Source organism: Alexandromys fortis, unplaced genomic scaffold (assembly GCF_014885135.2).
Source record: "Alexandromys fortis isolate MF-2015 unplaced genomic scaffold, M_Fortis_MF-2015_v1.1 scaffold_27, whole genome shotgun sequence".
NCBI classification, from domain to species: Eukaryota; Metazoa; Chordata; class Mammalia; order Rodentia; family Cricetidae; genus Alexandromys; species Alexandromys fortis.
This window is the reverse complement of record NW_026067952.1, coordinates 11,037,377-11,107,928: the sequence shown is the minus strand read 5'-3', so window position 1 is coordinate 11,107,928 and position 70,552 is coordinate 11,037,377. Positions and strand designations below refer to the sequence as shown.

At 45.0% G+C, this 70,552-nt stretch overlaps 3 protein-coding genes across 17 annotated transcripts in view; 1 reads left to right on the top strand and 2 right to left on the bottom strand.

Annotated features, from left to right (window-relative positions):
- LOC126506969 (fer-1-like protein 4) overlaps window positions 1–10,056 on the bottom strand; it is a 35,299-nt gene extending 25,243 nt beyond the window's left edge. The window contains 14 exon segments of the mRNA XM_050151003.1: window positions 213–393; window positions 1,666–1,849; window positions 1,965–2,076; window positions 2,079–2,123; window positions 2,400–2,484; window positions 2,667–2,729; window positions 2,979–3,110; window positions 3,214–3,274; window positions 3,725–3,889; window positions 4,312–4,353; window positions 4,491–4,582; window positions 7,275–7,374; window positions 7,455–7,543; window positions 9,928–10,056. Coding sequence (XP_050006960.1) covers window positions 213–393; window positions 1,666–1,849; window positions 1,965–2,076; window positions 2,079–2,123; window positions 2,400–2,484; window positions 2,667–2,729; window positions 2,979–3,110; window positions 3,214–3,274; window positions 3,725–3,889; window positions 4,312–4,353; window positions 4,491–4,582; window positions 7,275–7,374; window positions 7,455–7,543; window positions 9,928–10,056 — 1,480 coding nt within the window.
- Window positions 10,057–15,593: 5,537 nt separating this feature from the next.
- Spag4 (sperm associated antigen 4) lies at window positions 15,594–19,882 on the top strand. 4 transcript variants are annotated; one of them, XM_050150671.1, is made up of 12 exons: window positions 15,594–15,907; window positions 16,384–16,488; window positions 16,779–16,845; window positions 16,971–17,032; window positions 17,238–17,305; window positions 17,503–17,528; window positions 17,655–17,763; window positions 17,957–18,032; window positions 18,136–18,251; window positions 18,611–18,778; window positions 19,510–19,599; window positions 19,704–19,882. In XM_050150671.1, the coding sequence occupies exons 1-12, from the start codon at window positions 15,730–15,732 to the stop codon at window positions 19,857–19,859; spliced, it is 1,221 nt and encodes a 406-aa protein (XP_050006628.1). In that variant the 5' UTR covers window positions 15,594–15,729; the 3' UTR covers window positions 19,860–19,882. The 4 variants fall into 4 exon arrangements, with proteins under 4 accessions (XP_050006628.1, XP_050006627.1, XP_050006626.1 ...); XM_050150670.1 differs by having other exon boundaries at window positions 15,594–16,039; window positions 17,238–17,281; XM_050150669.1 differs by having other exon boundaries at window positions 15,594–16,039.
- Window positions 19,883–20,545: 663 nt separating this feature from the next.
- Cpne1 (copine 1) lies at window positions 20,546–62,456 on the bottom strand. Of its 12 annotated transcripts, XM_050150658.1 has the most exons (18): window positions 62,295–62,456; window positions 54,858–54,939; window positions 44,916–47,919; window positions 27,937–28,065; window positions 27,661–27,840; window positions 27,467–27,541; window positions 27,319–27,390; window positions 27,134–27,214; window positions 26,891–26,980; window positions 26,695–26,781; window positions 26,506–26,592; window positions 26,344–26,403; window positions 26,127–26,260; window positions 25,976–26,030; window positions 24,811–24,862; window positions 23,088–23,221; window positions 22,719–22,955; window positions 20,546–22,569 (listed from the first exon to the last, which is right to left on the bottom strand). In XM_050150658.1, exons 3-18 carry the CDS (start codon window positions 47,895–47,897, stop codon window positions 22,429–22,431), a joined length of 4,596 nt encoding a protein of 1,531 aa, XP_050006615.1. In that variant the 5' UTR covers window positions 47,898–47,919; window positions 54,858–54,939; window positions 62,295–62,456; the 3' UTR covers window positions 20,546–22,428. The 12 variants fall into 12 exon arrangements, 11 of the variants coding, with proteins under 11 accessions (XP_050006615.1, XP_050006610.1, XP_050006609.1 ...); XM_050150653.1 differs by lacking the exon at window positions 44,916–47,919 and having other exon boundaries at window positions 54,858–54,907; XM_050150652.1 differs by lacking the exon at window positions 44,916–47,919 and having other exon boundaries at window positions 62,295–62,453.
- Between the last annotated feature and the right edge of the window lie 8,096 nt (window positions 62,457–70,552).

Genomic DNA, 70,552 nt, shown 5'->3' with positions numbered 1-70,552 from the left:
CACAGCAAGGCTTGCCTGGAGCAGCCACTGTGTTTAAGCTTGTAAAACCAGGGGCGGGGTCGTGGTCGGAAGGAGGAGCCTGGCTTAGAACAGTTCCTTCTGGGGAGTGGATGGTTCTGCCTAGGGCGCCCGTGTTTTAAGGATGGTCTTTGTTCTGAGGGGCTGATGTGAGCTAGGGCAGATGGTGCCCCACACAGGCCAGTCATGCTCACCCGCGCGGCCAGAGTTCGAGATCTGCCTCAGGTCCAGCACGTGCGTGGCGAGGGCCACATCCACGAGCGGCGCGTCGTCACGCAGCCGAAGGCCGCGCGTTAGTGGCGGGAAGAGTTCCATAAAGCTCAACTGCTCGTTCCACTTGGGCGCCGCCTCTTCTCCACGCACCGAAGTCTCACCCTGAAGGAAAGTCGGGTGGAAGGGGTCAGTGAGAGTCCCAGAAGATGGTTTTGTAATGACCTGAGTTTGGTCCCCAGGTCCTGTATGGTTGTCCCTGCAGGTTGTCCTCTGATCTCCATACGTGTGCATGGCACTCAGCGCACCCATACACATACACAGAACAAATTATAAAGGCTGGAGAGATGGCTCGGTGGTTAGTTAAGAGCAACTGCTTTTCCAGGGAGCGGTTTTTTGTTTGTTTGTTTTTTGGTTCCTAGTCCGCACACAACCATCTGTGACTCCAGCTGCAGGGGTCTGACACCCTCTTCAGGTCTTCGTGGGCACCTGTACTCAAGTGCACAGAACACCACACAGATAGTTCTGCATGCACATAACTAAGAATAAAAATAGCCAGGCGCGGGGCTGGAGAGATGGCTCAGTGGTTAAGAGCACTGCCTGCTCTTCCAAAGGTCCTGAGTTCAATTCCCGGCAACCACATGGTGGCTCACAACCATCTGTAATGAGGCCTGGTGCCCCCTTCTGGCCTACAGGGATACACACAAATAGAATATTGTATAAATAATAAATAAATAAATATTTAAAAAAAATAGCCAGGTGCTGTAGCGCAAGCCTGTAATCCTACCAAGTAGATCTCTGAATTCCAGGCCAGGTAGGGCTACATAGCAACCATGTCTCAAAATGAGTAAATAAAGATATCTTTTCGTCTTTCTTTCTTTCCTTCTTTGTTTCTTTCTTTCTTTCTTTTTCTCTTTCTTATTCTTTCAAAACAGGGTTTCTCTGTAGCNGGCTCACAACCATCTGTAATGAGGCCTGGTGCCCCCTTCTGGCCTACAGGGATACACACAAATAGAATATTGTATAAATAATAAATAAATATTTTAAAAAAAAATAGCCAGGCGCTGTAGCGCAAGCCTGTAATCCTACCAAGTAGATCTCTGAATTCCAGGCCAGGTAGGGCTACATAGCAACCGTGTCTCAAAATGAGTAAATAAAGATATCTTTTCGTCTTTCTTTCTTTCCTTCTTTGTTTCTTTCTTTCTTTTTCTCTTTCTTATTCTTTCAAAACAGGGTTTCTCTTTAGCTTTGGTGCCTATCCTGAAACTAGCCTTTAGACCAGGCTGGCCTCGAATCCACAGAGATTGGCTCGTCTCTGCCTCCCAAGTGCTGGGATTAAAGGCGTGCGCCACCGCCGCCCAGCAAATGAAGATATCTTGAACAAATAATTTTTTTAAAAAACTTGAGGTGTGGCATAGAGGGACCGGAGTCACTTACCTGCTGTCCCAGGAAGCTCACCCGCACATAGGGGTCCAGGAGGACGTGCTGGTCATGCAGGGCACGGGCCAGACTGCCTAGCAGCCCCGTGCGCACTGTGGGAAGACCCTCTGCACGGTACACGCGTACCCGCAGGCGAGCCCATGGCCTCTCAGCCTGCACTCTACGGGGCAGGTGTAGATTCCTAGGAAGAGCCCACGCTGAGGAGTAAAGCTGAAGCCTGAGCCCCTTTGATCCTCTGAACCCACCCCCAGGCCAGGCCTCGTCCAGTTCTCCATTCCCACCGCACCCCAGCTCACTTCTCAATATCTGAACTGGTCCCCGGGCATGGGGGTGGCAGTGGGAGGGGAGGGTCCCCACGTGCCCTCACAGACAAGGTGATCTTGACGAAGCCCTTGGTCCCCGAGCGGTGTCACGGGGATCATGCAGAGGAGCCCACTTTTGATGGAAGTGCCCATCTAAGGACAGAGGGATAGAACGAGGAGTGAGTCCTTTCAGGACAATGGACAATGGCTGGGGTTTGGGCCGAAGCCGCCTGTCCCCATAGAAAGAATAGCCCGAGTATAATAGCTTGTGAGAGAGAAAGAATAGCTTGTGAAGGCCAGCCTTCACAAGAGGTGCACTAGCGACAGCACGGGTGAGTGACCGGAGTTCAGTTTCTGGAGTCTTCGTGCGTGCGTGCGTGCGTGAGTGCGTGTGTGTGACTGAGTTTGAGTGAAAGGAGGGTTCAGTACCTGGCTGGTCCAAGGCCACGCCCAGATCCATCCTGAAGGTGCCTATCCTGGTGGCCATAAACGGGAGAGTCTGCGAGTGGAAAGCCTGGGGAGAGACGAGTTAGTCCTGGTGCTTTGTTAGTCCTTACTGCCTGCCCCTTCCTTGAGTCCCACTCTATAGCCCAGGCAGAGCCTTGAACTCCTGGGGCTCTTTCTGCCTCAGCCACCTACATTTCTGCCTCAGCTGGGCATTGTCCCTTTCTTGACAAAGTCCTCTTCCCCACTCACAGTGATCTCCAGCAGCAAGTCTTGTAGGTGTAGCCGAGTCTTGTGAAATTCGAACAAGAAGTACTGGGATGAGTGAGAAAAGAGAAGGGAAGCAAGGTTAGGTGGAGGGGCTCATTCAGCTGGCCCCGAAATCGTGCAAAGAAATGCGGGTCCTTTTCCTAAAAGGTGCCTGCACACTCTTCAGTCACCGAACCGGGCGTCTTTGCACCCAGGCCCCGCCCTCTCCAGGGACGAGGTCTGTCTGGATCACCCCCCCCCCACACACACACACACCATTATCTCAGGCTCGCCCTCTTCCTTGATCGTGCTCACCTCGTTGTAGAAGGGGCAATTGGTTCCACGCTGTGTTATGGTCACGCGGCGCTGATCCCCCACGCGCACAGCCACGTAGGGGTTAATATTGACTCCCACCAGTTTCTGGGCCTCAAGTACAGTGACCCCGACCTAGGTAAGGAATGCAAAAGAGGGAGGAGAGTGAGACCTGCCTGGATAAGGGGAGAACCCTGGGAGGTTCCACGAGGCTTAGAATATGGCACAAGAGCCATACCTGGAAGTCCTGGGCTCTGCACACCTGGAAGGGATCCCCACGGGGCAGGCCCGGGGTGCGGCTGTAGAGAAGCGTAGGGTCACCGTTACTTCCCCTTCCTCACCAGCCCACCACACACGCAGTTGCCTGCTGTTGGCATGCGGTCTGCATCATGAGCTTTTGGAGTCTCAGTCCTCTCAGATTACTCTGCTCTATCTTCCTACATCCAGAGTTTGACTCAGTCTTGGAGCTCTGAACCCGTTTGCTTGCTCAGACAAAGTCGGTTGAGATCTGCTGGGTGCCAGCACTGTTCTAAGAGCTCTCACACTGACCAAACCTATCCTAATCAAATTTCTTTACAAACTGGTGGGAGCCACTATAACTGACTTTGACTATGACCATGTCTGGGCCTATAAGAGAATGACCCTTGATGCCAGAGTATCCACCTTTCCCCCATTCCCCGGTGTGGATGGGCGTGGCTTTACATGTGTGAGGGACACTGACTCACTGACAGGGCGTGAGAACACTTTACCTTTTGAGGGGGCTGAACACCACTCCAGAAATCTCCACGTCAGGCTCGTCCTCCCCCTCCAGCTCCAGCTCCAGCTCATTCTCTCCGTCATCCTGTGTTCCTAGGCTTTGAGCTAGCTTCCGGGCCAGAGCCACTGCCTGACGCTCCAGCCAGGCCTCCCCGGGCCTGATGGGAAAAGCCCTCAAAGGTCATGCCTAGCCTGTCACCTGTTGCTGGGCATCCCTTGTTTCTGCTTATTTTAGGATTGACCTTTGACCTCCAGACTGACCACCCACACACACTTATTCTGGGACTAATTCTTTTCTTTTCTTTCCTTTTCTTTGCTTTGAGACAGGATTTCTTTGTGTAACAGCCCTGGCAGTTTTGGGACTCCCTTTGTAGACCAGGCTGGCCTTGAACTCACAGAGATCCACCTGTGATTAAAGGTACATACTATCACATCATTCTAATTTCAGAACCTAAACCTACTGCAAGGATTGACCTCTGACCTTATAATTAAATCTCAGACCCTGGAACTGACTCCATGACACTGGTTCTCAACCCCTGGACTGACCCCTGTGGCTCACAGTCAGCTCCCACATACTTACTCCAACTCCTGGAAGCCCACATTGGGGATGATCAGTTCTGAGCTGGGAGGGGAAACAGAGAGGGTGAGACCTGACTGTGAGAACCCGCTCAGGGTCACAGTGCCCAGCAGACCCAGAGAGGAGGAGAATGCTCCTTTTTTTCTCTTCAGGGCCAGTTGCTTAAGTTTCTAGGAGATTACCTGTCTCGAATGGGTGTCCCAAAGTCCTCCTCTGCCCAGGTTCCAGCAGCTCCCTCAGGGGGCTGATACTTTAAGTCAAGCTCCACCTGGATCTGAAAGAGATAGGGTGTCCATGGGTCCCCTCAAACTGACATGGGGTTAAGAGAGTACCAGGACAATGCCTTACACGCCCTCTGCAAACAGAGACCCTTTGGGCAATGTCTGTAGTAATGAGTTCCTCTCTGACTACCGATAATGTCAGCATTCCCCATCTTCTGCATTTGGTAGCTGCTAGAAGAGGTTGACATGACATGACCCCTGGTAGGTCAGCTACACGCCAAGGCAGGCCCCGCTCCTAAGAGTAGTTGGGCAACGCAAACTGAACTATTGTCAGGGGATGAAAAAAAGAAAAAGAAAACTCACAGTGGGATGGGAAAGGGGGTGAGGGTGGACAGGAGAAGAGCTGGGAATGAATATGATCAAAATACAATGTATTAAGTTCTCATAGAATTAATAAAAAATATTATTTTTAAAGTATCCACAACCTTCTTGAGAACTAAGGGCAACGGTCCGGGGAGATGGCTTAGTAGTTCAAGGATGCTTGCTGGCAACCTGAGTTTGATGACCAGCACCTACACGGGGAGGAGGAGAACAGACTCCTAGAAGGTGTCTTTTAACTTCTACACATACGCTCACTCACACGTAAAAAAATAATGTTTGATTGGGTGGTGGTGGCACACACCTTTAATCCCAGCACTCAAGAAGCAGAGGCAGTTGGATCTCTGGGGTCAGAGGCCAGCCTAGTCTACAAAGTGAGTTCCAGGACAACCAGGCTACACAGAGAAACCCTGTCTCAGAAAACCAAAATAACTAACTAAATAATTTTTTTAATTTTTTATTTTTTTAAAAATAAATGTTTAAGGGACTAGAGAGATGGTTCATCTGTTAAAAGCACTGGTCTAGATTCAATTCCCAGGACAAACATGGTGACTCACAAGCCTCTATAATGGGATCTGATTTTCTCTTCTGGCATGCAGATATACATGTAGACAGGGCACTCATATACATAAAGTACATGAATAAATTAATCTTAAAAATAATGCTTAAAATAATTTTTTGAGACAACGTTTTAGTGTGGTCTGGAAGTCACTATGTAAACCAAGCTGGCCTGGAGCTCAGAGAGACCCACCTGCCTCTGCCTCTGCCTCTGCCTCTGCTAAGATTAGGGGTGTGCACTACCTCGCTCAGTTATTAATAAAAAAGGAAATAAGTGAAAGGGACTGAAGGCTGAGGATCCAGCTCAGTTGGCAGAGAACTTGCCTAGCATTCAGAAAGGCTTGGGTATTGGACTCAGCAGCACTAAAAACAAACAAATCTAAGCCTGGAAACTGTAAAACAAACACTTAATAAACAACAACAAAATCAATTTCAATGTGCAAGTTACCTCTTGAGCCTATTCTTTCTCTGTTCTTGGCCTTCACAGCTCTGCATGGCTGGTCCCTGACAACTCTTGCAGCTCCATCTCATTCTAGGTTTCTGTCCTGCTCAGCACCCCAACTAAGCCCCCCAACAGCACACAGGGATTTTACATAATCAGGCTTCTCTGTCTGAACTTTCTCTTTACTACCTAGTTAGCACCTATAACCTTCAGTTCTGAACTCAAGCATTGTTCCCCCAGAGAAACTCTTCCGACCTCCCCATCTAGGTCACAAACTGGTTATACTCTCATAGACTCTTTTTTTTTTTTTTTTTTGGATTTTCAAGACAGGGTTTCTCCGTAGGTTTTTGGTTCCTGTCCTGGAACTAGCTCTTGTAGACCAGGCTGGCCTCGAACTCTGAGATCCTCCTGCCTCTGCCTCCCGAGTGCTGGGATTAAAGGCATGGCCGGCTCTCATGGACTCTTATCTGTAGCGATATTTCTTTTGTAATCTAATAAATAAAGCTTGCCTGAAGATCAGAGTGCAGAGCTAAGCCACTAGAGACCAGGCAGTGGTGGCGCACGCCTTTAATCCCAGCACTCGAGAGACAGAGTCAGGGATCTCTGTGAGTTCAAAGAGCTACTACAAGAGCTAGTTCCAGGACAGGCTCCAAAGCTACAGAGAAACCCGGTTTCAAAAAAAAAAAAAACAAAAAACAAAACCAAAAACAAAAAAAAAAACAAAAAAAAAACTTAGAATCGGTGGTACACTTACCAGCCCTCCTGTAACACCCACCAGCCGCAAATTCACTTCTGCCTACATGGATGCTTGCTCAGTGTTGGACCCCCTGGGTTCCCCTACTGAGCTTCACAAAAGCAAATCTCTGTTTGGTTTTGCTTGCCGTTGAATCCCTATTGCTCAACATCATCCTTGAACTTAACCAATGATTGAATTTAAAAATATAAAAATAAAAACATAAGCCTGGCTCTCCATTACGTAAATGAGGAAACAGCTTAGAGGTGCTGGACTCTTCTAGGCTCTCCAGTGGGAAGTAGCAGGTCTGAGATTCAAAGCCAAGTCTACCTCTTCTAAGGAGGGGCAACCTTCCATGAAATACCAGGAAAATCCTACTGGGTACATCATTGTCCATAAGAAAAAAAAAAAGTGGGTCTACCCCAAATCCAAGGAGCAACAGTACACACCCTCTGGGACTCAGAAATAGCCTGCTGTCTGGCCCGTGTAGGATTTGGGCAGGGGCTACCGGAAGGGAGCCTAAGCTGGGGTGCTTGTTGCCCCTGCTGTCTGGCTCAAATTTTCCCCTCAGTTAAATCGAACCCTCTGTCTGGAAAAGTCCCAGGCTTGCTGATGGTGGGCTGGTGGCACTTACTGGGGACACCCGGAGTTTCTCGTCCACTAGGGCTTCCCTCAGCACCAAGTGCCCAGCACTCTGCAACTGCTGCAGGGAGATCACCAGGGTCCCAAGGGGCCTAGAAGAAAGGCATAGAGCTGAAGAGCTAACCAGGTGTTGACACCAAGCCACTCCCTGGCTTCCTCCAGCTCTGCTTACCTGGGGCTGAACACACGGCTGCAGTTGACCACCTGTACAGACAGACTCTCCCCAGCCAGTGGAGATCCATAGTGGGGCCAATGAAACAGCTGGAGACAGAGAGACACTCATAACTGAATGCTGGGCTGACCCTCGCAGAGTCTACTCCCAACAGTCCAAACATGAGGCTACCTCTAGAACTGATCTCCCAAGCCTGGAACAACCCCCACCCAACATGGAGTTGACTTCAGTCTAGGGCTGATTTGGGACTCACTGCCAATCAAGAATTAATCCCGCCAGTGTTGAGACTGACGTCTCAAACCAGGGCAGATCTTTCAAGTCTGAGATTCACACCATTTCTGGAGACCACACCTTCCAAGCCTAGGAATGACCCCTTGTGCCCCAGTATGGAGCCTCCCCCTCCCCAAAAAATGTACTGTCTTCTTTCCAGCTGGCTATACAGACCTCACCAACATCTGCTTCTCGGCCACAGTGAATTTTCCTTGTTTTCTGGGTAAAGCCTGCTCAAAAATGAAACTAGTTATTTATCAGACCCTCCATAGACACAGATCATTTACCTCATCCACCATGGGCCAGTGTCTAGTTCCCCAGCCAGCTTAAAGAAAAGTAGAAAACAGGGAAAGAAGTCGAAGCCGGGAAGGAGGGAGACAGGTTATAGGGATAGCAAGGATTTAAATTGGAGTCTAGGGAATGAAAATGCAAGGCTCCCAATTCTAAAAACCCTCAGACCATCCATGCAAGTCTCACCCCGAAAGCAGAGCTTCACTTGTCTGTCATGGATGCCGGGCAGCCCTGCTATGTGCCTCACACACACGGTCAGAGCCATGGCTGCTGAGCCTCTGGCTCTCGGTCTGCCTGCTTGCCCTTCAGCCCACCTGTGACTCACTGGGCTCACTCAGCAGGTTCAGCAATCCCTTCCCTTTAGTCAAACACACAGGGGGCAGGCCTGGAGGTCACGGGTGGGGAAGCACCGAGACCTGAGAGGTAGGGAAGGAGGTCATGGGTGGGAAGGATTGAGGGGTGGGATAAGGTCCCTGTTGTCAGCACAGAACTCTGCCTGTACCATCTGCAGGGATGGCAAGGAGCTTCAGCCTGTATCTCATTCTTTATGGGGTGGGACCTGGGACAGGGTGCGAATGAAGAAAATGAGAATCTTAGGGTGGTCCCTGCTAGCCTATGAAGCTTCAAGGACATTGCCTTGGCTTCTGTCTATGGCTGTGATAAAATGCCGCGACCATAAGTAACTGAGGGCGATGTGTTAGGGTTATCATTGCTGTGATGAAACACCATGACCAAAAGCAGTTTGGGGAGTAATTAAGAAAATTCCCAACAGGTTTGCCTAAACCCAATCTTACAGAGGCTTCCTACTCTCATATGACTTTAGCTTTTGTCAGGTTGACATAAAACTAGTCAGAACGATTGACCCTTGTCAACTTGACACACTATTGCAACAATATTTAATAATAATCTTTGTTCATCCCCAAGATCTCATATTAATAAGTAACACAATATAAAATATATTGGAAATTTAAGTCTCATGGGTTTTTGTTTGCTTGTTTTGGGGGGATTTTTTGAGACGGGGTTTCTCTGTGTAGCTCTCACTGTCCTGGAACTCACTCTGTAGACCAGGCTGGCCTTGAACTCACAGAGATCTGCCTGCCTCTGCCTCCCGAGTGCTGGGATTAGCTACCACTGCCTGGCTAAAAGTCCCACAGCTCACAGTCGCTATAAATTCAAACACTTAAAATTCAGGCATTGTAGGGGGAGACTGCTTGTTCATTCCCAACCACCCAGACCATGAAATAATCACACCGAAACTATGTTAACTGCAGTACTGTTTGGCCAATAGCTTAAGCATATTTCTAGCTAGCTCTAACATCTTAAATTAACCTATAACTATTAATCTGTGTATCTCCACATGGCTCTGGTTTACCTGCAAGGCTTGGGCATGTCCATCTTCAGTGGCTATGTGGCTCTGCCTACTCTCTCTATCTCTTTCAGCCTGGCTTTACTCTGATAAACCATTGGCCGAAAGCAGCTTCTTTATTAACCAATGGCAATAAAACATATTCACAGCATACATCATCTCCTACACCAAGGCCTTTTTAAAATATCAGTTTCTAAAAATCAAGTCTCTATAAAACTCAAAACCCTCTTTAAAAATTCAAAGTCCCTCAACTGTGGGCTACTGTAAAATAAAAAATTAATTACACTTCCTCACTTCAAGAAGGAGAAACCAGGGTACAGTCACAGTCTGAAAAAGCAAAATCAGACTTCTGGGACTCACAATCTTTTGGGTTCCTCCTAAGAGCTTGCCACAGCACAAGTAGTTTGTCTTGTAGGCTCAGGCAGGCTCCACTCCGTAACTGCTGCTGTCCTTGGTGGTCGTCCCATGGTACTGGCATTGCCAATACCATATTGTTGGGGTCTCTTGCTGCAACTGGACTGCACTTTCAGCAATAGCCTCTCTTACGCTCTCTTCATGGTACCAAGCTTCAATTCCTCTCTTTGACCCCTCCAACCCTGGGTCTGTTGCTGGGTCTGCTACTGCGGCTGTACCTTCACCAGCGAGCGTTCCTGGCCTCTCACAGCTGCTCTCCATGACCCCCTCGAGCCTTCAAAATCACTACCACCTGAGAGACTCTTACAAATAACCAAGTTCAGCTGCCAGCATGAGGTATAACCTAGGCTCCTCCTAGAACACTTCTAGTGTATTGACCCTGCAGAAATAATTCCCAGAAGATTTCAGCTCAGTAATTCTGGGCTCTTCTAATTTCTCAGTTCCAACTGACCAGTGTCAATTGTCACAGGAAAGCAATATTTTCCTATTAGAGGTTTTGGAATCTTTTTGTTAATCATAGTCAATTCTTTATCCCTAGCTTACCAGACACCACAGAGTCTTAATTCAAAATATGCAATGGCCCCAATAGAATCTTTAAGTGACTCCCAAACTTCCCTCTGGAACTTCATAAGCCAGGACTCCATTATCTATATTTCTCTCAAATTCCTATCTTCCAAGTTCCTATAGAACTATTCATCCCGTTCTGAACACCCAATGGCTGTTTTAGAACAGTGTTCCAAAGTTATTCCACAGTCCTCCGAAAAACACATGGTCAGGATTGTCAAAGCAATACCCCCGTCCACAGTACCAGTTTCTGTCTTTGTTAGGGTTAACTGCTGTTATGAACCACCTTGACACAAGGCAACTTGGGGAGGGAAGGGTTTATTTGACTTTCATATCCTAAGTCACCACTCCATAACTGTTGCTGTCCTTGATGGTCATCCCATGGTATTGGCATCCCCAAAATGTTGGGGTCTCTTGAGGGAAACCAAGGCAGGAACTCAAACTGTGTAGGAACCTGAGGCTGGAGCTTCATGCAGAGGCCATGGAAGCTCCAGTTAAGCCTGCTTTTTTTTTTTTTAATAGGACCTAGGACCACTAGTCCAGGGTTGTCCTTGCCCACAATAGACTGGCCTCCCCTCTATCAGTCACTAATTAAGGCACCCTACAGGTGTAGGCACACCTGTACACCTGCCTATACCCATATCTTATGTGGGATTTTCTCAGCTGATGAACCTTCTTCTCATATGACCCTTCTAAACCAATCTTTTCTTTTTTTGTTTTGTTTTGTTTTGTTTTTCAAGACAGGGTTTCTCTGTGGTTTTGGAGCCTGTCCTGGAACTAGCTCTTGTAGACCAGGCTGGTCTCGAACTCACAGAGATCCGCCTGCCTCTGCCTCCCAAGTGCTGGGATTAAAGGCGTGCTTTAAATCAAGAAAATGCCCTACAGGCTTGCTTACAGGCCAGTGTGACTGGGACATTTTCTCAATTGCAGTTCCTTCTTCTAAGATGACCCTAGTTTGGGTCAGGTTGACATACATAAATAAAAAAAAAATTTTTTTTTGTTGGGTTTGGGTTTTTTTGGGGGGGGGGAGTTGAGACATAGTTTCTCTGTATAGCCCTGACTGTCCTGGAACTCACTATATAATCAGACTAGCCTTTAATTAAGATATCCACCTGTGCCAGGCGGTAGTGGCGCATGCCTTTAATCCCAGCACACTTGAAAGGTAGAGGCAGATGGATCTCTGTGAGTTTGAGGCCAACCTGATCTACAGAGTGAGTTCTAGGACATGATCCAAAACTACAAGAAAACCTGTCTTGAAAAACAAGATATAAAAAATAAAAACAAAAAAGCAAAAACAAACAAACAAAAATATCCACCTGCTCCTGCCTCCCTCATGCTAGTATTAAAGGTGTGTGCCACCACACCTGGCTCAACCCTTTCTTCTGTCCTGGGGCTAAGCATGGAGCACCCAGTTGTAATTCCAATAGTTGGGAGACTGAAGCAGGAGAATTTCTCATTCAAGGTCAACTTGAGCTGCACAGTGAGACCTAGTTTCACAAAGAACAAAGATACACTGTCTGGATGAACCCCTTGTCCCCAGTATTACATTTGTCGAATTAATGAGAGTTTGAATGCATCCCTAGCCTACATATAGCAGTTGTATTTTGTACGTCTTAACCAGAAGGCATGCATGTGTAGGTCAGAAGACAGCCTGCAGAAGTGACGGTTCTTCTTCCACCACGTGGGGCCTGGCAAGCAAACGCAGGTCGTCAGTCAGGCTTGGCAAGAAGTTTTTCCTCACTGGTCCATCTCCCTGGTCCAGTTATTCCCTTCCTTTTTTTGTTTGTTTGTTTGATTTTTCAAGACAGAGTTTCTCTGTGGCGTTGGAACCTGTCCTGGAACTTGCTCTGTAGACCAAGCTCGCTGTTTTGTTTCTTGAGACAGGGTTTCTCTGTGTAGCTCTGGCTGTCCTTGAACTCACTTGTAGACCAGGCTGGCCTTGAACTCAGAGATCTACCAGCCTCTGCCTCCCAAGTGCTGAGATTAAAGATGTGCACCACCACCATCCAGACTCCCAATTATTCCTTTTAATTACTTCCTATATGCAGAACTTTTGTTGAGTTCTTACACATGGAGAGATGCAGACAAGGAAAGGTGAAATAGATGTGCTCCTAAGCCTGAAAAGAACATACCACAGTTACTTTCACAGTAGGAAAGAGTTGGGACTGGGGAATCTCTCAGGAGGGAGGACAGAAGCCCTTTGCTGAAGAGGGAGTCTTTAAAACAGGATCTAAGACAGAAACTGGGACCCATGGTCAGCATTTAGGGAGTGGGAAGGATTGGTGTGCCCTAGGACTTGTAATTTGGTCAGCTTGACTGAAATGCAAGGAATATACAGGGCAGCAATGATAGATAAGATTGGATCATCCGAAGAACTGGGTCTTGTTATACACCTCAAGCTCTATAACATGGCTCCTCCTTGAGTAAGCTTTTATGTCCCACTAATGGCATTAGGAAGAATTGGGGATGTAGCTCAGGTAGTAGAATACTTGCCTAGCATGCAGGAGGCTATAGGTTTAATCCCAAATTACTCTAACCTCAGGATTTAGGAGATGGAGGCAGAAGGATGGAAGGTTCAAGGTCATCATGACATAGTGAGTTTGAGTCAAACCTGGGCTACAGGAGATCCTGTCCCTAAAACCTAAAAACCACTCAAAACAAACAAAAAAGCTAAACAACCATCATGGAACTCCATACCTGGCAAGAAAGGTTGCTTTTTAACTTAATCTTTTTGAGAATTTCATACATGGTATTTATATCATTTCCAAAAACCCTTCCCTCTCCGACTCCTCCTGTGCCCCATCATTCCCTCTCAAAGTCATGCCCTCTTCTATACTAATTATTGCATGTGCACACACACACTACCGAGGCCATTTAGTGTAGCTCTGTGCACACGCGCTTAGGACTGACCTCTTGGGATAGCCTATCAGTATGTTTGCCTCTGGAAAACTGATTCTCCTTCTCTCAGCAGCCACTGTTTGCCTGCAGTGCTTCACCTAGAGGTGGAGCCTTAAGAAATTCCCCTAACCAGGTTGGCATGTCTGGTGATTATGTGGGCTTTGTTGAGGTGACCCTATTGTTGGGATTTCATGGGCGAAGCATCTCTGGCTCTTACAATCCTCCTGATCCTTCTTCCCATGTTTCCTAAGCCTTGGGTGTTAGGGGTCGCATTGTAGATGTGTGGGGGTCTCTGTGACCCCCAGGGCCAGCAGAGGGTCACTCAAGTGAGGCAAGAGGGATTCAACACGACTCAGTAGTTAGTTCAAACTTCTAGAGTCTCACCTGGCAAATTTCAGCAGAGCACAATTTTGAAAAAGGATTTCCTCATGGTAATTATTTCATCCCATGCATACAATAAATCTTAAGGCTTGACTCCATCAACACTCTTTGTAAAGTCCATGTGGCCTCTTCTGTATAGATGAGTTCTAGTGACTGAGAAACAATGCTCAAGAGAAGGGAAGATGACTGAGACAAACACAAGAGTCTGGAGGAGTCAGGAGTGACCTGGCCATACAGAGACCACAAAAGTCACCAGGCTATACAGCACATCCAGTCCCAGTCTTCTGGGTAGGAAGCAGGTTATACATCTCTTCCTTTGAGAGACAACACCATCGTTTAACATTCCTGGTTCCCTTATTGCTTACCTGTGAGCACAAGGACCTCTGTGTCCCCTACACACACAGGTATAATAACCTCTGGGCCGACAATACATTGTCACCCATTCTCTGGATTTTGACCAGTTGTGGATCTCTACCATAGCCTCTGTGTGCTGCAAAAAGAGCTGCTTTGGTGATGAGTGAGAGCTGCACTTCCCTGCGGGTATCAGTGCTTAGAATACAATTAGAAACTTGATTGACTGTGGAAAATGGTAACAGTAGATTCCCCTCTAGGGTCTATAATCCCTTCAGCCACGTAGAGTTGACCACGGTTACACCCAGCACGAATTCCCTCCTACTGAGCGGGTCTTCAGTCCAATTGAATAGCTATTGGTGACCCTTGAGCTAATACTGCCGCTACTGTACTACTGGGGACATTTCACCAGCTGGTCATTGTTCGGGTTCATTGGCTTTACAGTGGATAGACTGTGAAAGTAGATAGATTGATTGTTACATCATATCTCCCCATATAATAGCTGTGATACTATGAGAGCTAGGCCTTAAGGAGGGGCCTTCTGGAAAAGTTACAGCTCGATTCTTCCAAGTTCTGCATCCTAAGCATATGGTGTTTGCAGCAATAAATTCTTACCTTCAAGTTCTGGGAGGCAACCAAGGGTCACTGTTGCAGGGATGAGAGAGCTGCTTGTTGGTCCCGGCTGCCCGGCTAACTTACTCCCGAAATCATCACACAGAAATTGTATTCATTAAATCACTGCTTGGCCCATTAGCTCTAACTTCTTATTGGCTAACTCTTACATATTAATTTAACCCATTTATATTCATCTGTGTATCACCATGTGGCAGTGGCTTAGCAGCAAGGTTCATAGCGTCCTATCTCTGGCAGCTCCATGGCGCCTCTCTGACTCTGCCTCCCTATTCTCCCAGCATTCAGTTCCCTCTTCCCTGCCTACCTAAGTTCTTCCCTATCAACAGGCCAAGGCAGTTTCTTTATTCATTAATGAAAGCAACACATAGACAGAAGTACCTCCTACACCAGGCCACAGCAATAGCTTATTGTTGCTCAAATGAGAAATACTCCCCATTCCTCAGCTTACACACTGGGTACAGAGCTGATGGCACTGTCTGGGGAGGCTTAGGAGGTGTGGTCTGTCACTTGAAGTCAAGTTTTGGGAATTTAGAGACTTGCACCATTTCCACTTTGTTCTCTACTTTGTGTTCGCAGTTCAAGCTAAGAGCTTTCAGCCCAGCTGGTTGGTGATGGTGCACACCTTTAATCCCAGTACTCAGGAGGTAGAAGACGGTGGGATCTCTGTGAGTTTGCGGACATCCTGGTATATGTAACAGGTTCCAGGCCAGCCAGAGCTACAGAGACCCTGTCCCAAAAATAAAGTGTACAGCCGGGTGGTAGTGGCGCACGTCTTTAATTTCAGCACTAAGGAGGCAGAGGCAGAGAAGCAGAGAGGCAGAGAGGCAGAGAGGCAGAGGCAGAGGCAGAAGGATCTCTGTAAGATAGCAGACATCAACCTCCGGTCCCACACACGAAGCCATAAAAAAAAGCGGGCGTCCACTTGGCTGCCAGTGACGTCACGCGGCTCTGTGACGTGGCTCCTCTGTGACGGCAGCAGTGGGCAGAGTCGGCCTCGAGGCTCGGGGCTCAGGCAGGATCTGACCCACGTGGCGCGCGGCAGCGGAGGGAGGGCCGAGGGCTTTGGCTGCGGCCACTTCGTCTTCCCCTGGGAAGCCCCAGGGCAGGATGCGGCGGAGCCCCCGCTCAGGCTCGGCCGCATCCTCTCCCAATCCCGCACCCGACTTCTTCAGCGAGAACAGCAATAGTTCCCACAGCGTGACTTCGGGGGACAGCAATGGACGCCGGTCCGCTGGGCCGGAGCTCGAGCAGCCCGAGGGCAGAAGGGCCCGGGGCTCGAGCTGTGGTGAGCCCGCCATAAGCCCAGGAGTGCCCGGAGGAGACACCTGGGCAGGAAGCTCTCGGCCGAAGCCTGCGCCTCGGAGCCACAATGGCCAGACCGCCTGTGGCGCGGCAACCGTGAGGGGCGGGGCCTCGGGTGCGGGCGGGGTCGAGCCCTGGGGCGAGAGGGCGGGACGGGCTCGCGGGGCGGGGCCCCGGCGCGGACTAGGGTGCAGTTCCCAACTCGCCCCTGAAGGGGGCGCGCTCCATGCGAGTCCCTGAGGGGCGGGGCACGGTGCCTTGGCCGGTCCCGGGAGGGGGCGGAAGCGATCCTGTGTTTGGGCCTGGCTGAGGAGGCGCCGCAGCGCCGGCGCGGGAGCGAGGCCTGTTAGAGAGGCTGTCCAGCTGTTTAGCACTAGGTTCAGGAGCCTGCGCCCGGGCCCCGGGGGAAGTGCGGGACTGCGGTGCCCAAGACCTCAATGGAGCCCTGGGCTCCCGCAGAACCGGGTGAATCTCCTGTAGTCTTGGACGAGCAGCTCAACCTTCTCCCGGCCCTGGATCTGAGGCAGGAGATGCCTCCCACGCGGATGTCCAAGAGCTTCCTGAGTACGAGCCAGGACAGCCCCATTCTCTCGAACCTGGCACTCGGAACCCCAGTTCTCCTCCCGAGCCCGGGTCCGAGAATCCAGCCCTATCCCCTCTGACCTGGCACTCGGAACCCCAGTTCTGCCCAAGCCTGAGCCCAAGAGTCCAGCCTCGGCTCGTTTTCCCAGCCCACCCTCACCTCCTGAGTCCCAGGACCTTGCCCCTGGCCCTTCCCGAGCCTTTCTGAACCTGCACCAACTCACCCACATGGCTTGCCCTCTCTGAGAGGTTTCTCCTGTCCCCGTCCCCAGGCCTCCTCTTTCAGGTGCTGAGCGTATTGTTATCAGTGGCAGGAGACGCGCTGGTCAGTGTGTACAGGTCAGAGGAAGAATGGGCAGGGATGGCTCAGGGAAGGGCAGCAGGGCTGGGTCCCACCAAGGCTAGAACCCCGGGGTCGAGGCTAGGGTGGGTTAGGGCCTCAGGCTCCCATCCTGGTTCTTCAGGGAAGTCTGCTCCATCCGCTTCCTGTTCAGTTCTTTGTCGCTCCTGAGCATCTTTCTGGCAGGTGAGGAGCTTCGACTCCCTGGGGCCCCAGCTCTGCAGGTTTGCAGCTAAATTCAGCTCACATGTCCCTGTGCCCCTCGGCCCACTCTAGTGACCCCGCTTGGTCTCGTCTCTCACTGTCAGTCCTTCTGCAGCCCCAGCCCCAAACTCCCTTGCTTTCCTCCCGGTTCCCTTAGATCAGCGGATGCCCCGTTCTCTTTTTCTAGTATTCTGGTGGGGTCTCCTGTACCTGGTCCCCACTTTGGAGAATGTGAGTTGGAGAGATTGTCTCCAGGTGGGGTGGAAGTTGAGGGGAGGGCATGACTGGGTTGCTGGGAGGGGCAGTATAGGAAGCACTGAGTGCAATCCCCAGAGGCCAACCCAGAATGGGAGGGAAAGGGTAGTAATTCTCAAAAAGGGAGGTTCTGGGAGTCTAGCCACACCTTGCTGACTTGGGAGAAGAAGGTTGCTTATTCGTCCCTCCCTCAACAGGAGCCTCAGGAGATGCTGACTCTAAGGTGAAAGAGGGCAGATGGGGTGGGAGCTGGACAGCTCTGTAAATCTCTCTTTGGGGGCCTTCAGAAAGGCGTGCACAGTGCACAGGGATGGGTAGCTAACCCATGGCACCTGCCTCCCCAATCCAGCCAATACCACCAGCGTGTGCACTCCCAGAGCCAGCAGCTGCAGCAATTGCAGAAGGAGCTGAATAATCTTCACAAGGAGGTGTCCAGCGTGCGCGCAGCCCACAGTGAGGTGAGTCCCCTCCACAGGTACTCGGGGACAGGGCTGCGCTTTGAAACTGGCACATCCTGGGTCCTGAGATGAATCTTCACCCCCGATACCCATTGTGGGGACTCTTTCCCAAGGCCCTTAAGGTCCTATCTGAATATTGGGTTACCGAGAAGCAGGGCCACTGCAACGCTCCTGTTCCACCCTCTGCCTTTAGAGAGTGGCCAAGCTTGTGTTCCAGAGGCTGAATGAGGACTTCGTGCGGAAACCCGACTATGCACTGAGCTCTGTGGGTAAGACGTAGTAGACACGTGGAAAGAAGCAGACTCTGGAACCTAGATAACGGCACTGACGAGAAAGCCTGGGAGTCCCTAAAAGTGACTTCTGCCCACCCAGGAGCCTCTATCGACCTGGAGAAGACGTCCAGTGACTATGAAGACGCCAACACTGCCTACTTCTGGAATCGCTTGAGCTTCTGGAACTATGCTCGCCCACCCTCCGTCATACTGGAGGTGGGCCTGGAACCAGGGAGCTGGGGATGGTGCCAATGGGCAAGAGCCGGGAGAGAGGACTGGAACTGAGGTCAGTTTGGCTTCAGAAGGTGCCCCACTGGAGGCAGGGGCTGGCATGGTGTGGGAAGGTTCCTGCCAAGCCAAGGATGCCGTTAAACTGAAGAGAACTCTAAGTGCTGGGGACTCAGCATTGCCTCACGTGGATAGGCAAGAACCAGGGCAGAAGAAGGCAGAGCTCTGGGCTGAGCAGCAGCCCTAGGACAGGGTCTTGCTCAGCAGCTCAGGCTGCCCTCCAGTTCTCAGTACTGTCTGGTCTTGGATTTGTCATGTGTTCTGATAGTCTGTCTAAACCCCTGCAGCCAGATGTGTTCCCTGGAAACTGCTGGGCCTTTGAAGGTGACCAAGGTCAGGTGGTGATCCGACTACCGGGTCATGTGCAGCTAAGCGACGTCACCCTCCAGCATCCTCCACCCACCGTGGCACACACTGGAGGAGCCAGCAGTGCACCCCGGGACTTTGCAGTCTTTGTGAGTGGGGCGGGGACCAGGTGGAGCGTCTGCTTAGGAAACCCTAGATAGTGGTGAGAACTATTGCCAGTACGTGTCATTGTTTGCTCATCTGTAAACTGGACATACGCATGCGGGCCGCTACAGGCTGTAATGAGCATCACCATATCCAGAGAGTAAGTAGGCTTGGCTTTCTAAGCTCTCTATGTATTCTATGTATTATTTCATTGCTTCTGCAAAACCAATGAAGTACTGTTGTTTCCTCCCATCTGAAGGGGAATGATCGTGCTCTAAAAGGAGCGATTACAAGCTCAGTCACATTACTTTTTACAAAAGACTTAAGTATGAGTGGTTTTGCCTGTATGTAAGTAGTGCATCACATGCATGCCTAGTGCCCCAGAAAGTCAGAAGATACTGGTAGGTTCTCTGAACTGGAGTTAAGAACTGTGAGCTGCCATGTGGGTCCTTGGCAAGAGGACCCACATCTTTCTTGCCCTGCTAACAACTTTCTAGTAGCCTGGTTGGTTTGCTTAAGACAGGGCCTTCTGTGCAGCCCAGGCTGACCTTAAACTCACTCCTGCCTGAGCATCCCTGGTGCTAGGCTATCCTGGCTGTTAAATTCCATACTACACATGCTATGTTAGAGCATGAACCAGAGCACAGGTAGCTGTGGATGTGTAGACGGCCCTGAACAAAGCTGTCCCCTGCTTCCTCTGTACCTCACTGTTCCCCCATACACTCTTCCCCTCCAGGGGCTCCAAGCTGATGATGAGACAGAAGTGTTTTTGGGAAAATTCACCTTTGATGTGCAGAAATCGGAAATTCAAACTTTCCACCTACAGGTGTGTTTTTCTCTGGGGGTGAGAGCGCTAAGGTGGGGCAATGGACATTGGTGGGAAGGACAGTCTTGAGAGCAGTTGTTGGCATGATCCGTTTGTCTCCCCAGAATGACCCTCCATCAGCCTTCCCCAAGGTGAAGATTCAGATTCGCAGCAACTGGGGCCATCCCCGTTTCACATGCTTATATCGAGTCCGTGCCCATGGCGTGCAGACCTCAGAGTGGGCAGACAATGCCACAGGGGTCACTGGGGGACCCAATTAAAAATGCTGATGGTTGGAGGAGAACTGATATTTGTGCATCAGTGCTGGGAGGTCACCTTTGGGGGCAAGCTCTGGCTGCCTGGGGCAGGTCAGTATGGCACAACATGGCCCTCAACACATCCTTTTCTGAAGTCCAGAGTCACATAGTAGCAGCAGGTGGTGCCTACAGTGTCTACCATGTGCAAGAGAAAGTGTTGTGGACATTCCACACTGTACACAATGCAGCTTGATCCTCGATACAGGGACGGAAACTTGGGCAGCAACTCGCTCCACTCATACTCGGGAAAAGGAGCCCAAGAATGGGGCCTCCCTCACAAGGCATCTCAGCTGGAGACTCTCAGCAGCTGAAGCCATGCTTATGCTCAGTCCCTACCCCCAGTTCCTGGAAATGTCCTCAGGTCTTGCTACGTACAGATTTAGAGGGAAACTCTCCTCTGGCAAACACTGGGAAGCTAAGACCTGGACATTTCTAGGACACCTTTTGAGCAAAGCTGACCTACACTTGGTAGCCTTCATGCAACTGGTCATTTCTAGGGCCTTAGGTGTAGGACATGTGGTGTGATGTTCATCAGATCTAATAGTCTTCACTGTAATATATCCAAAGATAAGCTAAGTGATAAAGCCCAACGCTAGCATGACTTAGGCCCTAGGCACAATTCCCAGCACCAAAAACAAAACAAAACAAGCCACTGAAGGAGTATTTATTGATAAACGGATACACTTTTAAAAGCAGATTAGCATATATAAAAATAAAATTTTCATATTGAATATAAAAATATGAAACAGTAAAAACTGAGGGGAAAATAGTTTGAACAACAGAATGAAGACTCTGACAAAGCCCATGAAGAGGCTACTGAGAAAAAAGTCAAGGTAGGAATGACACCTAGCCATATGTAGGTACGGAAATAAATTCAAACTAAAAATGTGAGATCTGGGGAAGAAGGTGACTTGGAAAAGGAGACAAGGCAGTTGTGATAAGGCATCTAAAATAAATGCAAACCAGATACAAAGAGTATATGTGATATTTTAAAGTTCTTTTGTCTGATCTGAAACTCCTAGTATAAAGTGAGTCCACATCAAACCTGCAGCCACCCACCTGCCTTGACTCCAATGTTGGCATCACAGCCATGACACCAATCATTGTTCCCATTATCTCCCCTCCTCCCTTGCCCAGAGACTGGGTTTCTCTGTGTAACAGTCCTCGCTTTGTAGACCAGGTTGGTTGGCCTCAACTCAAAAAGTTGAGTGTCACTGCCTCACAAGTGCTGAGGTTAAAGGTGTGCACCACTTGCCCAGGCAACTATTTTTATGAGATACTGATATTTGAAACCATTTTTTCCTTTTTTTTGGACACAGGGTTTGTCTTGCTCTCTTGCTGTTCTGGAACTTTCTCTGTAGAACAAACTGACCTCAAACTCAAAAGATCCACCTGCCTCTGCCTCCTGAGCGCTGGGATTAAATGTATGTGCCACCACACCCAGTTTTTAAACAATGTTTTATCAGATTAGAAAACAAATTTTAAAATACTTCAGTCACAACCATGACTGACGGGCAGATTGGGTGAAATTTTAATTCTGCACTTAAAAGTTCCCTTCCTCCCTGCAAAAGAAAATCTGTTTTTCCAAACCAGGCACTAAGTGTACCATAGTTTCATCTACTCCATTAGCTAAGGAAGGAGGATCTCTTGAGTCCAAAGAGTCTGAAGTCAGCCTGGGCAATGTGGTTAAGATGTGTCCCTCCTATAAAGTTTTTAAAAAATGAATATATATGTTAAATCTCTAATATAAAAAAGCTACTAAGCTGTACATAGTGGGGCATGCTTATAATCCTAGCACTCAGGAGATGGAGGTAAGAGGACCAGAAATTTAAGACATCCTTGTCTACACATGTAGGGCCAGGCCAGCCTGAACTACATGAGACCTTAAGTCAAAAAAAATAAATAAATAAAAGGCAAAACAAAAAAAATTAGGACTATGAACCAGGCACAGTAGCACATTCCAGCATCCGTGAGGTTAAGGCAGATGGTGAACTGCAGGCCATCCTGGGCTACACAAATGTTCCCAAAGAACAGGGGAACAAACCTAGCACAGGAGGTCTAGTAGCCCTCACTCTCTCAGCTTCGCCACCTCTAACACCTTCCATCTTGATCATGTTCCGAGCTCAGGTACACCCAGAGGAAGGGACAACCACATGCTTACTTTATCTTACTTTATACCAACTTTGTTTTCAATGTTAGTCTCATTCAATGTTAGTGATTAGACCCAATTTGCTTGGATAGATAGGGTTATCAGACTTTCACTCAACAAGGCCAAGGCCAACAAAGACTCGGGTCATAGTAAGCAAGGCTGTCTATACCAGTGTGTAACCCCGAGAAAGGGGTGATCTTTATACTAGCCTTTCCTGAATGAGATGGGTCCAGGGCAGGTAGGTTGGTCAAGAGCAGCAATAGCAGAAGCAAGTATAAACGTATCAACTATATGGGAAAAATGTGCAGGGTTGGTCCACGGCCTAAAGGACTGAGTGGGCTAAAGGCTGAAATAGACTGACCATAGCCTACTCTCCAAGGGAACCTATGCCTGGGGGGGCTGTGCAGGGCCCTTGGCTGGAGCTGGAGGTGCCTTCAATGGGGCCCAACCTTGGGCTCTGAAGTAGGAAACCAGCTGAGTAGGCACTTCTGCAAGTACAGTCTGTGCTAATGTCTCCCGTGGAGCCTGTCAGGAGAAGAAAGGCAAAGTCAATGAGAGCCTGTAAGTGTCCACATCTTACCAGAAATTCAACCTTGCCAGACTTTGATGAAAAGGCTTTATCTACCCGGCCTCAACCCCACGGCCACCATCCTGCAAACTCCGCCCCTACTCACATTCTGAAATCGTCGATAAGGCACAAACTGCACTATGTCACGGACAGCTGCTTCTCCACGGCGTGAACGAAGAGGGCCACCATCAGCATCCAGTTGTTCCATGAGCTCAAAGTCAGCCCCACCCACGCCCACAATGATCACGGACATGGGCAGCTTTGAGGCTTGCACCACAGCCTCACATGTGGCCTCCACGTCTGTCACAGCGCCATCAGTCAAAAGCAACAGTATGAAGTATTGCTGGAGACAAGTTCATAGACTGAGACAAATTCTCTTTCCCAAGCCCTCCCAGGCACACATCCCCACTGATTAGATGCCCTCATTACACACATCGCCACCCTGGTGCCACAGCTACCCACAGCTCGCTCTTACCGAGGCAGTCCTCTGCTGCGCAGCCTGGGCTGCGAACCTAGCCACGTGGTTGATGATGGGTGCAAAGTTGGTAGGGCCATAGAGACGAACTTGGGGCAGTGCTTGACGGTAGGCATCTACAATACCCTGGATGCCTACAAGAACAGCAGAAAATTCTATAAAGTTGTAGACCTTCGACCTCATAGGATTAAGTTAGACCTGATATCTTCCCATCTAGGCCCAGATGTAGAAACCTAGAAGTATTTCATCCTTGCCACCCAGGACATGGCTCTACCCAACAAATGAAACTAAAGGACAAAGAAGACAGGAGGGCAAAGAAGACAGGACTTGATAGAATATTTTGAATTAATTAACTCCCCAAATGAGAGTTATTTTCTGAGCTGGCCGGTGGTGGTGCACACCTTTGAACCCAGTCCCAAGGAGGCAGAAGCAGGTGAATCCTGAATTGGAGTCCAGCCTGGTCTACAGGGTGAGTTCCAGGACAGTCAGGACTACACAGAGAAACTGACTTAAAAAAAGTTATTTTCTGAACTGGGGAAGTAGTTTAGCCTGGTTGTGTTAGTACTTTGGAACTGAGGATTGCTATGAGTGTCAAGAGAGCCAGCAAGAGAGCTCACTCAGCAGGTAAAGGAGCTTGGTGCGCAAGCCCAGTGACCTGAGCTCCATCCGCAGAACTACATAGAGATAGAGGGGGACAACTGACCCCACAAGGCAAGACCCACCTGTCTTGCCCTCCCAAACGCTGGGGTTAAAGGAGTAAACCAGCATGCCTGGCCTGGGTCACAAATTTGAGGCTAGCTTACATAGCTCTAGGCCATACCAGCCAGGGTACAGAGAGATACTGTCTCAAGAAGGGGGAAAAAAAGTAGTTTGGGAGGCAGAGGCAGGTGGATCTCTGTAACTTTGAGACCAGCCTGGTCCCTAAGATCTAGTTCCAGGACGGGCTCCAAAGCTACAGAGAAACGCTGTCTCAAAAAAACAGAATAATAAAAATAAGTAAGATGATCAGATGAGGTCAAGTCAAATTTTTCAAGTTAACTAGGTGTTCTCATGGAAGTGCCGGGAAGGCCCAAATCTTGGGTCTTTTTTTTAAAGATACATTTTTAAAGATTTATTTATGTGCACCGGTGTTTTGATATGAGGATGTCAGATCCCCTGGAACTGGAGTTACAGACAACTGTAAGCTGACATGTGGGTGCTGGGAATTGAACCCAGGTCCTCTGGAAGAGCAGTCAGTGCTCTTAACTGCTGAGCCATCTCTCCAGCCCCAGATTTGGGGTCTTTATGAAAAAACTTGGGATGTTCACATAAACATCTCCCTAAACTAGGAATGTGGCTAGTGGTAGAGTGCTTACTCATATACATAAGGCTCTGGACTGCATCCTGAGCACAGTCAGGTCAATGGTAGCCCATCCAGGCTTTTCCATGCTTTCATTTGAGACCAAGTTGCCCAGGCAGACTTTGAACTTTGATTCTCTTGCCGCAGCCTCCCGAGTAGCTGGAAATATAGGGCTTTGCCAGTAGGCCCATAAAATTTTACTTATATATTTTAAAACCAAAGCACACACAATGGTAAGAACTTGCCCCAAATCATCTCAGTAATAAGGTGAATTGAGTCCACCGGGCCAGCTCTAACCTCCACTCCTCTCTCCCAGTCTTCTCTACCCACGGAAGCTCACTCCTCAGGTGTGAGATTGCTTCACACTGGAGAATGGGGGATTACCTGCGCAGAAGGGATTACTGGGATTGAAGTTCAAGGCAAATTCATGTGAGACCTGAGGACAAGAATGAAAATTACTCAGCCAGGTGTGGCTTCCAAACCTCCACTATTAGCCCACAGGAGATTAAGACTAAGACTAGAAGGTTGCAATTTTAAACCAGCCTGAAGTATACAGTGAGACCTATCAGAAAAAGAGAAAAACAAACAAGGCTGAGTATAGGAGTGCACACTTTTAATCCCAGCACAGAGGAGTGCCAGGATCTCTATATACTTAGATCAACCTGAACAAACACACACCAAAAAAAAAAAAATAAATAAATAAATGAAAAGAAAAAAATGAGACTTTTTCTACCTTCCCCTACATTTTAGCAACCTGAGTGTCATCACCCCACCCCCGGACGCACAACATGTTTTAGCCCCTGACAGGGCCTATGTAGACCAGGCTGGTCTTGAACCCTGAGCCACCTGCCTCCCAAATGCTGAGATAAAAGATGAGTCATAACACCCAGCAAAGATGTCATTTGTTTTTGTTTGGAGACAGGGTTTCACTGTGTATCTCTGGGTATTCTGGAACTCACTATGAAGACCAGGCTGGCCTTGAACTCACAGAGATTGGCCTGCCTCTGCCTCCTGAGCCCTGGGACTAAAGGTCTACACCACCATGCCCAGCTAATATTTTATTTTTTATTTATATTTATGTTTGTGTGTGTGCACGCCCAAAGCCATCAGAAGAATGCAATTGGGTGCCCTTTGAAGCTGAGTTACAGGTAGCTAACCATATTATGTGGGTGTTAGGAACTGAACTTTGGTCCTCTGGAAGAACAAGGATTCAACAGCTGAGCCATCTCTCCGGGTACCCCCAGCCCCTTCTGTGCCAAGAAATAACACACTCTTGAACGACCCAAGTGCAACAGAGTGCATGTTTAGCATGTTTAAGGCCCATGGTTCAAGCCCCAAAATTATAAAATCCAAACAAGGGCATTCATATCTATGGCAGGAATCCCACAGAAGCAATCTGGCCCTGCGCTTGCTGTATGACCTGCCTGCAAGAACAAACCCCTGGATCTCTCCTTAAGCTAGATACCAAGCAATAAATAAATTTACCACAGACTCTAGAGTTAGGATCTTGATATAAAAAACAACAGAGAAAAGGAAGAAGAGGGCTTACCTGCCAATTAGGGGGTACCTGGGCCCCAAATCCAAATGCTGGAAACAGCTTGTCTCTGGAGGGCAGGGAATTAGAAAAGAAGCAGTGAGGGTCTTGAGTCTAGAGGCTGAAGTGTGTAAAGGGCCTGGGAGGGGCCAGAACCAAAACTCACGAGTCGTAGTCTTGAACCACACTGCCCACACTCCACAGTGCTGTCAGGTACTCATTGACTCCTGACGGGCTCAGATAGTGCAGGGAGTCAGGTGAGGATGGGTCTCCATTGGAGCCAGTGAAGTCTACGCCCACCTGGAAAGAAAGCAAGAATGGAGGCAAAGGCTACTTTAGCCTAAGGCCTGTTCACCTGCCCCTAGGATGCAAACTTTACTTACAGTAAAGTTGATTTGGCAGCCTCCCATCACATAGTCCAGGAAGGAATACTCTGTTTCTACCTGCAGATGAAACCAGGGTTAAGCTGTGGCTAATAGGGGCTAGCCTCATGGAGTCCAAGGCTCAGAACTCAAGAGCCTGGGTCACATGGTCTATCATCTTACCCGGCAAGTCTTGACATAGACAATTCCAGAGTTCTTGTAGCTTTTCTTTTTCTGCTGCTTCTCAGGGTGGATACATTCAAATTCAGCCTGGGGGGGGGGGGCACTGCATCATCAGCTGAACTCTCCAGACTTTCCTCTGGGCAGCGGCCTTCTAGGCACACTGAAGCCCTGTCAACAGTCAACACTTACCGGGACTGCTTGAAGTTGGGCCAAAGTGGTGTGGAAGGTACCAATGAGATCATGTGACCCGTCACTGTCATAGTCTGAGCAGCGTACCTGGGGAAGGGGGGGGGGGAAATCTGTATATAAAAGAGACACAGGGCAAGCAAGAAGTCCCTTCCCAGGATCTGTTCCCTTGATCCATCTATTAAGGTAAACCCCTCACCTGGATGGGTGTGTCTGGGTCCCCACCACAGAAATGCTGAAGAGGAACTGAGAAGCGCTTCCATGTCGGGTTCAGGTTGTTCTTGATTACCTGGGGCAGAGGGTAATGAGCTCTGACCTGGCCCATGAAGATCTCCCATCCTCCCACCCATCGAAAGTCTTTCTCCCTCGGCTCCCAAACCTGTTAATCACAACCCCTGGAGATTCTCTCCTATGCCAGCCCAACCGATACCAGGAGTCACACCTCAGATCTGTATGCCAGGTGCCACTTTCCATCACCTTGGCGGAAGAACTCCAAGAATGGATCAGATTTTCCTAGGAAGTCCTGCCGATGCCAAAGAGACCCCAGTTATAGGACTCAGGAAGACAGCCAGTGTCAGCCCTCAGCCTCTTAATTCTTGGATCCCCAGGTCCTCTTTCCAGACACACCTTCTTATCCAGGTTCCTAGCTTCCACCTCCATGGTTACTACACGGCTGTCCTTTAACTCCTGGGCTGAAACCTAGGTAGGGAGGACTTTGTCACCTCATGAATTATTCATTTCATAAACTGCTCCCCATCCAGGGTTCATTCCTTACTGTAATGGTTCCCCGCCCGGCAGGCTTCCCCGGCTTCAACATCAAGGGGAGAGTCAGAGTCCCACTGGACACAATCTGGGAAAAATGAGGTGAGAGAGGCTTCAGCACCTCAGACAGGGTTTGGTCCTGCGTGGCTGGCACACCCGGGCTCTGAGGTCTCATAGCACACTCAGTTCCTGGCCCTGCCTACGTACCTGACCTAGGGAACACTCAGCTCCCCCTAGGAAGTCATCGTCCCCCAGCTCTGGTGTCTTGTTGTCAATGTCATAGATTCCAAAGCGTAGCTTTTGAACAGTCTCAAAGTGGTACTCAATCTGCAGAGTCTTGGAGAACACAGGGCTTGAGCAGTTCCGGACCCGCTCAGTCCGGCAAAGCTGTGAGAAGAGACCACTAAGCATCAGTTACAAACCTGTTACCCCAAACATACTCCTGCCCTCCCTCAATGACCTTAACCTTCAAGTCCATCTCACCTCAGCCCAGGTGCCCCCTCCCACATCCTGTAAAAGGACACAGAGTGGGTCAGATTTGGAGCCGATGTCCTTGTCAATAAGATGGTCACAGGAAATGGACAGCTGAACCAAGGTCACACAGTGGGCCATCTGGGGGAAAAGAGCTGGGTCAAACATCAGGGCCTCTTCCATCTTTCACTGACTCTAATTCCCAACCTGAGAAAACCTCAGGTTTCACACAGGCAGCCTCAACACCCCTGAACCCTAAGTGAGTTCAACAGCACGGGACATAAACTCTCGCTCCAAATTAACCCTTATTCTAAGTGGCTTTAGAATAAAAGTCAACAAAGTGGTACAGACCTGGAACTCGGAGCCTATGATATGCAGAGCATAATCAATCCCACTGTGGTCTTAGCGCCTGACCTGAGGTCAGAATTAGGCCACATTTCAATCCCAACAGCCTCCAGTGGGGCCATTACCTAGACACCACTCCCCCAAACCCTCTGCAGATAATGATCTGCTCCCACTCTGGGGCCTGCACCTTGCGAGTTGGGACCCATCCCCCCACTGCTCACGTCTACTCCTCACCATTACCATGTCACGGTCCAGTCTAAACCGCTATTTATGTTGCCCAGAAATAGCAACGATCTCTTCAGCTGGTCTCTTAACCTGTGCCATCCCCGACTTCCGCTTCCCATCTCCACCCCAGAAGGCTATTAATATAGCAACCAAATTTATCTGGGCAAAACAGTCACGTAAGGAATGGCGGCACAGCCTGTCATCACAGCACCCAGGAAGTAGAAGCAGGACTGCTCTAAGTCCAAGGGCCACCTCAGAAAGCATAGAGTTCCAGACTACCCATGGCTACAAAGTGAAACCCTGTCTCAAAACTCAAACAGACAAAAAATGCAAAGTTATGGCTCACACTGTAATTCTATCTCCGGGAGACCAAACAAAAGAAACAAGAGTTCCAGGTCAGCCTGAGCTACACAGTGAGTAGGAAGCCATCCTGGGTTACATGAGACCCTGATTCAAAAGCAATCAAAAAGGGCTTGAGAAGTGCCTCAGCAGTTAAGAGAATACTTTGCTCTTGTAGAGGACCTGAGTTCAATTCCCAGCACCCATGTTGGGTGGCTCACACCTGCCCACAACTCCAGCCTCTGGCCCATACATTTAGTCCACAGACACATACACAGTAATTTAAAACAAAAATGTCAACAACAAAATCCTCCAATGTCACACTCTGAAGCACCATTCGTAGAACACACAGGCTGCACACTGGTCTGATGGACCATCTAACCTGAGTTGTCAGTGCGGCTCGCTCATTCTGGCCTTTGCCTTCCTCAGGCCCACCGGATTCTGGTTTTATCAGCCACATGACTGTTTCCTCTCCTGTGGGATTCCTACTTGCCATCACATCTGTGATGTAGGGAGTCTTGGCACTCTAAATTCCAGCCCTCCCACCACTGACACATCACAGGCTCCATCACTAATGTCACACTAGTTAGTACCCACCTTACTAGACATATTTTAGTTATATGATCAGTCTCTAGCACTAAAACGTAAACTGTTTGAAGGAAAATTTATCTGTTTGTGTACTGCTCTATCCTAAGCACCTAGATATGCTTTTTGCATGAAATCCAAAAGGCCATTTCCAGAAGCAAGTCTCAGACTGACTGGCCTCTTGTCTCCAAATTCAAGCACCTATTCCTCCATGACAATCACCACCACCTTGCATGGATCGCCAGAGCGACTACAGTGTAGTCTCTCCTACAGCCCATGATGATCCACAGGTACCGTCTAGCTGTACACGATTCCCCACTGGACATGCCTCAGCAGCACAGCTTCCTACCTAGCAGTACTTCTTCACTGTCTCCAGCCTCAGACACCCCTCCTCCCAACCTGTATCATCTCACGCTGGTCCCTAAGTCTTCAGTTGGTTGTTTTATGGTATCGGAACTGCCTAGGCCCTTGTGCACGCCAGGCAATCAGCTGCTGCTGAGCTACATCTCTAGCTCTAGTCTCTCACCAGAATATCCACAGTGATTATTTTTAGTTGCACACAGCACTTGAGCTCAAATGAATGGTGAAAACCCCACTACTCTTCATCCAAAAGTCTGTAGCGAACTAAGCCAAGTGTGTGTGCTCTCATTCCCACCCGGTAGGCCTCCTGCTTCCCCAGGTTCCACATTCCAGCTGGCTGTGACAGATTAAGGTCTGAAAGCAGTTGATAGCCGCAACTACTCTCATCGGCAGGTCCAGCGTTCTAAGGTTGCTACTGCAAGAGACTGCAGAATTCCAGTTTTCCCGATGGTTCCCTTAGGGGTTCAACAGACCACAGCTTTGTGCTGCACAGTAATCTGAATTCCTTGTCTGCCACCTCAGGTTCTCAGAAGCAGTGTTCGCTATTCATTTCACTGTTGTGTTAACACCACAGAGACCCCAAAAACTCAAGGTAATGCAAAGGCGCATCAACCAGGTGGTGCCAGGCTCACTACCAAACACACAGGAATGCTCAACGGTACAGGTGGGGCCGGGCTCACTACCAAACACACAGGAATACTCAACGGCGGCTCAACCAAAGAGAACTGTCTGTCTGCATCAACAGAAAGCACTAGATTATCAAGTCAGCAAGAGTACAGCCCACTTTGAAACATATGCTCCTCAGGGAAGTGTATATTCAATAGATCGGAATACTCGCACACAGTAATATACACAGGCAAACAGAAGTAGGTACACTCTCCCCTCCCCCTTTATATGTTGAGACAGGGTCTCATGTAATCCAGGCTGGCCTCCAATGGACTTTGCAGATGAGAATGACCTTAAATTCTAGATCCTCCTACTTTCCCTTGTAAGTGCTTGGGTTATAGGCATGGGTCTCTTTGCCTGGGTTATTATAACCTATACACTTCTGTATAGTTCTTGATGTTAGACATTTGAAGGCGCTTATTAGCTTCACACCCAACCCCAACACACCTTGAGTATTGCTAATTCTAAGCCCAATACTTTTATTCCAGCTCAGGAACTTCAAGCCATTACATTGCTTACCCTCACAGGTGTCCCCTCCTTGCTTCTGCCTCACTTAGCCAACTTCTGCAGGCAACAACAAACCCTGTGTAACTGCCAATGGCCGTCAGATTCAACACCAAACTCTCCAGCAACTATTTTGTTCTACTCCTGAGGGAGAATTGTTATAGGATCGAGAAGTGGTGCGGTAGTTAACCCTGCACTCTCTAGCTCAAATTATAAGGCCTTTCTTAGCTACTTCCCTCAGCCCCACCTTTAGGACAGACAGAACGTGAGAACCAATATCCTAATGAACATCTTCTCATCCACAGGTCTGGTCTGACGTGATTGACCTTAGGAATTCTAGCCTCATAGAATGTCATCATCTTTGGCTAAGTGTAGTGGTTTCCTTATGAGCCTTTCTGCAACCACACAGCCACTTGTGTTTATTAGCTAAACAAAAACCAGACAGTGCCATTTCCCTGAGATAGCTTCCCAATACATTCAACATAAAATCATTTAATATAAAAACCCTAAGTTTGAGAACAAGAGAGATGGCTCACTGGTTAAGAGCCCTTTGTGTTTCCAGAGGGCCAGAGTTCAGTTCCCAGGACCTACGCTGTTCACACAGGCAGTTCACAGACACCTGCTTCAAGGACTCTAACGCCCTCTTCTGGCCTCCACAGGCACTACAAACACATGCACAAACCACTAACATTCATGGCTGGCAAGATGGCTTGGTGGGTGATGGTGCTTGCCATCATACCTGAGCTTGGTCCCTGACCCACAGGGATTTAATCCATGCGTAAATAGGCATCTAGCCACCCAAGCGTGTTCCTACAGGGGTGCCTTTCTAATCAACAGTGTCAATTCTATTCCCAGCTCAGGGCCTTTGTGCCATGTCTCTACCCTGGACAGCAAGCTGTGTAAGAGCAGGAACCCTGCCTACTTTGTATCTCTGGTACCTACTGGTACTAACTGCACTATTGCTCAAACAACAGCAGGAAAACTGTCTTTTGCTCCCCTTTCCATTTAATTGTGGGCGCCTCCAAACTATCACAAAGCATTATTTCTATATGCCCCGAACTAGTACTCAGTGCATAAAGCTGCTGCTTGGCTATCTGATGAACTAATGGGAACTCATAACTTCAGGCCCCTTTCATTTGAATTAATGTACAGCAATAAGCCTTCCCTTTCCTGCTTTTAATAACTGAATTGTGAAGTTTTAGCATGGAGGGGTTAAGATGCTGCCTAGTGAAGAGCTCAGAGTTTTGCCTAGTGTACACTTATCTCTGGTTTCAACCTCCAACACTAAAAATAAACTAAAACAAAAACCAAACCATAAGACAAAATTTCAATACACGGTTCCTACAATTCTACTTTAATGAAAACCAATTTAAATAAATAGGCAAAAGATCTGAAGATGTTTTATAAAACATAAATAAGAAATAAGCTTATGAAATGATCCACACTGTAAATGACTATAGAAATGCAAAATAAAACAATGGGGCCAGACAGTGATGGCACAAGCCTTTATCCCAGCACTTGGGAAACAGAAGCAGATGCAGGCAGATCTCTGTGAGTTCGAGGCCAGCCTGGCCTACAGAGCTAGTCCTAAGACAGCCAGAGCTACACAGAGAAACCATGTCTCAAAAAAACCAATCCCAAACAAAAGACAAAAAACCTACAATGGGATAGTTACAAACCCATCAATGGCTAAATATAAGACCAACAAGGCTAAATGTTGGCAAAGAATGTAAGATTCTTGGAGACGGTGAAAGTATTCAATGTGCCACACTGGGAAACAGCCTGGCAAGTTTGTCAGAAAGTCAGATATACACCTGTCCAAGTGCAATTCCACTGGCAGGTTCTAACCCAGAAGAAATTAAAGCATTGTGTCCAAAGCTTGATTAAAAATGCTCAGAGCAGCTCTGCTTATTATAACCTAAAACCTGAAACATTCCTAGCATCAATATGATGGATAGTTATGTTTACAGAAAACCAGTCAGCACAAAACAGATTATTAATAATTGAAATCTGGATAAATCTGGAGGATAAAATATATTGATTTTATTCATTAGTTTTAAAATAGGCAAAACTGCCGAAGGTCATGGCACACGTCTTTAATGCCAGCACTGCTGAGTGTTGGCAGAGGCAGGTGGATTATGTGAGTTCGAGGCCAGCCTGGTCTACAGAGTGAATTCCAGGACAGTGAGAGCTACAGAGAAACCCTGCCTTGGCAAACAAATGAAAAAGAAAAGAGGCAAAATCAAAACCTAATCTTTGCTGTCCTTCTTCCTCCCTGGGGAGAAGTGGGCATTGAAAAACCATGCAACTCCAGGAAGAGAGGGTCACTTGGGCTACAAAGGGTCTGCACTTAATTCCAGCCTTGTTACCGTGGACCCACCATGTGCAGAGGAGCATATGGGGCTTAACTCTGTGATGTTACTAAGTTGGCATTTCTTCCAGTCTCAATAGCAGGGCTTCCTGTGCAACCAAGATTTTCTATTTTTATTTTTTTCTTCTCAGACATGCCCTTTTCTTTCTTATTGGAATATTGCTGTGTAGAAAAAAAAAACCTTAAGAATTTGCTGTTTTCAATGAGAATCATGTCTACCATCCCATCATCTGGGAGCAGAGGACAGAAAACTAGGAGCTTGGGGCTGGAGAGATGGCTCGGTGGTTAAGAGCATTGCTTGCTCTTCCAAAGGTCCTGAGTTCAATTCCCAGCAATCATATGGTGGCTCACAACCATCTGTAAAGAGGTCTTGCGCCCTCTGCAGGCATACAGACAGAATATTGTATACATAATAAATAAATATTTTTTAAAAATTGAGGAGACAATAATCTCCGTTAAAAAAAAAGGAAACTAGGAGCTTACAGTCACCTTGGGTCATGAGGCTATCTCAGGAATATGGAAACAAAAATTTATAGCCGTGTACACCGACACTTGTAGCACTCTTCCTCTGAGCAGCCTCGCCAGCCTCCACCCAACATGACTATGTGGCCCTTACTGGCCTCAACTGTCAATTCTTCATCTCAAGTACTGGGATTACAGAAAAACCACAAATCAACAGATAGCGAATACACTTTTTGAGCCAAATTTCCTTGACATTATCTGTAATTGATGGGGTTATCAATTTCTCAAGTCTTCTAAGTCTGTTTGGGAATCTGTGGTTAAAATTCCCAGTGCATTTGACCATGGTTTATTATTCCTAAACAGTTACACAGAACTTGTTTTGAGACAGCATCTTTTCAGATGGTTTAGGGTGGCCTTAAATTCACTACCTTCCTGCTTTTGGCTTCAGCGTGCTGGGATTACAGCCTCGCCACCATGCCCCGTCAACAGCGACATACTTTATCCAGACTCATGTTTCATACAGGAGGCTTGCGTTTCAACCCCCTTAAACACCGCAGTGAGGTGACTCGGTACAGGAAAGTAAGAGATTTTATCATTTAAGAGGTTTGGCTTATGCTTCCTAGATCTTTGGGTACAGAATTCCTGCTCAATATAGGATAAGCCAAGGACCTTCAGAAAGTATTTAAATTCACCTGTCTAATGTTAAAGCCATCAAAGGAGAGGTGACTTTTCTGATCCCTCTGACAGCTCTCCTCTTTCCAGTGGACTAGTACAGAGCTACAGATGGGAACACCTAGAAGGTAGAGCTCCCACCTTCTCTGCCATGTTCACGGTCACTAGGGGGTCTCATTCCTTTTTACTTTTTGTTATTTTCTACTCCCACTGCCGGCCTCAGAGCTTTCTAAGCCCTGTACAGTTCTATGTCCTCACTTAAAACATGCATTTTCCAAGCAGTGCATGTCTGCAGTCCAGGACTGAAGGTCCTAGTCCACCCTGAGCTCACATAAAGAGAATGTGTCTCAAAACAAATGAAACCCTCTATCTCACTTTTATATCTGCAACATCATGACCATCTAACACACATTCTGTGACCCCAGGCAGAGGAGAAGCAGGATTTGGCTGTGGCCATGTGGTTTAGGGAGGATTAGAACCCAAATATTTGGACTCCTAAATCCTCCTCAGAACTTTGTTTTTTGAAACAGGACCTCATCATGTGGCCCTGACTAGCCTGTAATCTGCTATATTGGTCAGACTGGCCTCACACTCGCACAGAGCCTCCCGCCTTTTCCTCCCAAGGATTGGGATTAAAGGTGTGAGCTTTTGTACCTGGCCTAGAACTTTCTGATTATAGTAAAACTCCCTTCTCTCCTGGGGGAGAAAAGAACGTTTTTATACTCGCTACCAATCTGATGGAGAAAAAGTATGGACCTCCCAACTGAGTAGGCTCTAAAAACTGTTCTCACCTCTTCCAACCCATCAGACGCTATTGTACCAGATGATGTCCTACCTATATAGTTTGGGCAAAATGATCAAACCTTAGGTTCCTCAGCTGTAAGGGAGTTAGGAACTAGCTCTAAAGATTAAATAATATGTGCAAGTTTCCTAATACACAGTACTTACAACCTGTGCTGGAATTATCAGCATGCTAGCCACCACCATCTTCCAAGCCTAACTCATGCATGCTGCCTTTCCCAAGCTCCCCAACAGCGGCACTCAACTTCTCCGGAGGTGCTGTATCTAACCTAAAATTATGGGCAACTGCATTCTTCCAATGGCTCTCCACCTCCTTGTCTACTGTGAAACTTTTTGCAGCAGGGTCTGATATACCCCACGATGCCTCTAACTTACAAGAAAGCCAAAGCTGGCCCATATCTTTCTGCCTCTACCTCCCAAATGCTTAATTATTGGTCACAAATTCTGCTAGTATACCTTGGCTAGACATCACGAACCTATAGACAACAGAAACTCAAAACACTTGAGAAGCTGGCATCACTGTAGTGGACCAGTATTATGTGAGCAGGTGGCCCTGGTAGGTTTAAGGAAATACTAAATGCCTAAGACTCTCCTGTTTTTTCCTTGGGAGACAAGTTGTCTGCATACCACTGGAGATAGGGATTCTCTTCACAAATACAAAAATCATGTGCCCTTATTTTTTAATGATGTTCTTTCCCATGCATTAACAGGCTCCAGCTGCTTTTCATAAACCCAAAAACAAACTTTTTCTTCCTGGGTTCTACTTTAACTAACTCAGCACCAGATGGTTAAAACTCACTTCTCAGTCCTTTAAGCTCAGGAGTTACCTGAGCCTCTTCAAACCCAAGAGCTTAACCAGGCAACCTTGCAATCCCTATCTTCCTTTTTCTACCCAAGGTCATGGTACAGGTGGCAGCCGCGACAAGCAGGTCAGTGTGAGTGGCAGCAGCATTCCTTCAGACAACCCAATCCAGCTCACACCTCTGTTGCCTACCTTGGCAAGATGGAGCAGCTCACAGACGCTGGATGAGTCTTGGAGGCCAATCAGGAAATCCTCCAGAGGCTCCCGAACGAAGCACCACCACCCGCTGAATAGCCCTTCCCCGTGAACCAACCAAACAAGACTATACCCACCACCACTTTTCTTCCCTTCTCATGTCCTCAAGGGATATGGAGAAGGCAGCTTTTTCTTACCCCTGCAACTCTAATTTCCGGATTCTCCAAATTTAAATCAGCAGCTCCAAAGACATTTCTCATAGGTCACAAACTGAACCAAATATTTTAAGACAGTCTGTAGAGGAGGCTGGCCTATTATTCTAGATCCCTCTTGCCTCAGTCTCCTGTGTGCTGTTATTAATGGTGTGCCTCATCATGTCCAAGTCCTTAGTATAAAGTGCCATTCTTGAGTCATATGTGACTTAGGACTAATAAAACTGTGTTCACAAATTAAAATTTTAAAGTGAGATTTCTTCTGAAGCACATATTTCTAAGAAACCTATGTGCCATACAGAAAACCAAAGTGGGAAAATTCAGCAGTTTCCCACCTTGTACTGGGATGACCAAGAAAGTCTGAAAGCCACTCATCCAACTGCAAAACCGGTGAAGACTACCCCAAAGCCAAACATCTCACCTGTGCTGGACCATTCACAGAAAAAAAAATATCTAAGGCCTAGCTGAGAGAACTGGATATGGAGGAACTCAACTACCTTAGCATTGAGTTCCTCTTCACCCAGAGACTCTGAACACATCCTATACCAAACTTAATCTGCCCACTTCAAAAAACCTGCCTGGTCAGTACCTGAGGACGAGTTAGCAGGTAGCACTTTTGTTTCTCCATGCTTACTTGGATTTAGGGAATTAAAATTATGGAGCATTTCTGATTTGGGGCACATCATACTGCTAGCGACTTCAGTCCCCCTCCCCCGGATCCAGGAGAAACAGGCAACACTTGCTATCTATGAAGTAATTGAGCATCCATGAGAATTCCACTCATAGTTAGACAGGCTCAAAGCTCATACCTGTAATCCCAACATGGAGGAAGATTATTTTATAGCCATCTTGGGCTACAAAGTAAATTGAAAAACTTCTATCCAATCAGAACTAGCAGTAGGGCCTCAGACAAGTTAAGTCTCCTTTTCTTTGCTTAGATTTCCCTATCTATAAAATGGGAGTTCAAGGCCAGCCTGGTCTGCAAGAGTTAGTTCCAGGATAGGCTCCAAAGCTACAGAGAAACCCTGCCTCAAAAAGACAGTAATAATAAATTAAATAAAATGGGAGTGGTGATCGCACCTCTAGGGACTTAGTGACCAATACTAAGGGTCCTTCATTTGGTAGGATGCCTACAATGTATGTTCTCCTTCAGCGTTCTCACATGAGTAAGTGTGCCTTTGGGTCTTGGTGCAGCACCACTTCTGCTCCTTGTTTGCTCATGGGGCACTCACAACTTAAATGACATGGTGCTTCCACCTCACAGAAAAGGGAAGGGTCACACAGAGGCTAAATCAAAATCACTTTAGTTCCATGCTTTTATCTTCTCTCAGATTTCAAAAGAAATGGAGTAGCTGGGTTCACAGAACCATAGACGCTTATAACTGGACAAGGTAATCTAAATCCCCTTTTATAAACCGAGGCCAAAGGACACATTTGCCATGGGTCACAAGAACTGATGGTACCAAAGGGGATTCCTGTCCCATTCTATATCACTATTCACAGCCTGTAATTCAGTCCAATCTTAGATCAAGGTAACCACTAAAATCTTCCTATTGTGTCTCCAAGGCCTCTTTTCCATGGCCTTCATTAACTAGCCTTATACATAGGGGCAAAGGACATCCACCACAATCTCCTTACTACTGGAACGGGAACAGGGGATTTGCTGGACCCCACATTCACAGGATCTCAAAGGGTGAATTTCAAACAGCAAATGCAAATACTAAGACAAACATGTGTGATAAAATTCACCTCAGAGAGGAGACGTGGAGCAGCTACCTTCAACGGTAGTCATTTCTGTCTCCATCCTACCCTGTTACAACTTAACATATTCAATGCCTGTTATACATGGGGTGTTATGAGGTAATCCCTGACCATCTCTGAGCATCACAAGGGTACTGCCAAAAACCACTGCCTCACCAGTGTGCATACAAGTTGAGCAGCACAGCAAACCAAGGGAGAGCATGTTTCCATACTCCTCACTGGAGCAATGCACTTGGGTGGAATATATGGAGGTTCTTAAGGATTCTTCTATAAAACGCCTGTCTGGAAAACTAAAATTTCCAATGGGGAATCTATAGTATAACCATGAATTAGTTTCACATGTGTTAACTGTCTGACCATCTTTATGGACTGGCCAAGAAAGCCTTTACACAGTTCCTGTGGTACATTCAGTTCCAAGTGCAACTAAGCACTTATATGTATGAATTTAAGAATCTAATCTCTTAAGAAACAGGCATTTTTCCATTTGCCTTCCCACCATTAAGACCTGTTGTGTTCAGCACACAACTGCCCAAAAATGTGTTAGGATGACATGTGGTCAAGCTATAGCTACATGAAAATCTAAGTGTATGAAGTTGAGTTCCCCCATCAAAGGAACAAAGAGGAATCTATTGTAGTAAATAGCCACCTGAGCAAGTTTATAGCCAAGAGGCACTGATGGTCCCACAGATCATAAGGCTGAAGGGATTAACATGCTGTGTCAGCCACCTGGCCCCATTTGCAACCTAACATTGTGGCAAAAGGGAGGTATAATTCAAAAAGGAGCAAGACATTAGGCAATCAGTAGCCAAATGATTTGTTATGTAGAAGACTGTTCAAGCAGCAAGACTATTTTTTTTTCTCCCTTGAAATGAGGTCTCACTGTGTAGCCCTACCTGGCTTGAAGTCACTATGTAAACCAGGCTGATCCAGAGTGCTGGGATTAGAAGCATATGTAATGACTAGCCTTTTTTTATATTTATTTATTTGTGTGTGTGTGTGTGTATGTATGTATACAATGTTCTGTCTGTATGCCTGCAGGCCAGAAGAGTGCACCAGACCTCATTACAGATGGTTGTGAGCCACCACGTGGTTGCTGGGAATTGAACTCTGGACCTTTGGAAGAGCAGGCAATGCTCTTAACCACTGAGCCATCTCTCCAGCCCATGACTAGCCTTTCTTAAGTGTGAACCATTTAACAGCTAGTATGTAGCAGCACAACATGGTTACTATTGGTACGGTCACATGTAACCATCCTTAGCAAAAAGTTCAAAGTAAACACTCTACTTGTCAGGAAACTACATTCTACTGAGACCCATCACCTGGCTTCCAGATGATTTACTATTTGAGTAGGAAAAGAAAAAACTGATGGTGGCGGGAGAGATTGAAACATCAAGGCAACTCGTGGGGTGAGTTGGGTTGTTGCTATGCCTCTGTACATGTTTTTCCTCCTTTCAGATTAGGAAAGGAGGCTCAAAAATTAATTGTTCCCTAGGCCAGAGTGTAGATGTCTGACAGGGAGCAGTATCAGCCTTGTCATCCACCACTTCTCTACAACTCATCTGCTAAATTTTATGTCCTGACTTTCTTTGGAGGGAGGTCCCGGAGCTCAAGAGAAATCAAAGAACTTGATTAGTGAGATTCTCTTCCCGAATATACTGCCTCAGTGTTTCTGAAGTGCTGTCCTGTGCCTGGGGCTGGACTGTTTACATCAGTATCATTTCTCCTGGACTCTTCAGTAGCAGAGCTGATATTTAATAGTATGTTGTCTTGATTGTTTGTGACTTATGCTGATCCAGAAAAGCCATACTTAATGATGCTTTTGAGACTTTCAGACATACAACGTAGCTCAAAACACCACAAATAAGTCCAGAAGAACACATTAATAATTACCATTTAATAGATTAACTTGCTTATGTTGCTGAACATAGGATCTTCACTGAACTGTGTCTACTGCAAAGGTACTACCACAGTACTTTTCAAACTATCTTACAGTAAGCCTTCATGAGCTTTCAGAGTTTATACTAAAAAAATAAAATCTTTAGCCAGGAGTGGTAGCACACACACCCTTTTAATGCCAGTACTTGGGAGGCAGAGGCAGGGAATAATCTCTGAGTTTGAGGCCAGTCTGGTCTACAAAACAGAGTTCCAGGACAGTCAGAGAAACTTTGCCTCCCCCACCCCAAAAAGTATCTAAATTTAGATCCTTTATTTTCTAAAATCTATTTTGGGTAGAGTAATGCTGGGCACCTAATTTATTTGCTTTCTTGTCTAAAATGTTAGATAGCAGTAAACAATTACACAAGCGACCTCTCTTGAGCCCACCCCTTTCAGATGGTAAAGCTACACTGTATATGTGGGGGTGGCTGATCCCACTTAATCATCTTTCAAATGCTTACTCAACGTTGATCAGTTTTTAAGATTCAGACAAGGTGGCCTATGTCTGTTGCTCAGTTACTCCAAAAGCTGAGGTCGAAGAGTGCTTTAACCCATCTAAGTTAGCCTAGGCAGTATAATGATACCCTAGCTCTGTAATAAATAGTCAGTTGCTACCTGGGATTATGTATTAGTCTAAGCTCATCTAAAGCGGGACATTGTAGCTCAGTGGTAGGCTGTCTGCTCAGACTTTCTTAAACAACAGAAAATTCAAATACAAGCTAAAGTCTTATGTAATAAAAATAAAAATTATAAGCATTCTCCAAGAACTGTGGTTGCAGGGAACAGCCCACTAACTTTTGCAATTCTAACCCATCCTCTTAAAAAAATAAACCAGCCGTCTATGACAAATTCCTTTCCTAATTCTCGTAAGTTGAACAAATATGAAAGGGATGAAAACCCAAAACAGCGATGTCACGAAGCAGCAAGTGACTTGGCTCCCTTTTCTTCCCCGCCTTAAACCCATCACAAAGAAATACAAAAGCAAAGCTTTAAGCAGGTGAAATAAAGAATCTACTCCGAGAATTTCTTTTACTTTTCCATTACAACCATTATTTAAAAATGAGAGTTCACAGACCCCTTGGAGACTCCTGATGAGGAGTATCTGGTCCTCAAGTTTTCCAAATCCACATAACGAAGCCATTAGCTAGCAAAGCACACACAATAAAATGAAATTCTGATACCACAGATTTGACCTAGAATCAAGTTTCCTCCCTGCCATCCCAAGGCATCCTCTTCTTCCCACACTTCAGCATTAGACAAGAACACACAACCATTTTTACCTCTAAAATAACCAAATCCACATTTCCAAAGGCACAAATATGTCATTTGTTAAACACAAAAATCCAAAAAGCGGTATTACAGCTCAAAGACATACTTTGTGCAGTTAAAGCATTAAAAGCATCAGCCTTTATTTTGTGACAAGTTTATTGAACAGTATCCAAGACTTCTTCTTTATAAGTGAAAAACTGCTAAACGATGCCACAGTAGTAGGTGCTGGCATGGTGTGTCACACTGACAGCCTCTCGGCTGCACTGGTTTCTAAATTGGACTATAGAACTGCCAATAAAACAGCTGAAGGAAAAAATTTACACATGGCAATTGTGAGTGGGAAAAGTACTCAAAGTGATCACCACCAGAATCTCTTCCCAAAATGGACTTTTTACACATTCTTAACTCATTTTTCCAGTGCTTTTAAACTGAGTGCATTTTATTTTCACATACGTGTACAATCACAGATTCGTCAAAATGGAGATTGAGTAAGCTTTTGTGTTTCCTTTTTTTTTGTGCAAGGTGATCATTTTCACCCAAATTGGGTAAGCTTGCTTACATATATATATNTATATATACATACATACACACAAACTCCTATCATCAAACAGGTCAAGACCGATCTTAACTACACTGAGTATTACTATCAGTAAGTTTGACATTTCCTAATGCAGGAACTATATTTCACTGAACACTGTTGGATTTAAACAAAACCCAAAACAGCCACTAATAATTGTACATCCAAACTAGTATAATCACAAAAACACCTCCAAATTATGTTTATGAACTAAATCTGTCACTGAAGTTCAAGAAAATTTACAAATTTGCTTATTTATAAAATACATTTGTAGGTTTTGCTAATCCTTTAAAAGCAAAAGGAAAAAAAACAAACACCAATGGAACTTAGGAAAAAAAAACAAACCTAATGAAAAATATTCTCGTCCATTAATATCAAAGACACCAAAAACAGACAATAGAATTTACACGTGAATTGAGAATACCTGGGTAGTGTTTACAAACACTCTTTGAGCAGAGCTTTACAAAGCCTTCATGCCATACAAACGAAAAGATTATGTAAATTCAAGTCTATACCAAACCTAGTTCTGGAGAAAATTTGTCTGTCGAGAGGTATAAATAGTTTCATAAAACACATTTTCATAGTTATTAAAACAAAAACTGAAACCTCAATGCCCAGAACAAGATAAAACAATATACTTAGCAATTAGGTCTGTTAATAATCTCATAGATACAAAAACTGAAGTTCCAGAGGGCAGAGCATTTAATTACATTTCACAACAAGCACTGTTGTGACCCAAGCGAATGCAGAACACAGTTCTCTCTGATTTCTACACCAACACTATTTTCTTAATTTATTTAATGAACAGTGAGATTCAAGTTTTTCTTTTTAGCATTTATCTAAAATGTAGAAATAACAATAGGTGCAATTGAGTGTATGAAATATTTAATAAATGTGTAGGAATATACAACCAAAATAAATTGTGAGAAAGAATAAAAGATTGTCACCTTCCAACAACCAATTTTTCTAAAAGAAAGTCAGCTTTCCAATGGAAAATAACCAGGAGTTGAAATAAGATGCCCCAAGTAGTTCTGAAGTGTTCACATTCTGTCTTTGGAATGAGAAATGATTACTTAACAAAAAACATCACATATAAACATATTGCTTTTTGAGACAGTTATCTGTCGAATAAATTGTATCTGTGAGTTACTAAGTGATTCACAATGCAGCCACTTCTTTTCAAAGTCTGCATAATCCGTTCCCTAAACAAAAACTCCATACTATTGCCCTCCAAGACTACAGCAGTGAATAGGTTTTCCACACTATCACACAAGGGACTGTTGCCACTCATAACTCGAGAGTTAACGACGAAACTGTATTTCAGTGTTCCACTACCCTAGAACACCACAAAGGCACTACATATAGACATACATACATGTTTGTGTGTGGTATATGTATATGTATGTGTGTGTACATATACATATATGTATATACAAGAAATGTCTTTTCAAAAGCAAATGCAGACTTGTAAATAATGTTGATGTATTTCAAACCAAAGCAAGGTCTGTGAAAGATTTAATTTATTTTCAATGATTATTCTTTAATCTTCAATTCTGTATATTAATATAAAAGTTTTCAAGCATTTTAAATAAAGAAAAACCCCTAAAGAGCCTTAAGTGTCGATAAACAAGATGTAATGAACCAAATACTTTTATAAAAAGGACATTTAGCCAACCAAAGTCTATGTGATCCCCTACTTTGGTGCCCCGATTGCCAAAAGGAAAGAAAATGAAAACGCAAGGAGTCATCTCAGTTCTCTCCTCTGATAGCTGTACTCTGCATAAGAATATTTGTGAACAGGCTCGTGATCGAACAACTACACCAAAAGCTTCCAAGTTGACAGAATTAAGCACACACCAACCTACAGTCCACCTTAGGGATCTTACATTCTACAACACTAATAATGCTAACAAACTACCAACTTCAACTTCAGTTTTAAATTCCAAGATAGACTGCTCTTTCTTATGGACCCCTTTGTTCCAAATGTCACCTAAAATTGGGACAAAAGCAATTTGCTAAATTAGTCCATCACAATAAGGACTTCAAATCAAACACCTAAACACTGATTACTAAAAAAGTAGTTTCTGGTTTCCCTTACCATCCAAACAATATAAACAATTTTAAACTTACTAAACTAATAAAACTTAGCGGTCAAACCAAAAAAGGCCAGAAGAGGACTCCATAGTTTATTTTTATGGTAAAAGTCATTCCACACAATCATAAGTGTGACATTAGAAATCAAAGTTCAGGGTTATATAGCACAAACCAAGTGTGGAGTTTTTATATTAGAAATTAATTAAAAACCAACGAAGTAGCTGTACTCATTACAAGTGAGTCAATTAGGCAAATAGCGGCAACATCTGAAGCAGGACTATCTATACAGCAAGAACCCTCAAGAAGCAATAAAGGTACATACAATGAATCCAGATACAGAGACTTTATTCAATTTTAAAAGAAAATATAGGTTGTAGACAAAGCTTTGACCCTATAACAAAGCAAATATGTCTAACTTTAAATCAAATTGCAAAAGTAGCCAACTTCTAGTTGTCAGCAACTGGCAAGAGCACTACTCTTGTTTCTATCTTTTTCATCCCATGTGGTATAAAAGAAGCCAATCTAGATTCCTTGATAAGCTTTTAAGATCAACAAGTTTTAGAAATGGTTTCTACTGGTATGCCCTAATTATTTTTGGTGTTCCCTCCAGATAGCTTTACTGTAACAAACTGCAATGTTTATTCTGTGGGTTGTAAACAGCCAACCAATGCTCTGTGTTATAGAAACCAATCTATCTGCAATAGAAACAATCCACAGGTTCTAACCTGGAAATACTAGGAAAACAATCTGGATGCATTAATCACAGCAACATGAAGATATACCCTAAAGAACTGATGTGAACGGCTACCCTAAAACAAGCTTTACCTTTCTCGAACCTATAGGCCTATCATTTAAGTCAATGACGGCAGCAGTGGCTTCATCCCGCGATTCAAAGGCCACCATGGCTTCACCTGTAGGCATACCTTTTTCATTGTATTTTAAACATACTGAACCTGGGATTACCTGATAACCATAGAAGAAATCTAAAATTTCATCAATAGATACAGTAAAAGGCATGTTCTGCACCTTGATTATTGTAGGTCCTGGTTTTCCAGAGCTAGCTGCAAAGCCAGGGGGACCCCCAATATGTATTGGGCCAGGCCCAGGCCCAGGCCCAAATGCTGGAGGCCCACTCAAATGCCCAGGAACGTTTCCAAGACCAGGGGGTCCACTTCCAAAACCAGGAGGAGCACTTAAACTACCAGGGCCATTTCCAAAATTCTGAGGGATCCCCCCAAATCCTGACGGCCCACTTAAATTATTTGGTGCACCTCCAAAACCTGGAACTTCCAGTCCTAGGCCAGGCAAACCACTGTTTCCAACTGAAGGCATAACAGGCCTAACATCACCAAAGGCACCTCCTAATCCTGGAGGGGGAAGTGGTGGTCCAAAGGCATTCGGCCCACCAAAATTACCAGGGAAGTTAAATGGCGGCCCATTATTGGCCTCCTTCGATCCTACAGTCAAGAAGACATGCTCTTCTCCTCCTGCAGTGGGAATGCCAGCACCGGGCATAGCAGGACCAGGTATTGCGGCACCAGGCATTGCGGGACCGGGTATCGCGGGACCAGGCATTGCAGGACCAGGCATGGCGGGACCGGGTATTGCTGGTCCGGGTATTGCTGGACCGGGCATTGCGGGACCAGGTATTCCGGCACCAGGTATTCCAGCACCAGGTATTCCGGCACCAGGTATTCCGGCACCAGGTATTCCAGCTCTGGGCATCCCAGCACCAGGCATTCCAGCAGTGGGCATACCCGCATTAGGCATTCCAGCACCCGGCATTCCGGCACCAGGTATCCCAGCACCGGGTATTCCAGCAGCAGGCATCCCTGTACTAGGCATCACTGGTACTGGAGGATTACCTGGAACAGGAATCTTTAAGCCCTTTTTTCCTTGGGCTGGGGGATTTTTCTCAATCTCTCGCATATCTTCTAGGGTAACTATATGAACAAAAGCTTCTCTCCCATTCAGTTTTTTACGGTGTAAGTGTTCAGATTTACGAGCATCATCTTCAGTTTTAAACTGAACCAGTGCTTGCCCTAGACCTTGCCCATTATTATCAACAAGAACATGTACAGCATTCTCATCCACTGGGATTCCTTCTAGGAACTGAAGAACGTCCATCTTGGTAATGCTGAATGGAATGTTTGTTATATGGGCACAGACTTTGGCAGAACTGACATCCCCCTCTGGATTTAACACTATTTCCCTCTGGTCATAGCTGAAGTTCTGAAGTCGTTTTCGAATCATATCTATCTTTTCTAGCATACCTTTCTTAGTAATTGGATGAACTTGGATAAAGCGATTGCCCATGTATTGTTTATGACGGCACAGTGCAGCCTTATAGTCAGCATCATTCCTGAATTCTACAAAGCCTTCACCAGTTGCTTTCCCATTGGGTCCATAAGCTATATAAATACTATCTTCCACAATATCCAACTTCTTAAAAAAATCAATGACATGTTTGTTTTCGGCTTCAAATGGTAGCCCTTTTAAGTAAACACAAAAACCAGCCTCATGTGGTGATCTTGACCGTGACCTTTTCTGCCCACTGGGCGATTTTGACCTTGGAAGTGTCTGTGGAGGGGGATGGGCTTGTCCAGAAGACCCCATACTTTGTTTAAAAGTGATATGACCTCCAGCAGCTACCCACTGTCTCTCTGTGGCAGGACTGACTTCCACATAGCGTTGAATCATCAGCATTCTGTTCCGTTTCAAAGCTTCAAATGTATCTTGAGGTGAGAGAAACTTAACCAATCCATTCCCATTATTTCGACCTACGTGATCTTTTAACAAATGTACTGCATCAACTCGAAGCCCGTGGAAAAACTCTCTGACATCATTTTCCATTGCAGAAAAGGGCATTCCATGCACACTGACATACAAATCATCAGGGTTGATGGGAAGTGACTTCACGTTGCTTTGAGAGTTCATCTGGATAGGGTTAACAGGATTTAATGGACCCAGAAACACAGGGTTCAGATTATTGTTCAGACTCATAGGTGCTCCAGAGCCATTCATTCCAGCAGGTAGAGGTGCCACAGGTGGTGGATTCAAGGGTGGCATGCCTGACATGGGTGGCAATGGGTTAATAGGTGGCACCGAAGGGACTGGGGGAATGGGAGGCACTGGAGGCACAGGAGGCAATGTTGGTACTGGAGGAGGAACTGGTATTGGGGGAATGGATGGCAGCGGTGGCAAAGATGGCATCGCTGGAATTGGAGGAATTGGTGGTGGTGGGACCGTTTTCATTGGAGAAGCTGTACTCGGAATGGTTGAGCTGAATGTTGGACTCCCAAACGAAGTCCCCATACTTGGAGGAGCAGTTCCTACGCTGGCTGTGGAAAATGTCTGTATGTTTTTGCTGCTCTCATGAACAGAAGTGGTAGCAGTAACTACACTTGGCGAAGGATTATTAAAGTTGGGTGCTGTTGCTGGCAAGTTTACCCTGCTGCTCATCCCTGAGCTAGGTGGTGGTCCTGATCTACTAGCATTTGCTGGTGGTATATCTAAGTTGGCAGTTTCAAAACGCCTACGACTCAGTTCAATCATATTCTGCATTTCTGTTTTACTACTCAATAACAGTGTTACTTTTGACCCTTTAATTGCACCACCTGTGCGCATCATACCAAGCCTTGCATCTTCATCAGTGGCAAAAACGATGAAAGCCTCACCCAGTTCACCCCCTACAATATGCACGCCCCCATCAGGGATGGTCAATCCAGAGAAGAAGTGGCGAATGTCCATGGTCCCCGCCACAATTGGGAGACCTTGCAAGCGGATGACCACAGCCATGCTGCGCTGAAACCACACACACCTGCAGATGAGAAAAGGCAACGGCCATGTCAGACTCCTTTTTATTATACCAAGTTTTTAGGTGCAAGAATGACCAGCTACCATATTATCCCACAAACATTCCCTCAAGCTATCACAATGTCTTTAATTTAAATCATCGAAAGATCTGAACAACTGCAATAAAGAGGTTCAGCCCAAGACTCAAAAGATTCAAGAAAAACTATAGGATAATGTCACCATAAACATTATTCAGAGCACTAAACTTTCAGTGAGATTTAGAAGAAATGCATAAAAATCTATAGGGGGGAATCATACAAAGGATGCATCAAAAATTAATACTTAAAACTGATTTAGCCTCTTCCTTTAAAACATTACCATTTCATAGTTATAAGAGTGATTCTTTATAAAGCTCAATCTCAAAACCCAAAAGAAACAGAAAACTGGAATGTTCCTGAATTACAAACACCTAACAATAAAGTAGGTTCACATCTCAAATGAAAGACATATCTCAAATGTGAAAAGCATTCACAAGGACTTGAGTTCAATCCTTAGCACCAGAAATCACCAATGATAACAGATTCCATATTTCGTAGCAAAACACTGAATTTGTTTTATAGTTTTATTAAAACAAAGAACTATCTGGGGTTGCAGAGATTATTCAGTAAGTAAGAGAGCACTTTCTGTATGTACAATTCTAAGAACATGAGTTCTAGCCCGGCATCCACAAAGTGTGGCTTTATACATTTGAAACTGCCTAGAATCCCCAACTGTCAGTCTAGTTCCAGGTATAGTAAGAGATATCTATCAAAAGAATAAGGCAGGGGTTGGAGAGATGGCTCAGAGGTTAAGAGCATTGCCTGCTCTTCCAAAGGTCCTGAGTTCAATTCCCAGCAACCACATGGTGGCTCACAACCATCTGTAATGGGGTCTGGTGCCCTCTTCTGGCCTGCAGGCATACAGACAGAACATTGTATACATAATAAATAAATAAATATTAAAAAAAAGGCAAAGAACAATGGAGTACCTGACATCATCTTTCAGCAATTACCTGTACATACAGGCTTATTTATGTGCACATGTGTACACGCACATGTGTGCATGAATGCACAAACACTCTCTATCTGAATTTACTATAAGCAAAGTTAATACATATTAAGAATCCAAAGAAATACTAAATATAATAGCAAAAATCTGAGTTAACCTGTATTTATTACCCTAAAGTGGAACCTATCACACCATTATTCACCATGGCTATTTAACCAAATCTCAGGTCCAGTGAGTGATTCTACCAAATTTTGCATTGAACAACAACTTTAAAGCCAGGCAGTGGTGGCATACACCTTTAATCCTAGCACTCGGAAGGCAGAAGCAGGAGGACCTCTGTGAGTTTGAAGCTAATTTGAGTCTACAGAGTGAGGTCCAGGACTGGCTCCATAGCTACTAAGAAACCCTGTCTAGAAAAACCAAAAAAAAAAACTTTAAAAACAAACAAACAAACACCTAGGGCCAGACAGATGGATCTGCCTTTAATCCCAGCACTTGAGAGGTAGATTTCCGTGGGATTGAAGCCATTCTGCTCTACATAAGAGTTTCAGGGGCTGGAGAGATGGCTCAGTGGTTAAGAGCATTGCCTGCTCCTCCAAAGGTCCTGAGTTCAATTCCCAGCAACCACATGGTGGCTCACAACCATCTATAATGAGATCTGGTGCCCTCTTCTAGCATACAAACATACATGGAAAGAATGTTGTATACATAATAAATAAATAAATCTTTAAAAAAAAAAAAGTTTCAGGCCAGTGAGGGCTTCATAGTGAGATTCAGTTTCAAAGAAACAAACAAAATAGATCAGTTGGTAGAATGTTTGCCTAGCACTCATAAAGTTCTGGGATCCATCCCCAATTCCCCAAATGCTCAGTATGGTGGTGGATGCAAATTATCCCAGTACTTGAGAGGTTGAGGCAGGAGGATCTTGAATCCCAGAGCAGTATCATAGATTACATATTAATGTACAATTCACGATTAGGGCCTCTGACCCAACTTAACAACTCCTGTTGAATCTCTTGTTGCTCACTGATCTCCTAGCAAAACTTGACTCAAAAAAATAAATAAGCCGAGCGGTGGTGGCGCATGCCTTTAATCCCAGCATTTGGGAGGCAGAGGCAGGCGGATCTCTGTGAGTTCGAGACCAGCCTGGTCTACAAGAGCTAGTTCCAGGACAGGCTCCAAAACCACAGAGAAACCCTGTCTCGAAAAACCAATAAATGAATTAATGAATGAATGAATGAATGAATGAATACATAAAAGGAGGATAGGGAAGGGGCTTGGTGAGATGGTTCAGCTTGCTGCCAATACTGAAGACTTGAGTTCCATCCCCAGGAGATGAATTAAGGGAGAGAATCAACTTAGACACACACACACACAAGTAAATAATTGTAAAATAATAATTATGAGGTTCAGCTGGAGAAATGGATCAGCAGTTAAGAGTGTTCACTGCTCTTACTGAGAAACTGAGGCCCAGCACCCTCACAGTAGCTCACAACCACCTCTAACTTGGTTCCAGGAGATCTGATCCTTGCTTCTGTCTTCCATGAGCACCAGGAACATGCGTTACACATATATACATAACAAAATGTTTACATACATAAAGTAATTCTTTAATAATAGTAATAGGGCAGCACTTGGGAGGCAGAGGCAAGCGGATATCTGTAAATCTGAGGCCAGCTTGGTCTACAGTGAGTTCCAGGACAGTCAGAGCTAAATAGTGAGATACCATAGCCAAAAAAAAAAAAAAAAAAAAAAAAGTAGTGTAGCAACAATATGGGCTGGAAATGTAGCTTAGTTGGTAGAGTGATTGCTTGGCATCCATGAGGATTTTGGTTCAGTCCCATCACCTCATTAACTAGGTACTGAGTATGGAGGCATATACCTGCAATCCTAGCATGGGAGAGTTAGTCACAAGAGGATCAGTCTAAAGTCATACTTGACTACTTGGCTACACAGCCAATTTAAGGTCAGCCTGAGCTACATGAAACCGCTTCAAAATAATAAGGGGACTGGAGAGATGGTTCGGTGATAAAGATCACGTGTTCCTATAAAGGACCCATGTTGAGGCAGAGGCAGGCAGATCTCTGTGAGTTCGAGACCAGCCTGGTCTACAGAGCTAGTGCCAGGACAGAAAACCAAAAAAAAAAAAAAGGACCCATGTTTAATTCCCAGCATCTATGTAGTATAGTAGCTCACAAACACATAGTTCAGGGGTTTCAACTCCTTCTTCTGTCCTTGCTAGGTGCATACACATACACGTAGGCAACCATTCATACACATGAAATAAAAATAAAATTTTAAAATAGGGGTAGAAAGATAGCTGAGCAGCTCAAACTGCTCTTCTAAGGAACCAGAGTTCAGTTCCAAGGAGGAATACAGCTGCTTTTTAACTTCAGCCACAGGGGCTCTCATTCATCTGGCTTGCACAAGTACCTGCACTCATGTGTACAAAGACATACGTAATTTAAATCTTTTTAAAAATTTTTTTATTTTGGGGGCTGTAGAGATGGCTCAGTGGTTAAGAGCATTGCCTGCTCTTCCAGAGGTCCTGAGTTCAATTCCCGGCAACCACATGGTGGCTCACAACCATCTGTAATGAGGTCTGGTGCCCTCTTCNAGGTCCTGAGTTCAATTCCCGGCAACCACATGGTGGCTCACAACCATCTGTAATGAGGTCTGGTGCCCTCTTCTGGCCTGCAGACGTACACACAGACAGAATATTGTATGCATAATAAATAAATATTTTAAAATTTTTATTTTTTAAATAAAAGTTTCACCCAAGTTTTAATCTGGTATCAAAACTTTCAAATATTTATTTGGTGTAGGAGGTTCTTCTGTCTATGTGTTGCTTTCATTGGTTGAATAAAGAAACTGCCTTGGCCTTTTGATAGGGCAGCCCTTAGATAGGCAAGTAGACAGATGTGAATGAATGCTGGGAAGAAGAACAGACAATGAGACGCCATGAAGCTCCTGCCTGGGACTGACGCTTGTTGTAATCTTTCCCGGTAAGCGACAACTTCATGGTGTTATACAGATTATTAGAAATGGGTTGAATCAAGATGTGAGTTAGCCAATAAGAGGCTAAAACTAATGGTCCAGGCAGTGTTTAAATGAATAGTTTCTGTGTGATTATTTCAGATGTAAGCTAGCGGTGGGGCCTAGGACCAAAAGCAGGCCCTCTTTCCATTCAACATTTATTGACTGATTGTTCCTGTTGCCATTGTGGTACATTGTGAAATGCATTAGCATTTCAATATTTTGGTTTTTTTAGTTGTTTTGTTTTTCAAGACAGGGTTTCTCTGTGTAGCTTTGGGAGCTCTCCTGGAACTCACTCTGTAGATCAGGCTGGCTTCAAACTCACAGAGCCGCCTGTCTCTGCCTCTAGAATGTTGGGATTAAAGGCATGTGCCACTACCGCCTGGCTGCATTTAAGTTTTAATGTTTTCTACTTTAGTAAAAGAATAGGAATCAAAATTTGGGGATTAGAAAAATGATAATTTGAAACTAATGTGATCAATCATGTTTTAAATATAATCCTATTAAACTGGTTCTGAGACCTCAGGCAAATTTTAATTGTATGAGACCTAGTTTAATTACTTATCATGTAAGAACATTAGAAAGGACAAGGTTGCCTGCTATAAGTTCTAAGGCTTATGCAAACCAATGGAAGGAATTCTTCAATGTACAAACCCTAATTAATGTAATAAAATCTAATTAAATCACAATATTATAATTACTATACAAAATAGAAATATATTCTTTGGTTTTGATAGGTTTTTTTCCTATTTGTTTCTACACACACACACACACACACACACACACACACACTCACACACTCACTCACTCACTTATCTTCTCTGTTTACTTTGAGACATGGTCTTATTAAGTAGCCTCAGAAAACCTGGAACTCCATAAGGAGACCAGCTGTCCTCCATCTCACAGAGATCCACCTGCCTCTGCCTCTACCTCCTAGGTGCTGGGATCAAAAGGTATACCATCATTCCTGGTTATATGTTCTATTTTAAAACTTTTTGAACAACCAAAACCACAAAAATCCACCTCACTGTATACTATTATCTGAAGAAATTTCAAAACTCAAACAAACATAATCAAACAGGATATTTAAAATCACATTCTATTTGTAGACTGTTAAGAGTCACTGACCTTTGCATCTTAGGACACAAGCAGAACCAACACAATGAAATGATGACAAATTCTGCCTGTTAACTTCTTACTGGTTTGTCTCGCCTCTCGTCTCTTTGACTACGCAAGTATGACTTCCTTTTTTGAGATAGGGTCTCTTACACTGGCTGTATAAACAGATGACCCTGAACTTCTGGATGCTCCTACCTTCATCTCCTCAGTGCTGGGATGTGCTACCTAATACCCAGTTTAAGTGATACTGGGAATTTAGCCAAGTTGTGCTTGCTAAGCAAATACTTCACCAAACTGACTTATTCCCCTAGTTCTCACACAATTATACAAAGATAAAAAGCAATCTTCAAATTTAATCAAGAATGATAGACTAGCGGAGAGAAAATATTCTATGAGACCATCATAAAGCACTGAAAACGGGTGTGGTGAATAAAGCTTTTCGGGTATGGACCTCAAGAGTTAACAAGAGGGCTGGTAAGATGGCTCAGGTAGGAAAAACCTGAGTTTAATCCCTGGGATCTACATGGTAGAAAGGGACAACTGACTCCGGCAAGTTGTCCTATGACTTCCCCATATGTGTCACTGCAAGCACCAACACACGCAAGCACACATACAACTAAAAAAGAAATAAATATCACCAACAGACTTTCTCGATTATCTATTTAGTAGGTAATATGAAAGTTTATCAGGCCATTTCCAAATAACTGAGACAAGTTTACATTTCTTACTGAGTATGAAACTTTTTTTGTTTTTTTTTGTTTGTTTGTTTTTCGAGACAGGGTTTCTCTAGGTTTTGGAGCCTGTCCTGGAACTAGCTCTTGTAGACCAGGCTGGTCTCGAACTCACAGAGATCCGCCTGCCTCTGCCTCCCGAGTGCTGGGATTAAAGGCGTGCGCCACCACCGCCCGGCTTGAGTATGAAACATTTAAGTGCAAATTGTGATGGGACTCTGTTTAATTTCAAAATAAAATGTTCTACCACTTTCTAAGGGGAAAACATCATACAGAAGTCAGGTATTCAAAACCTGAGAAACAGATACTTTAGTCTGCAATTAAACAATAAGATGAGAACTTTAAATAGTCCCAAGAACGCAGATTAAACACAAGCCTAAATGACATTCACAGTAAATTTTTAAGCCATATTAAGAGATTAATTAAGTCTTCGGTACAATGCATCCACAAAAACATTTCAATTATTAATAACCTGCCTTAAATCGCCAGCTGGAAAAGGGGCTGGAGAATCAAACCAAGCAGAGCACAAGACTTGCTCCTAAAGCTATCTGACAAGAAAACATTGTTAGGTTTTGAAAAGCATGAAAGGGCATCTGCTACTCTGCTACTAAGTATCTGCATGATAGGAAACCTTAACCTGAACTTGAGTCTCGCTTGTTCCCTTCAACAAAAAGTTAAATTCAATTGCTAAGGTTTAAAATTCATACTCTGTAAACTATCACCTAACATCTATACCTGTATTTCTAGGGAATATTAATAACCATACCAAGAAGCACTGTATTTACCATCCATCTATAATGCTTCGGAGGAGGGCACGAAGCTTACTGTCTAGTAATAAGAAATGCATCCATGTAAATAAAACAGACTCTCAGAGGAAACAAATACTCATTCTACCCTCTCCCCCAGATATGCTTCTAAGTAAACACACATACACATACAAACACACAGGTTACTACATCTTCTTTCTTATTTCTTGATAAGATATCTCATTTTATTTTGTATAAAAATAAGCCTATTCAAAATCTCTTACCTTGTAAAACAAGAGATGTATTTTCTTAAGAAGTAGAGGCCAAGTCAATCCTGTGGGCAACCAATTAAAACCAACTTTTAGACTGCAATAGAGAATAAATGGAGGCAAAAATCAATGCAGGAAACAAAACACGCACAGGCCACACTGAACTGTACATTATGAAAGAGAGTTAAGTATGAAACCAGCGGAGTACTGCATAAGAATGTATAGGTTTTTTTTTTTTTTTAAAGAAAAGAGATACCAGCCGGGCGATGGTGGCGCACACCTTTAATCCCAGCACTCGGAAGGCAGAGGCAGGCGGATCTCTGTGAGTTTGAGACCAGCCTGGTCTACAAGAGCTAGTTCCAGGACAGGCTCCAAAACCATAGAGAAACCCTGTCTCAAAAAAAAAAAAAAAAAAAAAAAAAAACAAAAAAAAAAAAAAAAAAAAAAAAAAAAAAAAAAGAGATACCAAAGACCCACACATGTTTAACGTGATACTGCTTTCAAGTCTGAGAACCATTCTATCAAGACTATGCCATCAGGTATTTATATAAAGAATATGCCATATAGCCAAAAAAAATAAATATAAAAATAGTACTAAAGCTCAGCTTCGAATGGTAATTGCTTTTTGATCACTTAATGTTTATAATTCAGAAAATTCCATAAGTCTATTAATATATTCAACCTCAACTTATTTTCCTAAGTTTTCATCAAACGGCTAATGAAAAAGCACAAATTTACATAGAGCAATTCCTGGACAAACTGTCAGCAGGTCGGGGATACTCACAGAAACCACAGCAATTACTCTTTCAAATGTATTACCTTTGCATCAAAATATCACAGATCACAATACAACTGAAATACAAGTTCTGTCTCTGAGCACTGATTTCACTATATTCAACACATGAGATTTCTTTCAAAATAATTCCAAAAAAGCTTGTTTAAAAAAAACTATCTAAAGCATATCTGTAACCTCAGCATCAGGAGGCAGGACTAAAACACTAATTCTGAGACTAACCTGGGCTACATACTGAGTTCTAAGAGCAACCTAAGCCAACAGCAACTCCGTCTCAAAAATATTTCTCCAGCAAATGTCATAGTATATAGTAATACAATAATATTTTCCAAAACACAGACAGGGTAGAAGGGTACTTATCTTTCAGAATAATTTCTTCCAAACTAGTGAAGCTATTAACAATTCACAAGCAATACATACAACCAATTGACTGTATTTTTTTAATTCAATGATTTATGTGTATGGCTGTACTTATGTATTTATGTATGTGCACCATGTGCACGCCTGGCACCTAGAGGCCAGAAGAGGGCTTCAGGTTCTGAGACTGGTGCTACATACAGCTGTAAGCCGCTATTTGGGTGCTGGAAATCAAACCCAGATCCTCTAGAAGAGGAGCCAGGGCTGAGCCCTCTCTTCGGCCCCCTAATTATATTTAAAAGATCATTTAAAAATATATTTTAATTAATCTTTTTTGGAGGGGAGAGGGTGAAAGCAGTCCTCAACTGAATAAAACCTAATATATTTTAGGCAAGCCCTCTACCCTGAGCTCTATCCTCAGTTCAACGTTTTATTTCAAATTTCTCAATTTACTGTATGTAAGTATGCATGTAATGTGTGTGCACATGTGTGCATGCCACAGAATGCATGTGAAAATTACACAACTCTGAAAATTGGTTCTCACCTTCTACCTTGTGGGTCCCAGGTCTGGAACTCAGATTATCAGGCTTGGATATAAGTTGAGTCATCTTATCAGCCCTATTATTTTATTTTACTTTTTAAAATCAGGCTGGTGATCCTTCTGGCTCAAATACACTAATTGTTCATTTTGTTTTGGAAACAAGTCTCAGTTACTTCAACCTAGTCTCAAACTCAGTAAGTAGCTGATCCTCCTGTCTCAAGTGCTAGATTACAGGTATGTGCCACAAAGACCCACTGAAAGTTTGTTTTGGGGAAAGGTCTCACCCTGTAGTCCATGCTGGAATTATAAAGCACCATTTTTTAAAATAGTGATTTAAAAAAATCTGCTGGGCGGTGGTGGTGCACACCTTTAATCCCAGCACTTGGGAGGCAGAGGCAAGTGGATCTCCTGGTTCTAGGCCAGCCTGGTCTACAGAGTGAGTTAGTTCCAGGACAGCCAGGGCTACACAGAGAAACCCTGTTTGGGGGATGTCAGAAGATCTTGGGTTTCAGTACTTGCCTTCCACCTTGAGAAATGGCTTTTTTTTTCCAGCTGTAATACTTCAGGCTAGCTGGTCCGTGAACTTCCCAGGACTGTCTCTACCACCCATCTCCCCATAGGAGCACTGCAGTGACAGATGACACTACCTCTTTTCTCTTTACATGAACTCTAGGGTCCTCATGCTTCCAGATTTATACACTGAACCACAGTTTCAAAGAGCCATCTTTAACTTCAGAAAATAAGAAAACCCTACCCACTCTCTCATACTAAGATTACCAACAAAACTACTTATCTGAATGATACTGCTAAATTATTTGAGAACAAGTAAGCCATAGTAGTAATTTTTATCACCAAAAATAAAACAAATTAAAAAAAATTGGGGGGGGGTTGGACACAGGGTTTCTCTGTGTAGCTGTGGAGCATGTCCTGGAACTCGCTCTGTAGACTAGGATGGCCTCAGAGATCCACCTGTCTCTGCTCACAGAGTGCTAGGATCCTGAGTTCAAAGCCAGCATAGACTGCATAGGAAATTTAAGTCCAGCACGATATAATGAGAATCCTGTCTCAAAAAAAAAAGGGGGGGGGGTAGGAACAAAACACAAGGTATGGGCCTGGGGCATATCTTCCACATAGTAGGGAACTGAGGTTTCTAATGGTTTTTTGTTCCCTTTCAGACATCCCATGTTTACCCAGAGAAGGATAAATTTAGGTCAGCCAGCTACACCCAAAGCGAAAGCCCTATATCTACAAGGTTCCAAGAATTTAATAAGGAAAATTCTTATTACATCAAGAAATGTTGAAAGCCCATCTGATCTCAGCAAATGTGTAGTTCAATTTGTGTAATCCAAATTCCACACTATCGGAAGCATCCCTATACCAAGGAGAATTATACACATCAGGGCTTTTGGTTTTTTTTCAGTCCTGGAACTCACAGAGATCCGCCTGCCTCTGCCTCCCGATTGCTGGGATGAAAGGTGTGTGTCACACCGCCCACACATCAGGGCTAAGTAACAAACTGCAGAACCTTTTTTAATCACAGCTTGTCCTTCACAAGTAAGGCGACAGGAAACTGGAAACTGAAAACTGCGGCACTTTTGTTTCAACTCACTTTGTAAAGACCAGTTATTTTTATCAGTTCAAAAAACTATTTCTATTATTTTATGTGTATAGACATACCTACATCACATGCACAAAATACTGGCAGAGGCCAGAAGAGGATGCCATATCCTCTGGAACTGGTGGTACATATGGCTCTGGGCTACCATTTAAGTTCTGGGAATTGACCCTGGTCTTCTGGAAATATCTCTGAACTATCTCTCCAGCCTGAAGACCACAAACAACAGAGGTAGCACTGTTTTCTAAAAGTCTGCTTATTCCTATGTGCTAAAATGTCAGCTAGTACCTAATTGAACACAAGATCCGAAACTAAAAAAAAACTTTTCCCACTCACCCGAAGCTCTGGTAAACTTTGGAAGCACATGAATAAAAAAATTTTATGCAAAAAAAAGTATTAGACCATATGTGGCGGTATGTGCCTTTGATCCCAAAGCTCGAAGACAGAGCCAGGTAGATGTCTAGCGTTCAAAGCCAGCCTTGTCTATAGAAGTTGTTCCAGGACAGCCAGGGCTACACAGTGTGACCCTGTCTCAAAAAAGAAAAAAAAAAAAAAAGGTATCGTAGCTAGACAATGTACATATGCAATGTTAGCAATGTTAGCACTTAGGAGGTGGAAAAGACTGAGAGTTTGAGGTTGGTCTGGACTACACAGAGGGACTCTTATAAATATACACATTTTTATATACATATAAAGTATAGGGACAGGCCAAAAGAAAAATGACCCCAGTTTGCCAATGATTCGCTGACATAGTTTAAAAGACCTAAAACAAGCTTGTTTAGTGTATTTTTCACTTCATTTCCTAACAGATGTTGCTTCAATACAGCAGATACCAGATACAAACATAAATATAAGCATTTGCATATTAAGACAAGATAAACCTTTTTTTTTTTTTCCTGAGAAAGGTTTCTCTGTAGCTTTGGTACCTGTCCTGGAACTAGCTCTTGTAGACCAGGCTGGCCTCAAACTCACAGTTATCCACCTGCTTCTGCCTCCCAAGGGCTGGGATTAAAGACTTGTGCCATCACTGCCCGGCTTGACGAAATAAACTTTATTTACCAACTATGCCAATTATTTGAAACTTCAAGGTAAAATGTCCATCAACAAACCTTTCCGTTACTAAGATATAAACTAAAAGTTTATAAAGGTACAATACACTAAAACTACAGCTTTTCCACTTTTCATCAGGCATCACTCTTCACAGGAATCAGGGTAAAGCAGAGCTACATGCTTAAGATCCAAAAGAAAGAAAAATCCCAATAACCCCTGAATTATTCACCTCAGAGACCAGCAACAAAGTTTCTATTACAACGGGCACAATGTTATCATAGACACCATGAAACCACACTTCATCCCCTGGAGTTTGTCCCCATCACCAAATAAAACACACTGTAGATCCTGGGACCATTCTTACTAATATAATTTTCTGACACTGATAAAAATGTATAATACTAAATTTTCACATGAATGTCCTTTCTAGTACTCAGAGGCAGTAAATCAAGACATTTGAAATAAGATGCCCCTCCTACCAGAAAGATTTTAATATTGTTATTATTGATACCAACAAAAAATGTCCTTTTTAATTCATTTATATTTCAAAACAAAAATATTGCTTCTAGCCTAACTAACTACATCTACTTTCACTGTGACTTTAAACCTAAAATTCAGCAAACCAAAGGATACACAGGTGGTTGGTAGTGAAACCGCTAGAACTACAAGTCAAATTCTTTTCTCTGTGTAGTCTCTAACCTAAGACTTTAAGCAAGCATTCATTTTTATGAGTTTTATTCATTAAGAATAATTAAGTAGACTAGGCCTGGTGAGACCAAACAGGCTGCTTTTCCAGAGGACCTACGTTCAATTCCCAGCAACCATCTATAACTCCAGTTCCATGGGATCTGACACGAGCTCTTATAGCCTGAGTTCAGCAGGCATGAACATGAAACGTAAGACATACATGTAGGCAAAACACCCATACAATTAAAAACTAAAAGTATGCAATGAGTTAGATTTTAAACTGGACACTGCATTTTTTGGGAGAGATATCAAAAAGTATACATTGTGCAATCAATTACTAACAACATTTTCAGAAGAAAGCATTTACTCAAACTAAATATTGCCAGCCAACTACTATCCCAGTGAATCCAGACGCTTAATAGTTCAATGTCAGACTAAGCTACCTAACAAGATTCTATCTGCAATGAGGAACAAACAAAAAACAATCAAATTTCCACAAACCAAACAGTGGCGTGGCTTTCTGCAAACCAGAGTAAGACTATATCAATGCTGGCACTGGATTCTAGTATCTGACCCACGGTATAATGCACAAGTATAAAAGTGAAGTTTTATACCTAAAAATAGTACCAAGAAGTCCAAAACTTTCAATATGCAGTCGATCAAAACATTCAACATGTCACAAAAGAGTAAAAGAGGCCTGGAGTGTATTGCTAATAGCCTAGAACAATAACCAGTGGTTTCTAAAGCATCACATATTCACCTGACGAATTTGAACATAAAATTGAAATTATGCATTACAACCCAGAGTGACCAACATTTAATCAAGTATAAGGTGATATAAAAATGCAACACATTTTGATAAACTACCCAATACACACTAAGCCTTGTGAACTCACCTAAACACAAACATTTCCTTCAAAAATTGCATTAAGATAGTTATGTGAACAGTTGTTCTTCCAACTTTTAATATCCTTAGAAAGATGTCCAGACACAACCACTTTCCACCAAATCCAAAAGTCTCCATCTCGACAAGTTACAAATTTCAAAAACAAGTACATCAGTTTTATATTTCTATTAATTTTAATAAATATTTTCGTAGAATTTTTCCAACTGCAAATGCTCTTTAACACTTGCAGTATACGCTGGTTACCAAGGTCTCGAACATTTTTTATTTTTTAAGACTGAGGTTCACCAAAAATTACATTTCACACTTATCCACGAAGCCTGAAGAAAATCCACTCAATCTCTCCCTTCAGTTGCCATCCTAGTTTTTCCCGCCATGTTATGAAGACTGGCACCAACTTAATCTTAAAGACCATAAGACAATTCCTGCCAACTGCACACAGTCATCTGCGACTCTAGGCGTCAAGAAGGCTTTAGGACCCAGAATGCTGCAACACAGCCTGGAATTCCCTACATACACTTTCTACCAGAATGAAAGAGTCTTTTGCACTGATTAACCCTGAGTAGACCACACGGGAGGCCTTCAAACTTTTCACTATAAAATGCACACACGAGCCCACTCGCTTACCAACGGGCAACCAAACCCGCTACCTTACTCTATCCCTCCCCCATCACTAACCTGCACCTCCTAAAAGGCCTTCCCCACCTATTTCACGCGGCTGCAAACTAGCGCCACCAACCTTCCACCAACCTTCCGACAGCTAAGGCAGCCACCCTCCCTCCTCCCTGTGGCTCCTCCCCAAAGGTGCAGGGAAGGTGCAGCAGGTAACAGCCCCTTCCCTATTTGGGGAACCAAGGACCTGCCATGCTTGCTACAACTCTTATGGCTTCCTCACCTCCTCCTTAGCTACAGGGCGGCTCCAGAATCCCCTACACTCCCTAGGAGGCCCCTCCTCCGCGCTAGACGTAGAAAGCACTTCTACTTCGAAGCAAGCCCCTGCACCTTCAAGTCCTGAAGGTGACCGGTTCCCGGCCTTCCAGGAGAGCTTCCCCCCTAGGTGACCCTAACATAGTTCCCTTTTGCTGGCCGTAGGCCACTGAAACCTCTTTACTTCGGGGCAGAGGTGGGAGTTAAAACCTCGGCTCCGTTTGAAGCCCAGGAAACCTTCCCCATCCTGCGTGCAGGCGTTATCATCGCAACCCCCCCTCGCCCGGGTCGCAGGCCGCGGGGCCACCCAGGGCTGGCCGATTGCCCTCTCAAGACCACCGGGGCGTCCCCGCTACCGCCTCGTCCCCACTTCGGCACGCCGGCTCCACCTCTCGCATCCTCGGAGGCCACAGAGTGTGAGCGGCACCCCAGGACCCCCGCAGCCTCGGAGAGACCCCTTTGTGTAGGGCGCTCGCGGCCGCGGGCTCCGAGGCCTGGGAAGGCCCCGCCCCGGGGCACCAAGGAGGCGGCTCGAGCCCCGCACAGCCCCGCCCGTTCCGGGGCTGCGGGAGTCTTACCGGGGAGAGCTTGCGCGGCACCAGAACCCAGACCCGAGTTACCCCCCGTGCGAGTGCCTCAGCCCCGCGGCCGATAGCCCCAGCCCGAATGGCTTCCCGGAGCCCACTGCAGCCAAGCACCTCCGATGCCGCCTCACAAAATGGCCGCCGGCCCGCTCTGCGGCTCCGCGTTCCAGGAGGGGGCGGGGCGCCGTCGACGTCACGGTGGGAGACGCAGGCGCGTTGAGGTGGAGGGGTAGGGGAAACCTCGGTCGTTGCAGGTGGTTGTGGTGAAGGGGGTCTTTTAATCTCTGGTGCTGGTGGCGTTTGCTCCCTAGCCAGGCCTGAAGCTAGTGTTTAAGGTTTGTGCACACTGCCTTAGTTCTTTGAGCGTTGTGAAAGGAGCGGAACAGTGCCTACATTGCAGACTGTCTTGGATTAAATGGACCAATATTGTAACTTTGATTAGGGACTCTGCGACAAAAGCTTGTTTTTTGGGTTTTTTTTTGTTTGTTTAACTATTGAAAATATTAGGTCTTGGGGCAGGAGAGAAGGCCCAGTTGTTAAGACCACTCTTATTGCTCTTCCAGAGGACTTGAGTTTGATGAGCCCCATTGGGAAGCTCATAACCACCTATAACTCCAGGCACTGAAGATCTGAGGCCTTCCTCTGACTCCCAGGGCTCCTGCACTCTTGTGCACATGCCTTCTCACACAGACATTAACAAAAATAAAATAATCTAATAAGTTAAACGTTATTTCAAGGGCTGGAGAGATGGCCCAGAGGTTAAGAGCACTGGCTGCTCTTCCAGAGGTCCTGAGTTCAATTCCCAGCAACCACATGGTGGCTCACAGCCATCTATAATGAGATCTGATGTACTCTTCTGGCCTGCAGGCATACATGCAGGCAGAATATTGTATACATAATAAATAAATAGCCGGGTGGTGGTGGCGCACGCCTTTAATCCCTGCACTTGGGAGACAGAGGCAGGAGGATCTCTGTGAGTTCANAATAAATAAATAAATAAATAAATACATAAATAAATACATAAATACATAAATACATAAATAAAATCTTTAAAAAATTTATTTCAACCACCAAGCGTGGTGACACACTGAATCACAGCACTTAGGAGACAAAGGCAGGATCACTATGAATTCAAGGCCAGCCTGATCTACAAAGAGTACCAGGACAGTCAGGGATATTACACAGAAAAACCCTTTCTCAAAAAAACAAAAAAAAAAATATTTCAAATTTTTTACTATGGTGGCCCAGATAATCCCCAGTGATTTGATTATACGGGTAGTCCTGGGCTGCCCCAGACCCTGTCTCAAGAATATATATATATATATGGCTAGGTGTGGTGGCCCATGCCCTTAATCACAGCACTTCGGAGGCAGAGGCAGGCCAGTGTCTGTAAATTCAATGCCATCCTAATCTACAAAGGGAGTGTCAGGGCTGTGTATTAAAATTTTTCTGGCTGGTGGTGGCGCACGCCTTTAATCCCAGCACTCGGGAGGCCGAGGCAGGCGGGTCTCTGTGAGTTCAAGGCCAGCCTGGTCTACAAGAGCTAGTTCCAAGACAGGCTCCAAAGCTACAGAGAAACCCTGTCTCAAAAAAAAAAAAAAAAAGATTTTCTTTTCTAGGGCTGGGGATCTAGCAGATGGCAGCATGCATGACTAGCATGCACAAAACTCTAGGTTTGCCACAGGCACCAAATAACTAGATGTAGTGGTGCTCCCCTGTGACTCCATCACTAGGAGGTGAGGCAGGAGAACTAGTGAGCCACTCCTGCTGCAAGGCTGATGATCAGAGGCTAATCTCTAGGAACCGTGAATCTCTAGGAACAATTCCTTCTAGCTGTCCTCTGACTGACGGGAAGGTGCACACACAAGTGCGCACACACAAAACAAGTGAAAACTTAACACTTTTCTTTCTCATGCCTGTCATCCGTTGCACAGGAAGTCTGAGGCCATCCTGGGCTACATGAGACCTTGCTTCAATACCAACAAAACTGAATGAAATTTCAGTTCTGGAATCTTTGTTTAATTTATCCATAAAATACATCTTTTTTAAAAAATAATTTATTTTTTTTATTTTTATATGCATTGATTGGTGTTTTTGCCTGAGTGTATGCCTGTGTGAAGATCCCTGGAACTGGTGTTACAAACTGTTGTGAGCTGCCATGTGGGGGCTGGGAACAGAACCTGGGTACTCTGGAAGAGCACCCAATGTTCTTAACCACTGAGCCATTTCTCCAACCACCCATAAAATATATCTTAATATTATTTGGTTACAGGAAAAAAAAAAAAAACTTCTTCTCGGATTACTATGGGTCTAGTCCTCATGAACCCTCATCACTCACCGCCCTTCTCCCTAACTGTACCCTGTGTTTTTTTCTTCTTTTTTGGGGTGGGGTGTTGAATTCTTTTGACACAGGATCTCCTGCAGTTCAGGCAGGCCTGGAACTATGCAGTCCAAGATGTTGGATCCCTTTTCCTCGAACTCCCAAGTGTTAGGGTTAAGGCCTGTATGGACACACCCAACTTTGTACTTTGTATCTTTTCTTTAAAAACTGGGGACTGGAGGCTGGAGAGATGGCTCAGATGGCACTGCCTGATCTTCCAAAGGTTCTGAGTTCAATTCCCAGAACCTCATGCCAGCTCACAACCATCTGTAATGAGATTTGGTGCCCTCTTCTGGCCTGGAGGCATGCATATAAGCAGAACACTATACATAACAAATAAATACATCTTTTAAAAAAAATGTAAACCGGGCAGTGGTGGCGCATGCCTTTAATCCCAGCACTTGGGAGGCAGAGGCAGGTGGATCTCTGTGAGTTCGAGACCAGCCTGGTCTACAAGAGCTAGTTCCAGGACAGGCTCCAAAACCACAGAGAAACCCTGTCTCGAAAAAAAATAAATAAATAATAATAATCTCAGTACTTAGGAGGCAAAGGCCTGCCCAGTCTACACAGTGAGTTTCAGAATAGCCAGAGCTACACAGAGAAGCTCAAAACACAAAACAAACAAATAAACAAACAAAAGTCCAAATTCTCACAACCCCATCAACTGTTAGGCAAAATGTGCCAGACCTGCATCAAAAATAAAGGAAATGAACCAAAACCCAGCCTTTAAATATATATATATTATATCTGTATATTTATGTGTGTGCAATGAAGCACAAGTAATAAAAACTCAGAGAAAGAAATCAGCGTTCAACCTGAAGATCCAAAAAGCAAAGTAGCCAGCCACTGGCTCTTACCTCCACCTCAGTCCAAAATGGCAATCCTGCCTCCAGGAATCTCAGAATGAGACTGTGTGTTGAGAGCTGTTTCCTCCTGTTTCATAATCCTCTCCAGAGTTGCGATAAAAGGCGTGCACCACCGTGATTAAAGGCGTGCAACGGCCAGTTTCCGTGGCAACAAGTGTGACTACTGAGATTAAAGATGTGTTTTCTCATTACCTGGTCTATAAGACTGACCAGTGTGATTGTTTTACTCTCAGATCCTAAGGCAGGAAACACACTATTAGCAGTTGAGGCTGGGGCATTTTCTTGCCCAGTGGCTTACTATTGCTACAAAGTAAACTTCATGCAGATTTTCTTCAATGCCTAGTATCTTCTCTGAAGTAGATTGGTGCTGCCAGGAGCAGACACGTCTTATTGTCATAAAAAAATAAGAACCTAGCCAGGCAGTGGTGGCGCACGCCTTTAATCCCAGCACTCGGGAGGCAGAGGCAGGCGGATCTCTGTGAGTTTGAAGCCAGCCTGGTCTACAAGAGCTAGTTCCAGGACAGGCTCTCCAAAGCTGTCTCAAAAAACCAAAATAAATAAATAAATAAAGAAAAAATAAAGACAAATCTCTCAGTTCACTGAAGGAGCTTGCCAGTTTGGCTTTTTTGGCTGGGCTGTAAGCCGAAGGGATCCTATTCTTTCCTCCTCCGCAGCGCTGGGGTGAAAGGCTTAAGCCACCACATTAGCTTTTTGACTTGGGTTCTGGGAACTAAATTCATGTCATCAAGCTTGTGGGAAAAGCCCAAGAAAGAGGACTGTTGCACTTTGGAGGCCATCCTCGTCTACAGAGCAAGATCTCCTTTTAAAAATCAGAGGAGAGCTGGGCGGTGGTGGCACGTGCCTTTAATCCCAGCAGTTGGGAGGCAGGAGGATCTCTGTGAGTACAAGACCAGCCTGGTCTACAAGAGCTAGTTCTAGGACAGGCTCCAAAGCTACAGAGAAATCCTGTCTCAATGGAGCTGGAGAGATGGCTCAGTGGTTAAGAGCATTGCCTGCTCTTCCAAAGGTCCTGAGTTCAATTTCCGGCAACCACATGGTGGCTCACAACCATCTGGTGCCCTCTTCTGGCCTGCAATATTGTATAATAAATAAATAAATAGTTTAAAAAAAAATCTCCTTTGGTCTGAGAACCTGGTCTTGGAGAACCTGAGCCCCCTGACACTTTTCCTCTCAGTGGTGCACACCTTTAATCTAGCTGGATACATACATACACACACATACATACATAGATACATACATACACACACACATACATACATACACACACACACATACACATACATAGTGAATCAGGGCCAGTGCGATGGTTTAGCAGGTAAAAAACACGAGCTGTAAAGCCTTGATCTGAGTTCAATCACAAAAACCCAGAGGAACTGACTATACAAAACTGTCCTCAAACCTCCACAAGTGAACCTTAGCTAAACACACACACTTGTATGCACACATATAGATTTATGTAAAATTTCAAAAAAGTTTATTTTGGTGTTTGAAACAGAGACTCACTGTGTAGCCCTGGCTGGCCTAGAATTCATTTTGTAAACCAAGCTGGGTTTGAACCCACCGACATCTGCCTGTCTTTGCTTCCCAATAGCTGGTATTTATTAAAGGCTTGCCCAACCACAACCCAGCTGTTTCTGTTGCTGTTGTTTTGAAACAAGGTATGGTAGGAGCCAGCCATGATAAACTAAATAGAAATAGACCACCCAAAGGAAGTTCTTTACTTCCAAACATTATCACCTGCCAGAGTAAGACAGTAGTTTAACCTGGTTACAGGAAGGATCACTAAGATTACCCGAGCAACACCCAAGAACAGAGCATCCAAAGGAAATGCCTAGCATTCCAACCACTGTAGATAGGATCACCCTCCAGCACACACTCACCAGGACACCCTAGACAAATGTCAGCCAATCAGGGGTCCTGAACCTTAGAAATCCTTCACCTGGGGGGGGGAGGCCTGGAGAGATGGCTCAGCGGTTAACCCATGATGAGATCTGGTGCCCTCTTCTGGACTGCAGGCAGACATACAGGCAGAACACTGTATACATAATAAATATTAAAAAAAAAAAGAAAGAAAGAAATCCCTTACCTTCACCTTTACTACTATAAAAACCCAACTCTAACTGAGCTCTGGGCTCTCCGGTTATTCCAATATGTTGGACATGCAGAGAGACCGAGTTTGCAAACTTATATAAAATGAAGGCTCTTTGCTTTTGCATACGGCACTCAGTCTCCTTGTTGGTTTTGGGGGGACTTTGTGGATCTGGGCATAACAGGTATCATCACATAGTTCTGGCTGGCTTGGAACTTGCTCTGTAGACCAGGTTGGCATTGAAATCAGATTGTCAGCCTCTGCCTTTGAGTACTGTGAAAACAGATATATACCTTCATGTCCCAGTTAAAATCAAAATAAAAAGACTTTTTCACCCTTTGGTTTTTTGAGATTTTTTTTTCTTTTGTTTACAGGACTGAGTACTGAACTCAGAGCCCAAATGCTCTACAAAGGTTTATTATAAAGGTTTAATTTGCTTGTTTGCTTTGAGACAGGTCTCTATAATAGGCAACATTCTCATAAAGGAATAGAACTAATAGAATGAACATGCATAGATTAAAAGGGATTTATTAGAGTGGCCTACAGATTGTGGTCCTGTTAATACAGTAATGGCTCTTTCTCTGTGTAATGATATTTTGTTTCTGTTTTTAAAAAAATAAAGCTTGCCTGAAAATCAGAGTGCAGAGCTGAGCCACGAGAAGGCCGACTAAAGCTGGTGGCACTCACCTCTAATCCTAGCACTCAAGAGTCTACAGAGCAAGTTCCAAGAGGGGTCACCCTGGCCTTCCCAAGACTGAATCTGTCTGAAACAGAAACAGAGCTCACACAAAGGTAATCCCAGCAGTTGGGATCACACGCCTTTATTTCCAGCACTAGGGGGTAGAGACATGAATGGTATGGTTGGGTGGAGAGGAACGGAAGGTGGAAGGAGACAGGAGCTCAGGCAAGTCTGAGGCTTGGTGGAGACAGATGCAGTCTGAGGTTTGCTGGAGACCCTTCGGTCTGAACACTGGTAGAGGTAAAAGAACTCTCTAGTGGCTGGCCTCTCTGCTTCTCTCATCTTCAGCATTAATTAACCCCTATTCTGACTCTGGGTTTTTATTATTAAGACCAACTAGAATTCATGCTACCATCCCTGAAAGACCAAGAATCCATGAAACTGAATGTCTTAGTATGAGAGCTAAAGTTACATTTTAAGTTTTAATTACTATGCCTAAGAGATTTATGAAATAAAATGCTCCTGATCTGTAAGGCCCTGGCCCTGAACAGATAACCCCTGAAATGCTGGAGGCTGTTGTTTATGGGAGATAACACGCCCATGTTTTTCATTTCTCTAAACAAGTTTGCTTGACCCATCTGCACCAAAGTGCTCTATCACCTGTGGGCTGGAGGTTCACAGGATAAAGGTGCATCAGGATGTCCGCTTGCCCCAGCAATGGACCTGTTGGGAAATGCAATGAATTATGAGTTTTCCTCCTTAAGCTTCTACAAACTGTGATTCCAGGCCATTTCCCAAGAACCTGGGTGTGTACCTGGCCAGAGTCCATCCATCTGGCCAGTATTTAATTAAAACTTGCATCCAATTTGGCTTCAAATTGTGGTGGTGGTCTTATTCTCGATTGGTGGGATTAACATTAGCAGGCTCAGTCGGGGGCTAGAGTTTCAGGGAGGTCCTAGAGAGGTTGCTGGTCTTCAGTGCACACTGGAAATCCTAAGAGGTTTTTGTTTTAACATAATTTCTTTATTGATTCTTTGGGAATTTCACATCATTTACCCCAATTCCACTCATTTCTCAGTCCCCCTATATCGGCCCTTCACTCCTTGCCGCATCCACCCAAAAGAAAATTAAAAAAAAAAAATCAAGTCAAACCAAACCAAACAAACAAACAAAAAAAATCCTCTTCGGGCCCGCGGTGGTGGCACACACCTTTAATCCTAGCACTTGGGAGGCAGAGGTAGGCGGATTTCTGTGAGCTCGAGGCCAGCCTGGTCTACAAGAGCTAGTTCCAGGTCAGCTAGGACTGTTACAGAGAGAAACCCTGTCTCGAATAAACAAAACAAAACAATAAAACAAACAAGCAAACAAAAACCTCTTGGCTCCTCCTCCTCTCCCGACTCTCCCACAGCTTTCCATTCATCTTAGTGATACTGGGAGCCTTAGCGGCTCACTCAGTACACTCTCCAATCAGTTTGATTTGGCAAATATTCACTGCAGTGAGTCATTGGTCTGATGGGAAGCCTCTGGTTCCACCACGGGACCTTTCCCAAGGCTCTTGACTATCCTGCTGTTGCCAAAGTCATGAAGATCCTTCCAGTATCATTCCCCAGGACCAGTCCCTTCACGAGCTCCAGCAGGGTAACATCTTCGTGGGGTAGATGTTAGGGTGGGCCTGGGTGGCAGCCGAGTTGGTCAGTCCTGGTCTCTGGGGCGTGCCCTCACCTAAAGTGTCCCACCACGCCCAGACTGATTAGTCATTTATCAAGGTTGAGCAGATTTGGGAAGAAGGGAAAAATAAGCAGGAGGATGATGGCTAACTCTACTGAACAAACAGAGACGAGTGCCTCCATCATTCACTTTTGGCCAGAGACACTGTGAGGCATCTGTGGAGAGCTTCAGATGACCACAGCGATGATGTATGTGGGATTGCTCTTAATGGTAGAACATAAGGTGGTAAGAGCAATATGGAGTTGGAATGTAAAAAAGAGAAGCGGTCATACACTTAGCAAGGGCATATAAGAAAACGTTGGGACTTCCTCCAAAAAGATAATGGCTGGTTATCAGTCCCAAGCACACACAGACAGGAGAGCATCTCTACCACTACAAATAGGTTTGTTAAGAGATCTTCTGAATATTCTCACGCGAGACTTGCCAGGGGAGTGGACTCACTACAGTGAAGTTTGCTTCTATCCAACTGTTACCAAGGTATGTTTTTAA

What these genes read in the sequence shown, in the direction of transcription:
- Spag4 (XM_050150669.1), top strand. Translation starts at nt 15,730, where the DNA reads ATGCGGCGGAGCCCCCGCTCAGGCTCGGCCGCATCCTCTCCCAATCCC. An exon ending in CAGGAGATGCTGACTCTAAG is followed by an intron (nt 17,529 to 17,654) that starts GTGAAAGAGGGC and finishes TCCCCAATCCAG; the next exon opens with CCAATACCACCAGCGTGTGC. An exon ending in CCCGGGACTTTGCAGTCTTT is followed by an intron (nt 18,779 to 19,509) that starts GTGAGTGGGGCG and finishes CTTCCCCTCCAG; the next exon opens with GGGCTCCAAGCTGATGATGA.
- Cpne1 (XM_050150658.1), bottom strand. Translation starts at nt 47,897, where the DNA reads ATGGCTGTGGTCATCCGCTTGCAAGGTCTCCCAATTGTGGCGGGGACC. An exon ending in ACCCAGACACACCCATCCAG is followed by an intron (nt 26,782 to 26,890) that starts GTGAGGGGTTTA and finishes CCCCTTCCCCAG; the next exon opens with GTACGCTGCTCAGACTATGA. An exon ending in CCCAACTTCAAGCAGTCCCG is followed by an intron (nt 26,593 to 26,694) that starts GTAAGTGTTGAC and finishes CCCCCCCCCCAG; the next exon opens with GCTGAATTTGAATGTATCCA.